This window comes from Onychostoma macrolepis, chromosome 14, assembly GCF_012432095.1.
Source record: "Onychostoma macrolepis isolate SWU-2019 chromosome 14, ASM1243209v1, whole genome shotgun sequence".
NCBI lineage: Eukaryota > Metazoa > Chordata > Actinopteri > Cypriniformes > Cyprinidae > Onychostoma > Onychostoma macrolepis.
The window spans coordinates 11,860,985-11,933,073 of NC_081168.1; the positions used below are offsets into that span (position 1 = coordinate 11,860,985).

A 72,089-nucleotide genomic window follows, 5' to 3' on the forward strand; every position below is an offset into this window, starting at 1 on the left:
ACATTCAAACCTTGAACGTTAGCGAACAAACAAGTATATTCAATGGCAAAGACAGTGACGAGTATCTATTTTTTAATCAAGATTAATAGTTATATACATATCTATTTTGTTACAAGTGCAGTGTACTTGCAGAGAGAGCCCTCCCACATGCTTTTCTAATTGGCTGTGATATTTCATTGATTTATCAAGTCTCATTGCTGTGAGGGACAGACACATTTCTTATTGCTGGAAGCTTATCACATGGTGTCTGTACTGGTTAGGTGTGACTGAATTATAGCTGAAATATATCCAAATAAAATAGGAACTTAATCCATAGATTGAGAGACTGTGGATCAGAATCAAGTCACAAAATCTGTATTGACCGTAATGTGTACATACCCCTTTTCTTTTTTCATATACTGTACGCAGAAGAAAGTACGTCTTCAGCTGAATAAAAACCATACTAAGCTGTACAGACTTAAGAGGCTGTCATATTTGGATGTTATCTTTTAGGTTACCTTTTATGAAACGGCAGTCATCATCTCATCACATTAAGCCAGACATCTTATCATTTTTATTGCTTTAATCATCTTGGTTTGGTTTAAAGCAGTCACCTTTCAAACTCATTCTTCCTTGAGACCGGTTTTCTGCTTCCAGAGGAGCTCTGTGTTTTTGTTTGTTTGTTTGTTTGCTAATTAAAGACTTTCTTGACACCTGTGCTAACTTTGCCCTCCCAAGAGTTCTAAAATGCACAGAACTGTGCACACAATCACACACCGTCACTCATCAAGATAAACAGGAAAGAATGCACACGCACACGCGCACACACACACACACACACACACACACACATTCCCTTGTGTGCAATTACTTCCCAGTTATTTACCTCTCTCCTCGCACTAGCTGTTTGATGGGCTGCAGGTAAACAACAGTGTTCACATCATACAAGACGGACGCGATGCCCCTGCCAATGAGATGGCACATGATGCGTGACCCCTGTCTGATTCATGAGCCTTTATATCACCCTTACACTCCACCAAACATCTCTCGCTTAACCATACCATAGCTCTGAGCAACCTTATTATGAGTACCAGAGTGCCGTATCCACTTTTACTGTGCGTGTCATTTGTTATTGCTGGCTGATAGAGGGTGAAACACCCAGCGCATCACAACACAATCCCTCTGTCAAACACAGATGCTTGTATGGTTGATATTGGGAATAAGTGGGCTTTGTGTCTGATGTCATCCCAGTGGTGGCCCTTGTGGCGTCTGTTATGCAGTAAGCTGAATGATTGTGCTAACTAAAACATATGGATGAAACCTAGCGAGGAATGTAATGGCTCACTGATAAAATGAAGTTTAAATATAAAAACGATTGGATTACAGTTTTTTACAATCATTTTTGCACTAATAACAGAACCTTCATGTCATTTTTCAAAACTCTAGATAATTCACAACCGATGATCAAAATGCACAAATGAGCTAACTTTCAACTGATACAACTACTCAAAATGCTATGTAACTGTTGCATTACTCTTGAAGCATTACTTTTTTTTTTTTATGGAAAATTATGAACAACATTACATGTTTAGATAATGAAAGTGAAGCAACTGAGGACTGAGTATGTTCAGGTGTGATCAGTTTCAAGATGCCTGTTGTTGGGAGAAAAAAAAATATATCACATATATCTATATCATAGTTATCAGTATTTGTTGTTCCTACAATAAATGTCTTTTTAGAGGGTGATAGAGCTGGAAGCTGATGAAAACCATTCATATTTTTGGATGAGGCAGGCTTTAACCTGGCCATGACATGGAGGAGAGGTTGAGAGCCCAGCGGTTGAGAGTGGCTCAGAACGATGTTCGCTGGGGCCCTGAACACCCACCACTGAATGTGATTTTGAGGAGCCCCATAGCAAAATCAGTTGAAAGGGCCCAGAATTCCTAGCGATGGCATTGACAGCAATCATGGTTTCAGGCCCATCCACAGTTTATCACCCTTATTTACCCCCATACTCCCCTTTCCTTAATGTAACCCTCCACATGGAGGTGGAAGGTTTTCAATAGGCCCCCTCACAAAAAAAGTCACTCTTCTCCAGTCCATAGATGATACGTACAATGACATCACAGGGGGAGACCAATGTCAGGCCTGTATTTGCCATGCCAGAAGATTTTTTTTTTTCCAACATCCATTATGATGTGGATGAGAACCTTTTGCCAAACCCACAAGACAGGGTTGAAAAAAACATAAAAGAGCAGTGAGGAACTGTGATTTTTCTAATCCAATTTCTTCTTATTTAAAGTTTTGTTGTTGTTGTTGTTGTTGTTGTTGTTTGGGTTTTTACCTGTTGTGAGTTGATTATTTTATAAATTATTATATATAATTAATATTTTAATAATTTTCAAATGTTTAATGATTCCAGTGTCTGTACTTTTCTCTCTAGTCTATTACAATGATATATGAATGTGTAGAACCATAATGAAAGCTGCATCATGTGTTTTGAACAACTATAATGATTGTACTAACAACTAAACAGTGAAACTATGGTTATCTTGTGTGTGGGTGATCTAAAGTAATGTTTCTATGATATTTCATAATAAATTAGTATTTTGAACCAATGCTTCTGCAAATGCAAGGCTTTTTAAAAGATATGAAAGCAATATGCAAAGTTCTGAACATTGTATAGCCTGTGTTACAAATAATGACTGTTTTGAGTTTTGTGTCTAGAGTTTTGAAAAATGACACGGAGGTTATGTTATTAGTGCAAAAATGATTGTAAAAAACTGTATGTGGATTATGTATACAAAAAAAGAGAAGGGGCAAATAAATAAAACAATCTAACTGTATTAAAATTAATCTAAACCTATACATACATAAAATACAAGCACATACATGAAATATACATCAAAATGGCTTTCTTTTTTCCTGTGAAACAAACACTTTGGTTTTTTTTTTTTTTTTATTATTTGTGTTGTGTTGTTTTGTTTTGTTTTGATTCGGTATTGTTTTGTTTTTATTTTTTCCATACACGGGAAGTCAAAGAGAATCCAGTGTTACTTTGGATCCCATTGACTTTCAAAGTGTGAACAAGATGTTAAAACATTCTTCAAATATGTGTTTCACAAAAGAATAAAAAATCAAACAGGTTTGGGACAACATGAATATTTACAGATTTTCTTTTTGAACTATCCCATTAGGTGTTAACATGTCCAGTGTGATTTTAAAGATAAGCTACAGTATAAGACTGATTGAAAATGAATGAGTTTGAAAAATGGAGTTTGGATCGAGATGATGGGCAGAGATATCTGAAGTCAAGGTCACATGGTGTGGGGTATCATTTGACTGGGTCAGAGACAGTAGTGCAACCGTTCAACATGTCCAGCTCTGCTAATTGACCCCGGTTAGGCTTCACACACCCATCTGGGCTCACAACAACCCTCTAATTGCCATCGCTGATTCTGTTCTGATAGAATTACTCTTGTCAGTGAAGGTCATTATTCTCTGCCTCAAACTCTGTAGGAATGTCTTTCTTCCTTATTCCTTCTCTCTTCTTTCTTCCTTATCAGGCTAATGGGCATATCATTCTGGAGCCTTCTCTTTCTTTTTCATTAAGACTATGTGTGAGTGAGAGGATCAAGTTAATGGGTGATGTTATTTCTTACAGATAAAGTGAAATGAAACATCCTTAGACAGTCTAGGGACATTACAAAAAGAAAAAAAGAGATGCATAGGGTGATTCATCAAACACTGATACAGGCAATTTGCAGATGAAAAGAAATCATGCAGATTTTAACCCTGTGATGCATGTGCTTTTAACATCAGATCTTTAAAAGCGATTTTAACCATTTGTGGTGTGAATTTTACATTCAAACTGCCTTTTTGTTTTTTGTTGTTATTATGACATCTTGATTACTATTTTAGCATGGGTCAGACTCTTTCAAATTCTATTATTTTGAGAAACAAAAGATTGGAAATATTATTTATTAAAAAAATATATAATAATTCATGCATCAGACAGAGGGTTAAATGGATTTAATTCTCAGAAAACTAGAACAACCGGCACAATGACTTGTGTAGTTGTTTTCTTTCTTTCGTTTTGTTTTTCTCTTTGAAATGTAACTGTTTGGTCCACAGAAACTTTAGGGAAGCATATGGAAAGTCGTGCTCTGTTATTACAGTCTACTTTTGGAGTTGAACATATACTTTAGAAGAAGGATGCATTAGAGATCAGTGAATATACAGTACATCGACTGAAGTCTGTCAAGCGAAGTCCGGGAGGTCTTTATTCTTTTCTGCTTTGCTTATTTTTATTTATTTATTTTTTCTTTAGTATGCACCTCACCCAAGGCTTTAGCGGGCATAAATAGTTGATGAAAAAAAGAACAACAATAGTTACTTAAGGTCTTCATACAATATTTAATATACATGTAGCACAGTACGTAGACTGGGGAGAGGCAGAAAAATGTTGTCAGCTTACACACAACTAACTGCTGAGGGAGCAGGCTTAATGAAAGAGGGAGGTTTGTCTTTGAGGGTGAGGAAGGTTAGCTACTGAGTAGTTGCTCTGTTCTCAATCTCCAAGTTTTTAATTGGAACCTCAGAGAGATCATGCTATATTAATCTGAAGTTAATACCCGGATGAACAGGGCTAATACATCAACAACTATTTTTCTGTAACACAACAACCCTTTCAGGACTAAGAGCTACTGTACAAATTGATATTGCTTTTACAAAGGGTCAAGGCCCAGTTACCCCCTTCTGGTAGATACTGTAAGTACACCAGCAGGATAAAAAAACATCTTTCTCTCTGAGCTGCCATTCAAAAGTAGTGTATTCTGAGTAAATAAACATTTTTTGAAAGCAACATACACTACACTGTGTTCAAAAGTTAAGGGTGGGTAAGATATTTCATTTATAAAATTTTCTCTGTCTTATGTTTACGAAAAGAAAGATTTCTTATTATTTCTTATTACATTTCTTAGGATTCTTGGATGAATAGAAAGTACTGACCCCACACTTTTCCCCCCAAAATATGAAAAATATGAAACTGGCATATTTTATATTTTAGTTGCTAGCTGCTAGCTTTAGTGTCATTCACATTTTTGTGCTAAGCTAAAAATTTGGAGTCACTTCACTCTACCGACTCAGGGTGCATAACAACTTTTACTTTCAAAATAACTAAATAGTCCACATTCATTTTTTAAATTGATTTATTTATTGATTGTTTTTTTTTTTTCTTGCAACACAGCACATACAGAGTTACGGTTTAGCACTCGTGAGCAAAGATGGCAGCTCTTAGATTGCATACTTCTGGGAGAGCAACCAACCATTAAGATAAATGAAAATCCCAACAGATATCTTTCTCCAGGTATTATAGACCCTCTTGACCTTTACATCCTACACACACACACACACACACACACACACACACACACACACACACACACACACACAGCTGTTGACACCTTTTCTGGAACATATTGAGAAAATAACCCTCCAGTGAGTAGAGAAAGTGTTATGCACATGCACAGAATGATAAAAAGTGGAAATTACTAATAGATTACAGATGTATCTCAGAAGTAAATATCCAGCACCAGCCGCATTGATGAGGCATTGTTAAAATGTCAGTATGTACAAAGCCAGGCTCTCGTTTCAGACACATTTTCATTTCTTTCTCTCTCTCTCTCTCTCTCTCTCTCACAAACCATCCTGAAACCCAATTACTCAAACAGCACTACAAGTAAGCAGTGCATGAATACCAAATGCAGTATAATTGATTACTTAATTTATGAAAGAACCAGTGATTTTTTTTAATGCCTGTTATTTATTGCGCAAATGTTTACTCAATTCAACTGATATATGAGTCTTCCGCTGTGGGTCAAATTCAATACACATTTTTTAAACAGCACACAGTTTTGGCCCGGGAAAAACTAGCACAGTATTTCAGTCTAGGAAGTAGAATATATTTTTAAAAACTAAAAGTGACAATAAAATGAAAATTAAATGCCAAACCTTATTTATGAATAATTGCTTATGTTTTTGAGTTCATCTTTAAAGAACTATCAGAGGAGTTGTATCAGTAGACATGTCTGCAATGCAATGGGTATTTCTTGTTATGACATTAAAGATGCAGCAATGATATGCTTCTTGTTACTTTTCAGCGAACAAGATGTTAAAGTGAAATGACAGCGAGACTCTACAGGGAGTTTGTCATCATTGCATTCTGATGTAAACCTCGGGGAGTGCCTGGGAAATGCAAATAAAATGCATTTGTATCAGAGCAATCTGGAGAGGACATATCAGTGAAGCGGGTGGATATGTAATGAAACCGTCTTCCAGATGTCTTCCACTATGGTATGAGGCTGTTTAGCTGTTGGCCTGCAGACTTGCCCTCCCTTGACCCAAGACTGCTGCCTCTTCCAAAGCTATGCCAGCTTTAATTTGCAGTTTTGTGCTCTTCTCATTCCTACCCATAATCCTCCCGCGCAGAGCAGAGCCCAACCCAGCCAAAAGAACCACTCTGACGGCTTCACTTACATCACCAGGCCAACAGCTGATCTCCTGTGACATTTGTGGCAGAGAATGACTCTAGGATGTTTTTCTTTCACCCCCATTAGCTAGCATGATTTGAATCCGATCAAAAGCATGCAGAATAGAGTGGGGGCAGTGGTATCTTGGTCCCACCACAGGCTTGTGTTTGTAACACTTAATAGAATTTGAACACAGAGTTGTTTAAAATAATTGTGCTCTTGATACTATACCTTGCTAAAAATCAAAAGCTCATTTCTGTCTATATTTAATATTTGATCAGCTGAAGAAATTCCTTTGAGTTAAAAATTTTTTTTTTTTTAAAAATGGACCCGCCCAATAAAAAGACATCTTTAAACCAATTCATAAAAGACACTGTTAGCCTTCAAAATGAGGTGTTCAGGTATCCAAATACACGAGTCATTAAAAAAAAAAAAAGGAAAAAACTTGCCTCTGTTTCCTTTTGGCTTGCTTAGTTGGGGTTTAAAAGACAGTCTGTATTCAGTAATGTCATAGATATGATGCCATTTACATTGACTTATCAGGTGAGAACTGAATTGAGCTGAATAATGGCACTGTTGTCTTCTGCTTTATATCTGAATCAAATTGGTTTACTGAATAATCGCCACATTTTGCAACATCAACACTGTTACGGAACTAAATTGATTCAAAACGGAATCGATTTGAATAATGACATTCCACTGTTTTCAAAGGAGATGTTTATCACTGAATTAAATTTGTTTCATAAATGTGACCCTGGACCACAAAACCAGTCATAAGTAGCATTGGGATATTTGTAGCAATAGCCAAAAAGACATTGTATGGGTCAAAATGATCGATTTTTATTTTATGCCAAAAATCATTAGAATAGGTCATGTTCCATGAAGATATTTTGTAAATTTCTTACCATAAATATATCAAAACTTATTTTTTGATTAGTAATATGCATTGTTAAGAACTTAATTTGTACAAATTTAAAGGCGATTTTCTCAATATTTAGATTTTTTGCACCCTCAGATTCTCAATTTTAGTTCATTTTTGGGTGAACTACCACTTTAACGTCCAGATCTTCACTATTAGTAGCACTCCAGAAACTCTATTTCCCGATGTCAGGAACATTTTAAATTGAGGCTCATTTGAGATGTAACTCAAGACTGGTCATCTTGTAGCCTGTCCTCTAAATGTCACTGTAAAGAGCTCAGTGAGTGACTGTCTCTTCCTCAGCTCATTTCATTCTCTTCTTCTTCAGCGCAGTCAATCGCAGCGTTTGCAGGGGTTTTAGAAGGTTTAAGATCAAGCCCACATCTCATGTTCTTCCATGGTGTTTTACGCAGTTCTGCTCAATTTCTGGAAGGGAGGTGAGATGAGGACACTTATGGATGGATTTGAGCATTAATTAAAGTGGCGGGGGTACAATGCTGTTTCATGCATTCAGAGTTCTTTACAATGTTAAAAAGTTGGATTCTCATGCTATGCATGGCCAAAGTTTACGTCGTAAACGACGGTGGAGCTCCTTATATGGGCATTTCTCCCGGAAGAACGCGCCCGTGCACACATCGACCAGCGCGAGCGCGCTTCATTCGGCTGCACTGCTGTACAGGACTCGCTCAGGAAGAATGCATCTAAGAAGTGTGTTTTTGGTTGTGAGGGAAAGATAACCTTGTTCAGCTTCCCAAAAGAACCCAGCGTTAGGTGAACAGTGGATGCAGTTTGTTTTTTCCGGGGCAGCAATGGAGTTTTGCAAGTGTGTTTGTTGACGAACGTTTTATAAACAAGGCCCAGTTAAATGTTGGATCTGCACATCGTTTGAAACTGAAAGATGGAGCAGTCCCAGCTATGAAAGATACCGGTCGTGATTCAGAACTGCAGATAGTAAGTGAAACGGCATCAAAATGTCTGTTTTGTTTTCAATCGGCGCTCAAGTGCTTGTCACTCTTTAGCTCCGCCCACAGCGCGCCTCCAGGAGCTCGGCTTTTTTCGGAGAGAATCGTAAAGCTGTATCTTTCTTTTATAGATATGATCAAACTAAAACCTTTTTGGAGATATGAAGGATGCTGTACTACTCTATAGGTAATCTAGATTAACATGAGATTGGGTGAAACTGTGTGTTATGCCCCCTTTAAAATGATGTCATAATGTTATAGGTACTATAGCTAGATGTCTTTTTGGAAATGAAGATAACCTTTATAGACTATAAATTACAGCTGCAAGTGTGAAATAAAAATTGGCATATGTATACAGACATTAAAAGTAAGCCTTCACACTGCATGAAAAAAGGATCTTGTTCTAGAAAAACAGGTACAGAAGCTGTGAGAGAAAGGTCTGTGAACCTCATATAAAGACAGAAAGTCAACATTAATTGAGGATCCCGTTTTAGCTCTGACCAAGAATGTCTTGAAACATTTAAATTCACAGTGATAAAGTGATGGGTCAAGTAAATGGGTCCATCTCAATAGGTGATATATTTAATAATGGAATTCTTCAGCAAAGCAGCTAACATACTATAAGAGCTGAATAGGTTGTTAGCTGAATAGTTTCAGTAAGAAAGTAATATTTTCTTATTATTTTATTACTACAGGTTAATATTATCTGATGAATGAACAAATTAGTGAATTTATGAAATTAGCTTGCTAGCACAAATGTTCAGTAATTTACTTTATCATTTAGCACACTATTTTATCCCAAATTACTTACAAATGAGCAAAAAAATGAATTTTTTCCAGCAATTTATCATATAACAGCCACCAATATTAGCAGTACCGCAGTACAGATTTTCAGAAGTATTATATTATATTTAATATATTATAATATTGATTTATTCAGTAGTAGTAGTAAGTGTCTTTATTTAAAATTATGGATTAATTAAATGCTCATGGAAGAGGTGTTTCTTCAGCAGTTTCTTGATGGTTGTGATGATCTCAGCAGGTCAGATGGAGGTTGAAAGTGGTTGCTGATAGTCAACACTGTATCAGGCGGGAAAAAAAGTGGAACATAATCAGCAGTCAGAGAGGTGAAGAAGGAGAGAGATGTTATAAACAGTGGTGATTTTGTTTTGGAGGTAAGTAACCTTGACTTTGGTCTGTATTTTGCAGAGGTCATGAATAAAGGAAGTGCGAATTTGGACATTTTTAGTGGGAAGAGGAAGCTCTGCATTGATGTTAGATGAACTAAGCATTTCACTTCAAAGTTCTAGACCAAGACTGACAGAAAGAGAACTGTCTTTCTGGAGCAAGTTAACTTTAAGTCCATCCCGCCAAAATCAATTTAACATGAAGGCAGAGGTTGCCAAAGTTTTTCGTCAGACTTGGACAGTGTATATTACAGTATACAATAAATACTAAATTAACCCCAAATCAGATGTTATCCTTTTCTCAGCTACAGTCAAGAAATCTCCTGGGACTTATGAGGAAGTTAGCAATTATTGAATCACCCAGTTTTGTGTTAGACAGGTCTAACAATATCTTAATCAAAAGGTGTTCAGACATCTCACCTCCCCTGCACATGTTCCATAAATATTCCCATTAACATACTTTATTAAAGTGGCACTTAAGGACCCTAATTAGTTTCAAATTAACACCAGCATGTCCATCCAAATATAATAGATAGGGGATGAGAAAAATTAGACATAAATTATAACAGCAGTAGACCTTTTTGTCTCTCAAATCTGAGATAGAGTTCATTAGTGTTGTACAACAACTGCTCTTATTAAATGTAGCTGGGGTACTGATCTAAAATGTTAAAAATATATAACTAAAATGTGAACTTTTGTAATCGTGGAAATGGACATTAACACAGCAACATCAAGTTGTTGTTTTTTTTTCCCTACCCCAACCCCTTTCCCAGAGCATTTTTAGATGAATGCATTAAAATAACATAAAAGTCAGATAAACGCATCATAAAAACTACAGTAGGGGCTATCCGGCCTTTCATTTCTCAGTCATATTTAATTAACTAAAAATGAATGCACAAACATTAAAGGAAAGCTAGAAACTCAGTTCACTGAATAATCAAAACCATACATTTATTTCACTACATAGAATAGTTCTGTTGGAATTAATGAGATAATGCCTCTGGATGTGTTCTACTCCACATTTCGCATATAACCTGCTGGTTTTCACTTTTTGTGTGTGTGTGTGTGTGCATGTGTCAAAAACAAAGAGCCATTCTACTGTCAATGGAGTTCCTTTTCATTCAGAATATTATCTGCTTGAGCATCTAGAAAATGGCTCACATAACCCCCTGAGACAGACATCAGTGTTTTCGCAAGATTTTACAGAGAAGTGTTTCCTGCTTGAATAAAAGTGCTATTAAATTAGAGACAACGACTGAACCAGAGAGACACATGATGAGCGATAGGTAATGCCACATCACAGTTGATAAACTACAACCATTACCACAAGTGACGTTTCCTCCAGTCAATTTTGCAAGTACTTACAAACTTTCAGTTGTAAAAGACAGTCACATGCAAACTAGCAAACCATTTGGCCTTGTGTTGCACTAACAAAAAGAATGTTTCAATAACACTTGACAGAATGATTCCATTTAGTTCATGCGTTAGGTATCATAAATTAAAAATGAACATTTTTAAGCATTTATTAATTCATATTTGTTCGTAGTACATATTAACATTACTTTGTATTGTTTTGTTGTTGTTTTTTACTGGTAAAATAATGTATCAGTATGATTTGTTCATTTTTGGTTCATGATAAACTAATTTTAATGAACTGAACCTTATCGTAAAGTGTCACCACTCTTAAGTAAAAGCCATGCATGCATTATCATATTTTAATTTGTACACCGTGAAACACCATGTGTCGTTTTTATGTCCCAACATTATTCTTTACTTACTGAGCCACACTAGGATGTTAAGAAAAACACAGTTCTCCTCACAACATGATATGAACCTACACAGCAGGCCATCAAGCAAAATAAGTGAAGTTTTAATCTATATTGCAGTGCACACAAAATAAGACCAGAGATCTGCTCTCTTTAACATCTGGCTTAGATGATGGGCCTACTTATACAGGCAATGTATGGTTTAGCAGGTTTATGCGCTGAATGTTTAATGCTGATGACCCTAAACTGCTGACAGATGTTCAATGCAACATTATGACTATATTTTTGCATTCATTTTAGAATAGTGCAGCGAAATTGCTAAATACATAAATGACTTCAATTAAGAGAACAGATTTTGGTTCTGCTTGTTTATACGTTTTGTAATTATAATTCCCTGAAACACTTGTTAATTTGAAGCCAGTGAAATAAAAACAAAGATATCATTTCCTCCGTTTATTTTAATGTAACTCAAAAACGAAATCTGATTTATAGTATTATGCTATTTTTATGCACTGAAGGATTATAAAAAGAGGCAATTAGCTCAATAACAACTTCAAAGCATCAGCTTTGCAACCAGGAGAAATGCAACAGCAGCAACCGAGCAATGATTAGCATCGTAACATTGTTTAGAGTTGCTGCCTCCTCCCAAAGCACAGTGGAGAGAAGAACGAATCCCAAACAACGAGCGTAAGCAAATCCCTCCTATCATGTGCTGCACTGTTTACAAACTATCAAATCAGCATATCAGCAGGTATGTACACAAAATGTTCATTCAAGCTTTGTAAGCAAATGCATTTTGGGAGACAGAATTCATTAATTCACTTCTCTGTGCGGCTTCTGTAAGCGCAACCTTGGCATGATGAGAAACGGAGATAAAAAATGCCTTGTCCCTTTGCTGTAGATCAGCGGTGGGAGATAATTAGTCTCCATAGCTGGGCTGCTGTGACTGGCTACACATGTTCCAGCTGTCACAGGTGTATTCCTGGAGACTGAGGCACTGACAGCCATGACGGGACCATCTGGGCCTGTTCCCATCACGGGAGGATGCCTTGCCAATGACAGTCTCCTTTCTGCTTGAGGAGGAGGCACTGAGTGAGTATGTGTGTATGTGTGTGTGCGCGCAAGTTGATTGAATTTACATGTGTCCCACAGGACCCCATTTTAAGGGATTCCAGGTTGACTCAGGCTTTGGTAAAGTTGTCTTTGTGGATCAAACACTGGTCTGATCTCTGTGGGGCAGCAGTCATGCAGGCTGCTGAGTGTGTGTCAATGTATGTGTAAATATGTGTTGGTGCACATTCAAACCCAAGGTATGTGCATGTGCTGTATGTCTGTGTGCTGGTGTTTGTGTTTACTTTCATCTCAAATCTTTTGACATTTTCACTCAGTTATGGGTTATCCAAATTTGTAGACTTTGAAAACACACTTTGGTTTCATTCCCAACACCAGGGACAATGCAAGGTGTTAAAACCTGTTAGTTCAACCAAAATGAAAATTTGATGTTAATTTACTCACCTTCAGGCGATCCGAGATGTAGGTGTCTTACTTTCTTCAGTAGAACATTAAGATTGATTTTTAGCTGAATTCATGGCCCTTGGTGATTCATAAACTGACACCATTGTTGTTTACAATAGAGGGAGGCTGCATGTAAAGAACAATGGCGTCAATTCACACGTAATTTAACGTGCATGAGTTTTCATCATGCGACAGAGGGCTCGAGCTCCAGAACCCTTTGCATAAGGCTGTGAATTACAGGTAATAATGTTTCTGATTGTTTTGCTTCATAAGACCTCAATATATCATCTGGAGCTGAGTGTTTAATTTTGTGTTTTCTGTACCTGCTCTTTTGACTCTCAAAGTGACAGAACTCATTGACTTTGCATTTAATGAATAACCAAGGATCACGGCTTCAGCTAAAAAACACACAAAAAAAACATCTTTAATGCTCTGCTCTATAAAGACAATTTGAAAGGTACTTGAAGGTGAGTAGTAAATTTTCATTTTTGGTTGAAATATTCATTTAGTGTGTTTAGTTTTGATTTATTATTTAATTGAGTTCATCAGTTTGACAGAAGCTAAATGGAAAGAAAATGCATGTTTGTAGTGTGAACACACTCCGGACATAGTACATCCATGTTGCTTTGTTTTTTGTTTTGTTTTTTCAGCAAAATGTTAGTTTCTTTCATAACATTAAATTGAGTTACTACATTAAGGAAATTTAACTTACTTTGCTGAATTGAATTTTGTTTTTCATATGTAAGATTTAAATTAATTAACTTACAATGTACTGTAACCCATTATCCAAATCTGTACTCTTTGAATATACCCTGTAGTTTCATGCCCAATACCAGTTTAATACAAGCTGTTCAAATCTGTTAATGTATTTGGTTTTGATTATGTAGACTAATTATGTACTGTATAAAATCCATAGAGACCTAAATAAGAAGCTGGATTTTAAAATCAAATCAAATTCCAGTGTATCGTTTAGATGCTCTTATTCAGTGAAAACAAAGTGCCACTTACTTTTATAAATACTCTTTCCAAACAAGAAGGCAATTTCACTGTGTAGGCGAAAACATGATGCATCTGTTTAGTTTGATTTTAAAATGTCCCCAGCAATGCTAAAACCAAACCTACGCTCTTGGATTATATATTGAAGCAATGCTGTGAGAGGTGAGAGGTCACTTATCTCTGAGCATTGCCTTTGAAAAATTGATGAGTATTGAATAGCGAAATAATTTGCACAGCATTGAGACAATATTGAGCAGGCAGTACAACACTCTCTACATAAACCGCCGGTGATTTCCATCTCCAAGTACTTTTGTAAATCAAAGTGGACAGTGTGATTTGCGTTTGAATTAAACTCGAGGAGTTTCCGTCTCCCTCTTCACATGCTAAACAGCTAGTAGCTCCCACAGGTTATAAAACCTCGTTCGTTTCTCCCCATATCCGTCGTTTCTCTCCTTTGTTTTTGCTGCATCACCTTCGTCCCTAAGTAGAGGGAATGTGTTAGGAGCCTGCTAATGAAAAACCTTTACAAGGGTACCATACAGCTGATATCAGGAGTAAACATTGCTGGCCCTCCAATTTACCCAGTGCCATTCTTTAGGCCCCAAGAGCCCATTGAAAGAAGAGCAGTTCTCACACCAACACAAACACTCTTCAATTTGCATCTTTCCCCATGTTTTATTACCCATGCATTGTTTTGTGTTTTTAAACCTGTGTCCACTTCTACCTTCAGCGTTTGATGGTAATGAGCCGCACAATATGAATTAGACAAGTAAATTAAAAACCGTTGCTAATGGGAAATTAGCTGTTTACTCTCTGCAGCTGTTATTGACAGCTAATTTTAGCAATGATAAAATTATCGTCCAATAAATATGCTGTCAATGGATGCTGACCTCGTCTGTGAAGTTGCTTGGGTGATTTTCAAATGGAAGTCCAAATGGAAACAAACCCATCTACAGTATTAATCTGTAAATGTTTGTTTTAAAAGGCCACTTAGTATGTTAAGTAAGTGATGCATATAACTAAGTGTTGAAACATGAAAGTCATCTCTGAATCAGATTTATGTGAGAAGTTCTTCAAACCTGAACCTATGCTTTTTATGCTTTCACTTGTGATCTTTACAAAGCAACATGAGAGTTGTGTGTCCCAGCCTAAGGTATATAAACAAACACACACATAGACTCCAACTGTCACGATTCTTTGATGCAAGAAGTGGATCAGCGATCCCGGGATCAAATGTGGTCTGTTCCTCATGACTACAAGGGCCTCCGTAATCCCTGATTTCTTCCATATTTCACATGGCAAGAACCCAGTGCTCTGCATCCACATTCACACTTCAAAGCATTCTTTTCATGTGTGTTTTGAGTAAGTATGTGAATATCGCTTGTGTTGCATATATGTGCTGCAACGGTGGTTGTATTGTTGACAGAATGAGAGGTTGTGGCAGTCAATAAAAATATAAAACAAACCCTTTTCAAGCAACATAAAATGAATATGTGATCTTGATATTGAATGTTTTTGAAGCAGGCATGAATTTCATTCTTCTGTTAACCTGGAGAAAAAAAACAAAAAAAAACTGTGCTGCATTTTGTAAATGTTAAATAAGCAATTAAAGACTCAAAAGAATGCATTGCTTGGTTTAGAGTTGAAAACTGAATCTAATTAGCTTGATGAGAGACAGCATATGCTTCTAAGCAATCATACTGACTACTGCAGCATATTGTGAAATTGAACCTGATGTTTTTCTGATCAACTACAGTGAGGTAAAGAAGGCCCAGAAGACGCAATGACCAGTTGCCCTACAATGTTTGCAAAAGATCAAAAGAGCCTGCTGAACACCATTGATCCTGATCCTTTGTGATCAAGGTACTGTATTAAATGAATACTGCACAGAAGCCTATAATATTTTTGTCAACAATGTTTTCTAATTTAACTCTTTCCCCGCCATTGACGAGATATCTCGTCAATTAAGAGACAACGCTTCCCCGCCATTGACGAGTTTTTACGGCAATCCGTGTTCTAGGTGTATTACGGTAAGGAAAGCCCTAGCTCATGTCCTGAATGAGTTACGGGACTTCCGGGTCTTTAGGGTGCGAATAGAAGACGATCGGCATAAATGGAAGGATCAGAGAAAATGTAGATCATATATAGATCATATAGCCTATGTAGATCATGTTTTGACCATTTTGAATCTGATCGGGACGAAGTAGTCAGTGAGAGAGGCATTTACAGACAGAAACAACGATTTATCTATCTGTATGTATGTATGCGTGTGTGTGTGCGCGCCTGCGTTTGCGTGCGTGCAAAGTATATGCATGCATATGTATGTATGTAGCCTGTGTGTGTGTGTGTGTATAATATGTATGTATATGTTTGTTTGTGTGTGTGTGTGTGTGTCTGTTTGTTCTGTTTATTGAATGCAATTTAAATTATTCATATAATTATTTACAGGTGAAAGAATATGACATCTGAATGTATTTTGCTTGAAAATGCATTACTTTGATAAAAATGCATTTTTCTCATTTTTTTGTCCAAAATGTTGTATTTTTGATGGAACCCATCTGCATTCAAATGGTGATAAAACATGAACACTTTTTTTTTTTTTTTTTTTTTTTTTTAAATATAAAGCAGAGGCTTGGTTCTTTATTTTGATATATAATATGTTCTTATATTCATAGCAGAAAATATTCTGAGGACCTTCAAATTTAGGTGAAAATCATCAAAAATGCTGGCGGTGGCTGGCAACTTTTTTTTAAAACGCTGGCGGGGAAAGAGTTAAGATTAAGGAATGGTTTGCTAACTTTCCCTCCCCTGTTTCTGTTTTCCATTTTAATCATAATCGCGCACTTTATTTCATAAACGGGGTACAAAATAGCGGCTGAAAGTCTTACAAAATGAAGACTCGTTTGTTCTTTTTTTTGTTTTTGTATTTTTTTCATTTCTCTACAAATGGTCAGTGAAAAGTGTTTAACCTTCAGAAAATGTCGATCGACAAGCTCAGGAGGTCAAACTAAATGTTACATGATCTATTTTGCTTTCCATTCATTTTATATGAGGTTTTGGAGTTCTTGCAGCCCTTACTAAAACTTGGAACACAGCAGAGTCCTGCTATTCTTTAGAAATATTCCAAATTGTGTTATTTCTTGAGTGTCATTCTTGGGAATACAGACGTTTAATGCGTTTAAAACAGTTTGCTTTTCGTGCTTGGCTAATTTCATATTATAGGTAATTATGTATGTAGTTTGTATATCAGTAGTTCATCAAAATCTTATTGCAAAAGCATTGGATATGTGACTGTAATGTAATTGTGACACCAGTTTGTACACTATTCATAGAAAGTGCCTTGTATATCATATAAAAAGCCCTCAATGGTGGAGAGTGAGTGAGATAGTAAATGGGAAGAAGGAGCACCTTTCTACAGTCGACTTCTCAGCCTGTTGGTCTGTGACTCAGCGGATTCCGCTTGCTTTTAATCACATGCGTCCCCAGAGCCGGTGTCTCACAGAAGCAGCTCTCATTTAAAGCAAGACATAACACTTAAAATAGTGCAACAGCAGGAAGCTCATTTAAGCAGTCACTGTGAGGAACTGCAGAAAAGCCTTCCATATATTTCTGGAGCTGCAAGAACATTTTCAAAAACAATCTCTTCTTTTTTTCTCGTCAATCTTTTTTTATTTTTGTCACATGTGCATGTGTGTGTGTGTAATGAACATGTTTTTAGGTCTCAGAAATATTTGCTGATTAGCAATGTATGTAAAAGTTACTTCCATACAAGTTGCAGACAACTTTTGTTTTTAAAAAAAATGTTACTTTCTGCCTGTCAGTGTAGAAAGCAACTCATTGCATGACAAAGTGAGTAGATATGGCTCTCATTAAAAATCAGATGTCTGTTTTACCTCCTGTTTGCTCACACAGAAACACTCAGTAAACAAAACCTGTGAGTTGAGTATAGAGCATTCAGCTATCATGGATCTTTTGTACGTTGATGGTGAGATTAAATATGAATAAGCTGCTGTATTTGTATATTTGTATTCAGCTGTGTGTGTATACGTGCATGTGTGTGTGTTACAGTAGCTCCCCCTGCAGTGAGCTCTCAGGAGAGTTGCTTATTAAAGCGAGCTGTCAGTCAGCTGCTCAGGGTGCAGGAGGCCCTGATGAAGCCATCCATTATTTACTCAGCCACTCCAGTGGACAAACAATCAATTATTTCAATGGGAATTATCCATAAGCCTCTTTGAATGCAAAATATCTGAATGTATGTGTGCGGGAGCGAGAGAAAGGAAATAGACCTCTTCCCGTGAAATGGGTGTTTTGGCCGAAACCCCCTTATGCACACACAAACACACTCGTTGTTTTCCTTCTTTCAGCAATAAACAACAGCACATTGAGCGTATGGTAATGGCCGACACGCTGAGACATGGCTTGAGGTGCTTTATTATTCATATTTTGGGGCGATGAATAATCAGATCTGACTGATGAATGGTTTGAATAAATCATGAGATTGTGATTAGTTGGAATGGGACTGCGGGGTGGGCACAGTGATGGGGGGCACCACGGGTGGCAGGGGTCAGCTGCCTGTCACACAGGTACACCCATCCACCTCCGCTTTCTACGTATATGAGAGCACACTGTATATGTGTTTTTATTTGTATGAGTATGCGTCACAGGTGCTTTTATCTCCACTTAAGCCAAGCTGTATTGTTTTACCTGCCGTTTAAACACGCTGCCTACATTTACACTCCACATAGCTGAATTCATAGGACATAATTGACATAATTGAACATTTTCTATTTTCGGTGGATGCGGGTTTGAGATATTGAGGGTTTATTAAAATGGTCAGTTTCCTCACAAGCATCTCGGAGCACTTAAAGCAAGGAACTTCATCTTGAACTTAAATGAAGCACGCTGAAACTAATTATTGTGAGTGTCTGACTCCATTTTGCCTGTTTGTCTTGACATTGTGTCACACGTTGTGAAAAACCTCATACATCTTTTAATCTTCACAGCTACCTGACGGCGTTGTAAAGTGCTTTTTACCATCTGAGCACGAACCGATTCACTCTTCAGAGACTCCTGGGGGACTTTTAAAGCCATGCGGAACTGATTTTCAAAATTATACTTGACGTTCATAAACAATAATGCATGCTACTGCTGCTTTGTGCCTAGAATGTTTTTTTTTTTTTTTTTTTATTCTTCGTAGATGGCTCTTTATTTGTGTGCATTCATGTGTTTGTATGCATTTGCATGCGTTTACTTTTATTTGTTTCAGTGTCCTACTGGTCAAATGGAAGCAGAGGGTCTGTGTTTGGCTCAGAGTCAGGGACAACAGCTTTAGTTCAATGATCTGATTCATGGGTGCAGTGGGGCCGAGTGGAAAGAATAAGGTTTGATCTAATCTCATTTGCTTAGCTTTCCAGCTCAGTTTCTCCATTGGCAAATACCATGAAAAAGCAGAGGACTGCACATGCTTTCAGTGCCGGCTACAGAGCTCTGGCACAAGAAATATGCAAATAGAGATTTTAGATTATGTAAATATGCAAACATGCAAATATAGAATGAAAATGTAATCCCTATTTGGGTACAAGTCTAAAAATGTAAAACGCTTCAAATATCCATTGAGTCTGAAGCTTGTTTTTAATGCATGAAAAAGTTTTCATTTATCAAGAGCTTGTTTGTCTGGTTAGACAAAGAGCTTTGTCCTGTAGCGCCAAGCTTTTTGAGCAGTGAAACTTTTTTTTTTTTTAATCTCTCTGCAGTAGTTCACAGTATAACTAACTGTAATAACAATAGTAATGCAATAATAATAGTAATAATTCTTAAATTGTTGCCGTAAATTCTGCATTCAATTCAATGTGATATTTCCAATTTAATTATGGATGCATATTGGCAAAAATGACTAGCAAGGGTGGTGTGTCTCTTGAGACATCTGTACTCCACTTTTAGCTGTCCACTTCTGAAATAACAATCAGGCTTTAAGGCGTCATGGCTTCTCTCACAAGACTTAAGGGTCCTTCACTCTGTCTCGACCCCTCTCTCTGATCAACTGCGGAAAAATACCCTGGAGCAAGGCTTATGGTAAAGAAGACACTTATTAGGCAAAACATGTCTGCATGTTGGACATACATGCCATGTACAGAGATAATTTCAAGTTCGGCAAATTCCCCTAATGATCTGTATAATGCCAAGGTGATTTTCTGATATTGATATTTCGTGTTGAATGAGAAGACAGCGTACGATTTACATGCTACAATCATGCACAATACGTTTCATGTGATAGCAATAAACAGTAGTGGACATTATTTGCTGGACTCTATATTAGCTTGAATAGAAAACCGAGACTTTGATGCTTATTAAAGGAGACATTTAACAGATGTGTTAGAGCAGATTTAATATCTCATCAGAGCCCAAGGCAGGTTAACAATAGATATACACCCTTTGGTTATGTAAAGGGGGGGAAATTATAATCGAATTTTGTTCAGTTTAATGCCTTCCTTTTCCTTGAGGGTAAATTAAATTGAAATAATCTTGCAAAAAATGATTAGCAGTGAGAACCCTTGAGACATGATAATCAAATTAAAGTTCCCCCTTTCCACTAACCTCACTATAATCTTATGGATGACACTAACTTCACATTAGAAACCTTGAGCACATTGACCAATAGCAAGAAAAAAAAAGGATGAGTTTGATATTGAGGTATGGTTTGGCATTTATTAGGGTCAAAGCCAAAGGTCACTTTATGTGCAGTTTTGTGTGATATAATTGGACTATATATCACCAAATGGCTTAGATATGAGTCCTCTGCTAAACCTGTTTGTTTTATGAAGTATTTTTTTAATGAACTACTGTCTTGACCTCTGAAATATATAATCTGAATTGAACATTAGGCCATGTAACTTTTTCATAAATATGTCATCATGAATATGTCAACTTTTCCTTATACCGTTTCCTCATGCATCCGCAAGACTTGATTGATATGACGGCTTATGTCCTAAATGTGGTTATTTAATAGCATGTCATCAGCATAGAAACATGAGCTCAGTCTCATTATTTTGTATGTGAGGAGACAGCGATGTAGTCGCACATGATGGATGAACCACTTGGGGACAGTAAAATATGTCTAGTTGTATAATAAGCGGCCATATCAGGTGAAGATATTATGTTGACCTCCCTGTGAAATCACTGGCACAATATTGGAAACAATGTGTAATCATATCGATCGGCTGACAGATAAAATACACTCTGATATCACATGGAGGCGCAAACATTTATCATGCAAAGGTTTCGCTTAGATGTCAACCACTCATAAAATGCAGTGTTACATTTCCTGTGATATACTGACTCATAGAAACCTCTAACCATTTTGTATATCATGTGTCAATGTTCCCATAATAGAAATTGACTCAACATGAATCACAGTAGAAGTGCTTTTACTTTATTTTTCATTTTGGCTAGAAAAAAAAAAAAAATAGTAATAAGGTAATGTGTCTAATATGTCTTTTATAGTATAGTTAACTTTAAAACACATATCAGTGACAGTGTTGTCAATAATCCCTTAAATTTACAATATACTGTATATGCACGTTAGGCTAATACGTTTAATACAATATGAACATTTTTAGAGCTGACTCCCAATACAAGCTGAATCATCATGCTTGATATTCTGGCTGTTTGGCTGCAGACCTTTTCAAAGACTCTTTTCCAATCTGCGAGCGCAGGCTAAATTAGAATTTAACAACCTCCCCTTCTTTTTTAGGCTGTAAGGCATTATGCTAATTGGTCCAGTGGTTGTGACAGATGTGCTATGTTTTAATTAAAACACTTAATTCACCGATCTGCAAGGTCTCTACCCCACAGCACTCAGCTATCAGAGTCACTTTTATTGAGGTGCGTGTGCTATGGACTTACATTTAAGAGTGCAAAAAAAAGAAAAACACCACTATTTAAGCAGATCTGTGCCCCTCGCTATATTTAATAGACTGAAAGTAATTTTTCTTGACAGTCCCGTCACACAAATACCAGTCACGAGCAATTGTGGTTTAGTATCCATCTATCAAAGTTAGTCAAGGTGTGACACCCGGCAAATATTGGTGTAATGACTCTCCAGTCCATTAATCTGGAAAGAGCATGTCACAGTGGAGTATGAACTGTGAGTGTTGGTGGGCAGCATACTAGGGAGATATGTAGTGATTGTCACCTGTGTGAGTCATGCTCATGGCTGATTAGAGATGAGCGTGAGGCGCAGCGTGATGAGGAATCGGCGAGGGGGAAACTGCAGGTGGCTGACCTTTTTTCCACCATCTCCATCTGTCTTCATCTCTCCACAAATGTTCTTCTATTCTCCCACTAAATCCCAATTCTTTCACTCTTTTAAACAAACAAGCACCCTCTTGGGCTCAAAATGTGCTTGTGTTTGAAGTTATCAGCGCTTTATCCAATAGACCGTTACACGCTTTTTCAACATTAAAACAAAAATAATATTTTCACAGATGATTAATGTTGGGTATTGAACAAAATGTGATCAGTCTGTGTATTATTAGTGGGAATCTTTTTATTATTCCTTGCAGATTACATCATTATGCCAGTAGGTGGCGACAAATAACCCTCCTTTTAGTGGGTCATTTTGATCCTTTAACTCAACCGATTCATTAAAAAATTCCGATTCATTCCCAAACGAAACAAGTGACTGTTGTTATGAGTGAGTCATTGAATTGCTCACTCAGCCAATTTGTTCAATAACTTTGATTAATTCAGGAATGAAACAAGTCATACTAAATTGGAAGACTGCTATATTATTTTAATGTGCTATACAGATAAATTTAATCTTGGGCTCATGTACCTCTCTCATTCCGCAGGAATCCAAATGTGTGTTCTTTGTGTGGATTGTGGGCAAATGGAGGACACAAAGGATACACCTGATGCATCCTTCAAAATACACTGAATGAAGTATATGAAATGAAGTCTGCCTTCCAAGGATGCTTCAAATTGAGAAGACATTAGATGGTACTTGATGACACAGTAGCCAAAGTATGCAGCCTTACTAGGACACACATCCTTGCAATTGAGAATTACCCACAGCCTTTATAAATTAGTCATTGAAAGATTTATTCAGCTGATTTGTTTAAAAACACTGATTCATTTAATAAATACAACTACAGTGTGTTGCTCAGGCAGGCAAGGGGAATTTGAAGTAATTTCAGTAGCAAGCAAAAAGAAACACAGGTACTTAGAATACTCTCTCTACAATGCAAATTACTTTATATTAACTTACCGTGCAGCTATTCGGGACAACGGCACTCTTTCACATGTAATATTGCTTAATTATTTTTATTATGTTTAGCCTAATCAGTGGTTAATGGTCCAAAATGTGTGAAGGGGGAAAAATACAAACTAACATTAATCAGGTTGAAAAGCTTTGGGGATATAATCAATTTCAGGCCACCGACCCAATCCACCAGATAGCTTGCTCACTTGTTAAATTGCCCCTTTCCCCGGCCAAAACAAATGGGTGCACTTATGTGTTCAAAAGGAGTCACATTAGATATTCTGGCCTGTGAATTTCCCCTTAAAATAGTACACAATTTGCAAAAGTCGTTTTCTTGCAGGGATCTTAATAGCTCAATAGTGCGCAGAGTTAAAAGAAAAATAGTACCATTAGCTCGGCCAGTGTATTAAACTGATCGTGTATTAGCTTGCTACAGTGGCGCAGGGTGCTTTGACATATTGTTCGACAGACTTAAAAAAACAGCAATAATGCACTGCTGTTTGCTTGCTTTTTAATAAGTGCATGCCGACTTTAGAGAACACAATAAAACAGACGTGGATTATGTGACGGTGATAATTCTAGCTACCCGGCGCTAGCGTATTAACTCCATATGTCTTAGCGGGCTGCTCCTTCTCTTGCTCCCTCCCTCCCGCTTCCCATTCTCTTTTCTCCTTTTCCCCGGAGGCTCATGTCTCAAACGTGATCGTTCCCATCACTCCCTCTGTTTGCAGGCTAATTCTAAGAGTGAAATAAGGTGATGAGACTTTTATGTGCTTGTGTCTGTTTGTGCATGTTTTGGTAGTTTAATACGCCTAGTCCTTTTTTTGCTCCTGAAGAGGCTCAATCATACATATTATTATTATTATTATTATTACTGCTGCAATAAAATGGTGTTGAAAGTGGAATAAAATGCCCTTTTAATGGAATAATTTCTGAAACATTAAACATTTCTGCATTTGTTCAGCTTTTATTGGGGTATAGTGTACAGTAGAAAAAATGTAACAAATACAAAATGTATGTAGGATTACAAAATGAAGCTAATTAATTTCAATACTAATAAATTAAATTTTAATTTGTTATATAGCTTTACCAGGGTTTTTTTTTTATTTTTCTTCTTTCTTTTTTCTTCTTCATGTGGCTCCATCCAGAAACCTGCAAGTCAGCAGTGTGACCCATTTCCAGCACCGTCGTGCTTGGTATGTAGACATGTTTTCTAGCATGATTGGTTTAAAATGTATGTGCATTTATTTCTGCATACATCGCTGATGCATATGCCAACATATTAAAGCACTCCGGAGGAAAGGTATTGGATCTAACCTTAACCCATTAGACAGAGAAAAATACAGCATGTCATGACAGATTACTGTCAAAGGCGTAGGCAAGACAGCACTTTTCTTTCAGTGCTAAAGACAGGCTAAATAGCAACAAGGGCAAAAATATAAGAAAATCTGTCGTCCGCTCTGGCCCCAGCCCATCGGCCCTAAACAGACAGCTGTGGTTAAGCCATTTTCCAGCTCTAATCTCTTAATAAGATTATAAAATAGTGAAAATATGTTTACGCATTACTAGTCATAATTACATGTCTTGTCATTTTCAAGGAAGTGATAAATATGCCCTGAGTCCACAATCTTACATATTAACTTGAATTTGTGCTAAATGTGCATAATTGATTGTATGGCATGGTAAATTGAAAAAAATAAATACAAAATAGGAACGAGACTGCATGTCTAATCCTAGCAGCATGTGGACAGTGATACAGTATATGAAAATTTAAAGTGTTAGTAATTACTTTCTAATCTCTCTCTCTCTCTCTCTCTCTCTATTTTATATATATATGTATATATATATATATATATATATATATATATATATATATACACACACACACACACACACATACACATATATATATATATATATATATATATATATATATATACACACATATACAAGTTCATTTGCAAAAACAGATAACTCATTGTGATAATTTCATTGTGCATTACAATTAATCTCAATCAAACTGCAGTTGGGTCTTAAAAAAATAACTTTAAAAAAACTGCTAACTAACACAAAAACATGATAACATAATGAAAAACATGATTTTTAAAATTTAAAAATAGGAGTTATCTGTTTTTGCAAATAATCTCTTCATATACATACTGTGTATTAAAATGCAGCAGTAGCTTTACAGTAGCAAGTTACTACACATTGCATAAATAACTGTATTGAAGCGATAATTCACACCAATTCCGAACTGTTTATATGTACTGTATATTCCATTAATTAAGCAAGCTATAGCTTACTCTACTGTTACAGCACTTTGACTGGCTGACTTGAGATGTTATTTCTGCTCTCTAGATGAAGAGCAAGTACACAGCATAGAATGCACCTGTCAGAAACGCAGGAGCTAATCTCTCCCTATTTACAGCCTGGATAAATGATCCACAGACAAATGCAGTTTTCCTTTGGGTGTGATTCATGCAAAGACTGAAAACAAAGAATATGAAGAATAGTAAAAAAAACAAACTGTTGTTGAAGTCACATTGAAGGCATTTCTGATTGAAAAGGCTAGTTACGTGGATGATATCCGAATGGCAAAAATGTTTATTCACCATGTCTGTGATGAAACAATGTCATTATTGACAACATTGCTGGGAAAATCATGGGGAAAATGTTTTCCATTTTTGTCAGTGGTCACCTTAGCCCCACATTTATAGACTTTCTACTAGAAGACTCGATGCTTTGTGTGAACAAGACATTATTGTATAAATGGCCTTCTTACAGATAGGGCGGCAGTCTTTTGTTACACAAAAAGTGTAGAATATAAAATGAAAGAAAAAAGATGTGCCTCGAACCAAACTATATAAATTTTCGTTATGGTTTGTACGGTGGCGTTATCAAAAGAACGTAGGAAAAGGCTGCTCAGAGAAGTTCCAGTCCTGTCCAAGCAGTGGATTGATCTATTTATCCATTTATCTTTTAGAAAACAATGCTAGTTTTTTGATTGGACACAAGATCTAGGCATTGTTTGGGAGATCCTTTCATCTCCAAACCTAAACACACACAGGGAGCTCTACAATAGCTTTGTAGACATTGACATTGAAACAGTGGCTGTTCTGTGTTTAGCATCTTGGCACGATTAATCGTTAAAAGATTGCAGTCTCGATTCAAACACACACATGTTCTTATTTCTAAATGACAATGGTGTTTATTGATCCTTTAACTTGAAGTTCACAGTACGGATGACCCAAAGAAACAGCACAGACAGACAGACAGTCTTTATTTGTATATTACAAATATTAAAGAGGTCATATGACAATGCTAAAATAACATTATTTTGTGTATTTGGTATAATGCCATGTTTACGCAGTTTAAGATTGAAAAACACATTATTTTCCACATACAGTACCGTAATTTATTGTTGCTCTTCTCTGCCCCGCCTTTCTGAAATGCGTCAGTTTTTACAAACTCATCGTTCTGAAAAGAGCGGTGTGCTCTGATTGGCCAGCTATCCAGTGTGTTGTGATTGGCCGAATACCTCCAGCATGTGACGGAAATGTTACGCCCTTTACCATATTTGGAAACACACAGCGTCTCCATAACATGGTGGCGGCAACAATACAGCAAGAATAAAAGTTATGCCTTCTTTCTTTGCGTAAACATTTGGGCCATATTGTGCAAATCTGCCAACACAGTGACGTAGATATATGGGAGTGTGTTTAAATGAGGCGTTTTAGAAAGGCATGGAAGAGTCTTAACTTTTATAAAGAATAGCTCTTTGGGTTTGAGACTTTAGTCTTTGCAACTTTACGGATCTTATATATGCATGAACAGCTTGTAACACTCCAAAGACAAAGGAAAACTTGAAATTGCATGATTATAGTAGTTCATAGTTCGGATCTAAATACTTAAGTCTACAGTAGCGATCGAAATAGAGTAAATCTTATAAATACAGTATATTACAATAGACTACAACCAGTGGCGTCATACATGGGGAAATGCGCCCTATTTAAATAGATGCAAACGCGTATGTGATTATCAATAAATAACGAACGAAGCCTTTTCTTCTTTTGTGCTTTCTCACACACTCACACTTTGATTTTCCACACACACTCACTTCACTCTTCTGTGTCTATGGATTCCTCACTCGTGTTTCATTATTTATTGCCATTCAGGGAGATAGGTGGGTGGTTGGGTGGGTGTCTGTTGGGGGGAGCTTCGGTGCGATCATAAAACATGTCAGGATAAATACGTGAATACATTCACATTGCAAATGAGGGAGTCTGTGCTAATGTTTACTCTGCCACAGTGATTTATGACAGGGACATTCAGAGACTATCATTAGTTTAATATGAGTAAAAAGCCTTGCCTTGTGCGCTTCATATTTTGACCATTGCAACCTTCTGGTAAATAAAGCAAAGCAGAGGTGTCACTTCACTGCAGATAACATCACTCAGTATGCAGGAGGGGCCAAGTATAATCTCACTCAACTTTATAGGAATGCTATCTCCTCCTGCATGGATATTAAGATATGAAGATGTTTGTGTCAGTGAGTACAGGCACAGGTACTGTCTGCCAGGCATCATCTTTTACTTTATTATTGTTATGTATGACCAGTGTTGAAGATATCTGACATAGTCCTACACCGTCTTATCAACTTCAGCTGTGAGACCACATGTAGCGGTGGAAGTTTAACATAAGTAGACATGAGCCTATGAACCTGTAGACGAGCATGCTCTAAGTGATGCTATATGGCTGTTATGCGTTATTTTGCTGGTTCATATTCTGGAGGGTTATGTTGGTGTGTCATGTGGGTAAATAAAGAACCAAAGAGATCTATAAGGAGAAAGCTATCTTTCAGCATACCCTTTCATCTTAGTTGAGGTCTCTGTCAAAACATCGGCTATAATATGACAAAATGTTTGCTACTGAGATATTGCTTCCAAAAGCATTTATTTTGTAACAATACACAGCTGCTTATGGAATGATTTTCCGGACTATTTTCAAAAGCAATTGCAAATTTTATTTTCAATTGCGTTTTCCACATGTGGGCGCATAAATTGTACATAAATTTACAGCAGCAGTTTTAACATTAAGTGACATGACATCTGACGCACAGATGCCATTGGCACATGCCACTATGCTCAGTGACACTTCCGGTGGCACTTCCGGTTTTCAGTGGCATGTGCCAGTAGAGAGTGGCATGTGTCACTAAAACCTGTGACACATGTCAATGGACTGCGTCTTGTGTCACGGACATTGTCGTGTCGCACCTTCGGTAATGACTGACACCTGCCGCTGGGTGCCGCTGCATAATGTAGATATGATATTGATTTAATTAACAGTATGTTGCGGTCAAGTAAACGATTTATTGCGTCGCTAAATTAATTTTTTTTGTACAACAAATATTCCTCTATTAAGATTAAAATGTGTCTAATGCTCCTTAATGTTTATTTTTCATTGTAAGTTTATTTCCAGTAGCCTGCTTTGTACAATACATTCAAATGTAAATACGCATTTCTTTTTTTTTTTCTTTTTTTTTTTTTTTGCATAGATTTGACAGTTCAGCTTATCAGTTGTAATTATAAAATAATAGAGACTATGCAGGAAACCATAAGGGTGGAATTGCACTGTCTGTTTACTCATTTGTGTAAATCGGAGTGAGAGAAAATACATAAATTCACAAAATTATAAATGTGCAAATAAATACATAAATAAATTAATTAATTAATCAACATATTCCTGCATAAATAAATATATAAATAATTAAATGTGGCGATCGAGGAGATAAATAATTAAATAAATGAAACGAATGTTGGGGGAAATTTAAAAAAAAATGCTAAAGGAAATGCTAAACTGAAAGTTTTTTTTTTCCTTTCAAACGTTTATTCATTTTTGAATGCAGTTCAGTATTTATTTTTCATCAGCTCAGCATGCTAATGAGAGGGTGTCTATCAAGCATCAGAGAAGGCGGTCTTTATGCCACCATTGGTTGATCGTTATAAAAGTTCTGCGTTCGATGCCTTAAAGTGCATATTGCAGTTTAAATTTTTTTTTCAAATGAATATATAACCTTGTATGAAAATATCATATGAACCGTTATTGCAGGGTTCGAAAATGTTTTACAAGGCGTGAGGGCACAAATTTAGAAGAAAAAGTGACCGTTTCCTTGACAGTTCTCAAAAAGCGCTTATTTTTTAAAACATCGTGTCGTATTACGTCACTAGATGGAGTCGTGTGCCGCGCGCTGCTGGTATTCAGTGGAGCGGGCGCGAGTCAGTGTGTTTTTGGTAGTTATTTTCATTTCAATTTATCATCGTCATGTTATATTATTGTGTTTGTGAAGGTTGCACAAACTCCAGCCTGTCAGGACATCGGGTCCATAGGTTTCCTGACAATAAATATCTTCCGAGCCTCGGTGCGTTTGTGCAGCTGAAGAGACGGGACTTCACTAATGCATCTGCTTCAAACAACGAGGTGGTGCGATCACTTTATACCGGAAGATTATCATCCGGCGATATGATGCAGTTCAACATGGGATGCCGAAGCAAGAGCCTAGTGAGACTTGGTGTGGTTTCTTCGGTGCACACAGCAGCTTCATCGGGTCCCGGTCCGCCTCTGTTCGGCCGCCGGCGGGAGACATGATGCTCACGGATCCGTCAGAGATGCTGCTCCAGGAAAAGGTCTACTGTGCACCGTAAGACTTGTTTTTTAACATTTGTTAACTACCATATCAGTGAACATAATTATTTAAATAATGAGACACAACGAGATGTATATAAGTTGTTGTAAAGCACCGCAGCTAGCTTGTAAGCATTAGCAATATCGTTATATTTCTAAAAACAGTGTAAAAACGTTACCATATGAGAAGACATAGCTGGTAAGTTAACCTCAGTTTGCTAATATTATAACTATCAAATCTAGTGACAGCTTAGTAACATTGTTTGCACAGCTAATTGGTCTTTTTTTTTTGTCATGTGGTAACGTTATGTTTTTAAGGCTTTGGAAGACGAGAGTGTGAAGATCTGAAGCAGTGGAGGCCAGCTGTTATTAACACCTCTACTGGACTGCAGCTTCACTCCTGATGGAGATGCAGATGTGATGGAGGCCGAGTGGAGAAGCATGGTCAGCAGTGAATGTGATCTAAACTTGTGTTTGCTGCTCCCAGCATATGCCGTCTGAGAGAGGAATACTGCAGATCACCACAGGCTCCACAAGAACTTTAGTGCATTGTATAAATAAATATACAGATTTAGTGATGTATAAATAAAACTGAATTGAATTAACCATAAATGCAGATGCTTGATATATATCTAATGTAAACTTCATAAACAAGTTTTTATACAGTAAGATAATTTGTGAGTGTGATTATTTTTTATTGATGGTCAACAAAATGGGGCAATTCAAAACCTTTATAAAGTCCTCCTTCCTCTGTAAACTGTCTTCTAATGTCTGACTCAACACATGCAGGTAAGGGCTGCTCAGAACACCACAGGCCCAGCGGACAACTCGTCTGTATGCTGTCAATATTGATGGTCTTATACCAATGGCATCAAAAAGTGACTTACAGGTTGTTGTGACCTACCTAAATATAGGAAACTTGTAATTGAAGAAAACACAATTATTCTGATGGTTTTCAAATCTTTAATATACTATGTATTTATACATACAAGTATTAAGCTCAGAGTAATAAATTATCTCTGCCCTAAACACACTCATGTCTGCTGGCCTGGCGAGGTCCATGCTCCTGTCTGAAGTGCATATAGGCGATCTGTAGCACATGGGTTCAGACCTGAATACACACAGACTCGTGGGGACTTGTGTCATGGTGGGGACCTAAATTGAGGTCAGAAAGTTTCCTGTAAGGGGTAGGTTTAGGTGTAGGGTTGGTGTAGGTGTAGTATGTTACCGTTCCTAATCTTCTGCTACAAACCAAAAATACGTACATTTTCTACACAAAAAAGGATACATACTGTTTAGGGCATAGTATAAATAGGCGAACTGGGACGCACCATACATATCAACAGCATTCGATCATTTTAAACAAATCTTTCATTTCTTCTAAATTTGTGCCCTCACGCCTTGTAAAACATTTTCAAACCCTGCAATAACGGTTCATATGATATTTTCATACAAGGTTATATATTCATTTGAAAAAAAAAATTTAAACTGCAATATGCACTTTAAGGGCATTGCGCAGGCAAACAATCGAACGCAGAACTTTTATAAAGATCAACCAATGGTGGCATAAAGACCGCCTTCTCTGATGCTTGATAGACACCCTCTCATTAGCATGCTGAGCTGATGAAAAATAAATACTGAACTACATTCAAAAATGAATAAACGTTTGAAAGGGGAAAAAAATCAACTTTCAGTTTAGCATTTCCTTTAGCATTTTTTATTATTATTTCCCCCAACATTCGTTTAATTTATTTAATTATTTATTTTCTCGCACATTTAATTATTTATTTATTTATTTATACAGGAATATGTGGATTTATATATTTATTTATGTATTATTTTGTGGTTTTATTTGCGTATTTATTTATTTATTGTTTTTGCAGGTTTGGTCCTCCATAAATTTATGCGCCCACATGTGGAAAACGCAACTGAAAATACAATTTGCAATTGCTTTTGAAAATAGTCTGGAAAATCATTCCATAGCTGCTCTTGGATGACTGTCAATAGAAAAATATGCTTTCTGCCAACACGGGCTAACTGAACTATGCTAACCAACCATTTGTATATCAATCAGAGTAGCTTTATGTTATTACTAGTTAGCAGTAGAAGGCTGATGGAGGAGCTGGCATGTTTGATGGCTGCAATTTTTATTTTTATTTTTTTTCTGTGTTATCAACATTGCAATAACAGGGCTCGTGATCATGTTTGTCGACATGTGTAACACTCGGTTTGCTTGAAGGCAATGTTAACTTTCTTTGGAACATCCAGTTTCTCAATATGAATATTACAAATATACTTTAAAAACTATATTTATACTGTATATACAGTGCCATATGAAATGTTGGAGTCAGTAATATTATTTAAATGTTTTTGAGATAAATATATTATGCTCACCAAAGCTGAATTTATTTGATTTAAAATACAGTAAATATGTGACCCTGGACAAAGTGTACATTTTTCGAAATTGAGATTTATACATAATCTGAAAGCTGACTAAATAAGCTTTTCATTGATGTATGGTTTGTTAGGATAGGACAGAATATTTGGCCGAGATACAACTATTTGAAAATCTGGAATCTGAGGGTGCAAAAAAAAATCTAATTATTGAGAAAATCGCCTTTAAAGTTGTCCAAATGAATTCTTAGCAATGCATAATACTAATCTAAAATGACGTTTTGATATATATACAGTAGTAAATTTACAAAATATCTTCATGGAATATGAAATATACTTAATATATATATATTAATTTACTTAATATACTAATGATTTTTGGCATAAAAGAAAAATCTATAATTTTGACCCATACAATGTATTTTTGGCTATTGCTACAAATATACCCCAGCGACTTTAGACTGGTTTTGTGCTCCAGGGTCACATATATTGTACTGTAAATCAAGTAATATTGTGAACCATTTAAAATATTATTATATTTTAGTGTAAAATGTTTGATACGCAAAAACATTTATTATTATTATCCATGCTAAAACATGCTTAATACTTTGTTGGAAACTGTGATACATTTTGTCAGGATTTGTATTTATTTATTTATTTTTTTTATTAGAAGCAGCATTAATTCGGAATAGAAACTGATCAATTAAATGCTTTCTTGCAGAATAAAATAAAAGTATTCTTATATTACAATGTCGGGTATAGTATAATGTCATGAAGAGGTTGATGGAGAATTTGCAGAAATAGATTATTCCTAGATTAAAAGACAAAGATCTAATGGCATTATCTGAATTCTTATAGTTCTTAATTATTTGTGTAATCTCGTAGCAGAAAGATGAATGGCGCCACCAGCAGAATTATTATTTTTTAATCTAATGTAACCCCCTCTCTCTATCTCTCTCTCTCTATGTCAAGATCAAGTAAAGTGTCATAAGTCTCATGGGATGGAAGTGGCTGTGGACATGGAAGACCTGCCCTCTCCTGGTAGTCTGTTAGCCAAATGGCATGTATAATTGACTTTTCATACAGGTTTTGCAGTCTGTCTTTATCTCGGCTTTATTAAAATTGAAAATTTAAGGAATGAAGGGGGAATGGGAGTTATGCATATTTCAGAAGAACTGACTGAATTCATTGCATTCTTTCCATAAATGCAAATTGCTTAAGTTTTGAAAGGCTTTTAATAATTGTTTCTCTGCCTAGATAATCTGGATCAAAAGAATGAAATTAATATTTTAAAAATAATCAGAACATTTATTAGAAACTGTTAATAAACAAAAATGGTTGTGCACAAATTGGCCATGACACTACAAAAGTTCAAAAAGTTATTAATCTAAACTCTTATATAAATACAGATTTGTATTAGCATATATTAGTTAATTAAAGAAACATTTAAATGTGTAAAAATTACTTGCTTAGAAAATAATGTTTTTTTTTTTTTTTTCAATCACAAAAAGATTGAGGGTAAAGTCTTCATGTATTTTACACACATACACACACACATAAATATAGTCACTATCTCTCATTCTCTCATGCACACACTCTGGCACAATTTTAAAAAGAGCAGAAAGAAGATGAATTCCCTCATTAAGAGTGTTTTTAATGCATGGAGAAATAATTTATTCATGAAAATTAACAAATGATTCATTCCACTCCAAAGTTCTTCCAGTCATTGAGAACATAGATATCCTGTTATTATTCTACGCTGACTTCTCCCCTCTGCACTTACTGAGATGATGTTATTCACACTTGACTGATTACAGGTATTTTGATCACCTCTAAGAAGCATCATATTAGGTCGTTTTAATGACTGGTACGTGGGTGATGTTATTTTTAATCATGCAAAGACAAAATTTTAAGCAATTCAAGCTAATTTCATTCTGCTCAGCCCTAGAAATGATATGAAATGGAAAACAGCCCTATATCTTCCTCTTGAGTCACAGTGAATTTTAGAGACTACTTTTTATGCTTATAATTATTGTTTGTGGAGCATTAGCTATTTCTAAGGTACTTTTTTATATTTTTATGTATTAATTTTATAATTATTATTATTGTTGTTTTTTATTACTTATACCTTATGGGTTTTATAAATGTAAACTTTTTTTTTAACTAGAGAAACTATATATGTTTTAGTCTGTTCTGTCATTGTAGCATCCCATCAAATACAGATCTATTACCAAGAAAAAGATAAAATATTCACTTTTTACTCCAAGAACTTTGGGGTGTTGTTTTCTAGAGTTCCACAGAACTGTCACAACCGATCAGGCTCTTTGTTTTTTTTAAAAAGGGCAATTGTCACAATTATTACGGGTGTTTAGTTTCGAGAAAACAGAGCAGCTTAACACAACATAATTCAAAAGCATAGGGAATGACGGGAAGTCAAACCCAGCTTTCTCCTGGCTCTCACTGCAGTTAGCTGCATAACATCTTGGAAAAACAATCTGGCAGTTCTTTCTTTTCCACTGGCAAGTTAGGGAGGATGTCACCCATGTCTTGGCTCAGGAGAATAAAACTGAAAGGACACATATTGATGCAACTCTCTCCCTTCCTTCTTTCTCACGCATTCACTCTTCCACCCCATGCTCCCTCCTCTCTGCGAATATGTGTGTAGTTGCAAGCAGTGTGTGAAAGGAAGTGAGACCAAGCAAGTGATGATAATGAGCAATGGACTCACACAATAAGCAGGAGGACAGGACGAGTGCACAGACAGAGAGATGAGGCTGGAATAGAGAGTGGACAGCTCCTTAGTAGCCTCGGCCCGGGCTGGTGGAGGTGGAGTGAGCAGCGGTCGATAGTGTCAGATGAAGTATGGAAAAGGTATCCAGAAAGTTTTCTCTCTCATTCGTGCCCCGTATCCCTGCTGTGGTGGAAAGAAAACTGAGACCTCATCTTCCACCAGCCAAACCCGTGGCAGTGCCAGTGTCAAGCATCAGGAGTCACTTTGTTGAAAACACATGATTGGGCTGTCAAAAAGAGGCATTTCAGATGAATAGTTCAGATAGTAAAGAAACAACGAATAGATAATACACCCATAGGGGACAGGTCTGCTAAGATGGAAAACTTTCTGCTCAAAGGAAACAAAATATTAGGTATGCACACGTTTCTATGCGCCAGACAGTGTTTCTGTCAGTCGCCCCTAACCTCTCTCAAGCTTGGGCTCAGTTGCTGCCGTTGCTCATTTGTCAGATGGATCAGGTTATGATATTGCTGAGCTCATGAGATTTGTAAATGAATCTTGCAAATCACATTCTAGCCCTGATTCAGCACAAGCCACAGACTGCGGCTCATTTCTGACCTACTGCGCCGGAGGCGGCCATGATGGCTCTGTGTATTTGTTTGTGGTGAATCTGCTCTGACAGCCTGTTCAAAGATTTGGTTTGATGACTGTAAGTTTCCTGAAGAAGGAAAAACCCTTAGTAAAGTTATAAACCACCATCTGTCTATGGTTTATAACTTTACTAAGGGTTATAAACCACAAGTGCAAAAATGCTTTCTGGAAAATGAAGTGTTCTTCCACCTTGAGACACAAAAGTTAATATATGATGACATTACGGAGAGGACAAAAATATCCATCCAAATTTTAAAACATTTTATTTTTAACTTTCACAAGACTTTGTCAAGCGAGTATTCAAAATTGTTCTGACAAACATTGCTTTCTTGTTAAAGTTATATTTATTTGAATTTAAATTAATTTGAATTCTTCTACTTTACATTAAATTCAAATTCCAATTATGCATCCAAGCTGCTACGTTAATTCAATTCAAATACAGGAATTTAATTAGAATTTAAAAGCCTAGTATGTGAGAGCTTATTACTGATTGGTCGATTGATTTTATTTTTAAGCTATATGTGGGGTATGACCTACCACGAGCAGTGTAGAAGGAAAAAAATGCAATTAGGCCATTAAGGGACGTTGTGATAAAAGAGACAGATGAGGGTGTCCAGGTAAGGAGCGTGGTCTCCAGTTCTGTTGGGACGCCCATGTCTGTTAATTAGCGCTCACCAGATGGAAGCGAAAACATTCCACTTGGGAAGATCTCCGCAGAGAGTAGATTGTGTTTAATACATTATTTATTTGCAGACTCAGTGGTATCACCAACTCCCAAATGACAGCAAGCCACATGGGGCAAGGACAGGAATCCCATCCAAAGCAAAAATGCATGTTCTCGCACACAAATGCTTTTGAATCTGTGGAAGCAGCATGCGCACCACTCTCTGATTTCTTCTGAGCAGGGCTCTCAAGAGTGGCAGGTGGGTATTGGAGCTGCCTCACACTTTTGGAGGATGTTTCTCCAAGGAGAAGAGTTTGCTGAAGCTTCCTTGCAAGCAGCCATCTGTTAGAGTTCTTATCTTTCCTTCGTTCTTAGTCTGGAGAGACAAGACGCCACACCCTGGCCCCTTTATTTACAGAAACCTCAACCGCAACAGCTGCTTATTTACTTCTGTCCTCGTATAGCTTTTCAACTAGAGGCCAAGAAAACATTACACATCTCCCAAGAATACCTATCGCTTTCTATAATCACCATTTTAATGTCCCAGGGGCTGTTCTTCGGTCTGTTTTCTTCATTTTTCCTGTCCTGACCATAATGCCACTTTCAAAGAGTAATGCGACTGAAATTATGCACAATTTCTTTAAAGTGTGGATGCTCTGCCTCTTGTGTGTTACGGAAGTAAAGAGAGCACAGAAAGAAAGACGTTGGAAATAATACATTAAGACAAAGAGTCATTTGAAGTCGTGGGTGTCACAGCGAATTGTGTCCACATTGCTGTTTCAGTAGTCTGGGTGAAATCATTTGCATAAGAGGAAGAGTGCCTTTTTGTGGGATTTATCGCAATAGTCATTTCACTTGTTTGTGTGGCAGAATTGCAGCATAAGAGGCGACATCTCTTCTATTACAGGAGATAATGGCTGGCCTAATCAGTGTACTCACCACAGTGGGTTGATAAGATTTGATTAACGGACATGTACTGATTACAAAATGAAAGAGGAACAACAGGGCTGGAAGACCGGATGATATGCCGTCATCTTACAGAAATCCGAGCCTGTGGCCTGACATAAAGTGGCCCATAGTTTTGCGTCACATCGAAAAAGCATGCATAATCACCGATGGCCATTTTGTCAGAACATGTCGCCCGACTGTCACTGTGTAATTATTATTTTGCATAATTGCCTGAGCAGCCAGGTTCTCCTCTCATTCTCAGGAGTTTAATTGCCTTAATTGACAGACAAAGAGAGGTTTGAGACGCTCGGGCATGCGTTACAGAGAATAACAGTCGCGTTGGCTGTGAACCCTATTTATGACCTCATCAGCTCTACTCTCCACACGGTCCACACCCCGCTTAATTACCAAGCAACCAGCCGGAAAAGAGGAGGAGGAGAAAGCAAGGAAGTAAGGGAGGGAGAGGAGAGCATCTTTAGTAGAGAGCCTTTGGTCCCCTGGGTCTTCTAGCACCATATGTTTTCACTTAGTCAATCATGTAGACACTTCTTCCAATCTGCTTCAGAAGACCTGAGCCTGGCACGCTCGCCTCATCACTTTGCCTCTGCTTTTCAGCTGGCCTCTTCATAAACAAGGTCTTGTTCTCCCAAATGTCTGAACACTCACTGATTAAGGTGAGGAGGGGGTTCTGATTAGTTAAAGGGACAGTTCATCCAAAAATGAAAATTCTGGATCATTTTCTCGCACTCTTATTGATCCAAACCCGTGTAACACAAAAGAATATATTTTGAAAAAACTGTCAGTGGGGTTCAGTGTTGTTTTGGAAACTGACTTTCACCTTATGGGGGAGCATTATTTTAGGTTCAGCTGCAGAAAAAAAAAAGAAAGAAAAGAATTCACTCACTTTGTAGATGTTCTGAGGAGATACTAAAGTTAGTACAAGATGAATTATTCAGATTTAGCTAAATGACCTTAGGCAATAACTAAGGAAAAGCAAATACATGAGAGGGTGAAGAAAGAAATTTTCCATATTATTTGCATGTGTTTGGTCCAATACGCTAAAGAGAAACATTGTGGTGCACAAATACAACATTTGCTGTACAAATATTTCCAATTTTATGTATAACCCATTTATTCATGTAAAATAGTGCAATATAATACATGCACACAACACCGTATGTCACTTTTAAGTGACAGGGATAAAATAAAATAAAAATTGTGGAACACAGAATATATTGTTTAAGAATGGCAATGTTTTTGTCCATAAAATAAAAGTTAATGGGGTCCAAAACAACACGCAATTCTCTGTCATTTAAAGTTTTTTTTTTTTTTTTCAGAATATATTCTTTTGTATTCTACAGAAGAAAGAAAGTCAGATAGGTTTGAAATGACAGTTAGCATAGCTAATAACAGAAAATGCTGTGGTTTAAACTATTGCCAAACAAATGTTTTTGTTTGATGTGATATACAGTAGATAAATGAGGTTAGCAGAGCTCAGCATGGCCAATAAGTGCTTTGCAGAACAAGAAGAGTAATTCAGTGATCAGCACTTAATACATAATGAAGATGACGCCACCTTTTTTTTTTTTTAATCATTTTTAACCTTTATTCAGCAAGTAGTGCTGTTTTTCTTTACTCAGTGGACACAGTGGCACTTAATTACAGTCTATCTGCAATTAAGTGGAGTGCATTTGTTTTCCCTGAGACTGCCGAATCTGTCCTTGAGTGATGGTTCAATTGGTGACAGAGAACAGAGAGAAAAAAGTAATAAATAAAAATAGGAGAGTAAACAAGGCCTATGGAGAACATGCAGCAGATAATATGTAAAAGATTCAGATCAGATCTGTACACTGAGTGCACTGATAATGATAACACTTTGTGAGGGCTCTGTCCAAGATGACAGGCTTAGAGACCATAGTGAGCATGTAAATGTCACAGTTTAGGATAGCTGCTTATCCAGAGTAGAATCGCTATTAGGTCTGTGATGACTAACGGTCACAATCCTTTAAAGAACAGTGGTACTATATAATCTATTTCTCTTTTTCTTACCCTCATGTTGGTCTAAACCTGTATGCATTTATTTCTTCTTCGGAACGTAAAATAATATATTTTGAAGAATGTTGGTCCATTGTATGGACAGAAAATACAGTAGAAGTCAGTGGGAATAGAACATGTTTGGTTACCAATATCATATAAGTCAGAAAGGTTTGGAATGACATAAGAGTGAGTAAATGATTAATCTTTTATACCATTGCAGATATATCTGTCCTATTAAGAACTGTAATGTTTTTTGCTTTGACAGAAAAATCTCCATGAAGCCTAATAAATTGGCATGCAAATTCTCTCTTCTGTGCGTATTAAAAATTAATTTGATCAATGCACAAAATTTGAGTTTATTTTTTGAGTTTATGTCCAATGCAATCCGGATGATGAAGCAAACGAAATCTAGTTGTAGATTTAGACTAGATTTAAATCTTTAATTGTTAAAGCAAACATGCAGCACTGAATACACAAGTAAAATAATGTATTTATTAAAAAAAATATGTTTTTCAACCTGCAGAGACATTTCGGGTTCATAGAGGGAACTAGAAATATCCTCTATAATTTACATCATTACTGTATTTATTTAATTAAATGGCAATAAATTGATTTGAATTTTATGCCAGAAAATTGAAGACCTTTTGTGTAATACAGTTTGAGTTTACGGGAAAGTATCAGTATTAATGTTTCAGTCTCACTTAAATGTCACTACCCACTCATCCCCGCCCCGTCCAAAAAAAAAGAAATAAAAAAGGACAAAGACAAAGGAAGGGAAAAATAGAAGAGCTCTGAAGCATTTATGTGAAAGATAACAAGCATCAGGCATGGAGGAAGATAATAGAGGATCTCAATCAATGACTGCTGCATGCCTTTAGTAAAGGCTAGTTGGTAAGCTAATGAGTGTCAAATGGTTTGCAACTGAAAGGTCAACCTTTATAACATGAATGGAATTCATCTCAACCAGCCGGGCCTCAGTCCCCCAGGGGGTCTAATTGGGAGCATGAGCTCAAGAAAGTAACCCTAGAGTTTGTAGTTTTCACCGTCTGCATGTGACACCTAAGATCTGAGCTCTTCTCCCATTAAGGACTTTGGATTTGCCCTTACTACTTCTTATGAAAATGACTGCAGTAACAGTGATAATTAGCTCAAAATAACATCATGATCAAAAGTAGACAGTCTTTGCTAACAAAATACATTGCGTTCACAGGTTTATGTACTAATAGGTTTGTTGAATTCTCAAAGGAAAAAATGAAGTAATTGGCAAACTTTGCTTGTGAAGTACATAAAAGGATTTTAGTGAAATGTAATCCTCTGCATAAATTTTCATTTAGGATCCAATAATTCACTTCAGCATACATCTTCTGTGAATATAAATATGCACTCTCAAGCAAAAGCAAAGCAGACCTTTTACTGTTTATATGAAAAGCCATCAGTCATTGTGAGAGACAGTAAAGATGCACCACAGGTTTTTTTTTTTTCCTCAGTACTGGAGGATAACAGTAAATCTGGACCAAATTCTTAAGGACCAGTGGCATAAAATAAAAACTAGATCTCTGACTGTAAAAATATATAAACATTTACATTAAAATATGCATAAAATATTAAAGCCACACCTCCATCTGGTGTTAAGATCACAAATGGTTACCAAACGAAAATCACAGCTGCCCACTTTACCTTTTTATTTGCCTCCTCTCCTGTTTTCTCATAAGCTTGTAGCATTACTTAAAGTACATTCATTTGTTCGTAAGGAGTGCTAAAGTTATGGTGTACCCAGACCTTAGCAACACCCTGGTGTTTATTTTCTTAGTGAAGATTTTTTTTTTTCCCCACCGTTTTTGGTTCTGCTGTGGAGAACAATAAATACTGCATTAAGCAGTCAGTGTAACCTCCTTCATGTCTGCCCTACTAATCAAAAGTCCCCTTGGCTGTGCCCTAGTCCCCCTGCTAGTATGTAGAGGGCACTGCCACACTCGATTAGTTCTCTTTTCCGTAACCCTTTTGATGCAACAGTCCTGGTCATCTTATCTCTGTATGTGGTCTGGCAAACCCAATACAATTAAATACTGTACCTCAGTCCATCTTTGTGATAATCCTTATACTGATGTGCCATCCATAGTATATATTAGAGTGAGCCATACATTCATAAGCATGCTAAAACAACATAAAATGGTTTAGTTCTAGCACAGATCTTTCCTTAAATTTATGTAATGCAGTACACGCTGCATTTCAGTCACGCAAGGATTCTATGCAGTGAATGCATTACAAAGAGGTAAGAAGGGAGACTGGAACTCTTGTAAATCACTGCACATCCAGGCATGGCCCCCTGTGAACGGAATGATCAGAACTAATCACAGAGCAGAAGCCCACTGCATCTTACCTTTGCCCATGGCGAGCAAACTGGGCCTAGTGTCACATTTTAATAAGGAGTCATTTCTCACGCTATCAAAATCTCAGTGCCCATAGGCAACATTGCAAGCTTCAAAATCCATCTTGAACTCACAAAGGCCTTCCAGACAATCTTTTAACTGTCTAGGTGTATAATGATTTTATGCAGTAAAATCTAGATCAACTAGGGCCATTTCTATTGGGGTAAATTTCAAACTCTTAATTTGGGATGGCTGGATCAAAAACTGCAGCTTTGTTTCTCAAATTGAGTGGTGGAAAACATGAGCCAGCTGGAGGGCAGATTTTGTTGGCCACCATTTTCACTGTTTTTCCTTCCATATGGATCTCTGGGAAAAGCACACTGACTCTGCCACCCAATTGAGTCAACGTAACAAAAAAAGAAAGAAAAAAAAGGCAGAGGAAGAGCGTTATACAGACAACTCCTGGAGTACTCTCCCTCTGGCCTACACTGAATAAAAAACTACCTGCGTACTGACTTAGATGAGTTATGATAAAAGGCACTCTCTTCTTTGATTAAATGAGGACTGAAAAGTTAGTAAAACCACGCATGTGTTATTTATTTTTATTTTTTTCTCTTCGAGGTCATTAAATCTTGCCTGATGTTTTTACAGTTTTGTCGTCTGGTAGAGTTTAAATATAATTGCATTTAATACTTAGTAAGGGGAACATCTGCACAAGCTGATGTGACATGTAGAATTAATAAGTAGATGAAATGCCATTTATTAGTAGATTTTTGCTTTAATTAGCAATCCTCTAACAAGTGTGATGTTGAATGCACATTAGAATCAAAAGGTGGCAAAACAGTAGTCATTGAACCAGATAATTAAAGATATTCAGTATGAAAGGAGAATTATCACAACTTTGAATAACTAAAAGTAGAATAATGCAAATAAGGTTGACAAATTAGCTGTTTGCCATTTTTAACAATATGTTTCTGTGGGGGGGAAACTATATATATATATATATATATATATATATATATATAGTTACGTTTAGTTTATAGTAATTGTAATTAGATTTATATTAAACATTTAAGGCCTACAAGACACTCATTTAGCATAGTAAATGTGTATATGTGAATGAATGAGTAAAGAAAACTCCATCTTGGTGTTAAATCAGAAAGGTGAATGAGCGGTTGATACGATGGTGTTTGGTAAGCAGATTGAATATCAGAGAAAAGGCCCTGGGAAAGTGGCGGAGCCCAAATTTCCCATTTAGAATTACCATATTTATTACTCTACCCCAGCTAAAGAAACATTCGATTCAGACTCGCTGGGGTTAGATGAGAGTGTCATAGCCTTTCCCAACACTGAATTTTGCTCTATCAGAAAATGGAATGAATTACCTGTTTCTCAATAGTATAGCAATTGATTTTTGAGTCTATTCATTCCTGTTATAGCTGATAAATATAGATGTTTACGTCTTTTCGATGATTTTGGGGGGTTGATGCAGCGTAGGCAGGTTGCATCTTGGTTTGAGAATATGTTTGTACAAATACTAGCTAACTATCAAAGAAACAAAAAAGTTTATACTCTTTTTTTTTTTTTTACTTCCATTTTAATTAAATGCACAGTAGATAGATAGATCATTAGATAGCATTCATTCTTAGACTTTTAAATTCCACCACCTCCAGTCTTGAATATTTGGTTTCCTCCCTGATAAGTACTCATTTAGCACACACTTTTATCTAAAGTGAGTTTCTGTACACTTACTAGGACAATCCCCCTGAAGCAACCTGGGGTTAAGTGCCTTGCTCAAAAGCTCAGTGGTGATAGCTCATGACTCGCTTTCTTACAAGATTCATACCAGCAACCTTAGCTACATTCATTTCCAGTCTAAGCTTTAGACACTATGCCACCCCAATCAACACTGACATAAGAAACATTCATTAAACATATTTCTATAACAATACCCTTGCCCTTACAATTCTCTCTTTGTCACTAAATAATAAAATTAGCAGGGCAACATACTATTTCCATCTGTTAAATATTTATGGCTCTATACAATCAAGTGGTCAAGCAGAAGAGTAAACCTTCCAAGTAATTTAATATAGTATAATGCTTTCCTCTAGTAGAGCAGTGGGTAATTGCATTTAAAGCTTTGACACTTGAAACTCTTCCAATATGATTCATTATACCTCTGCTCGGTTGAATAAGTGAAACAGAAAAAAAAAAAAAAAAAAGAGGAATTATTGAACATTATATATATGTATGTATATATATATATACAGTGAAGAAAATAAGTATTTGAACACCCTGCTATTTTGCAAGTTCTCCCACTTAGAAATCATGGAGGGGTCTGAAATTGTCATCGTAGGTGCATGTCCACTGTGAGAGACATAATCTAAAAAAAAAAATCCAGAAATCACAACGTATGATTTTTTAACTATTTATTTGTATGATACAGCTGCAAATAAGTATTTGAACACCTGTCTATCAGCTAGAATTCTGACCCTCAAAGACCTGTTAGTCTGCCTTTAAAATGTCCACCTTCACTACATTTATTATCCTAAATTAGATGCACCTGTTTGAGGTCGTTAGCTGCATAAAGACACCTGTCCACCCCATACAATCAGTAAGAATCCAACAACTAACATGGCCAAGACCTGTCCAAAGACACTAGAGACAAAATTGTACATTTCCACAAGGCTGGAAAGGGCTACGGGGAAATTGCCAAGCAGCTTGGTGAAAAAAGGTCCACTGTTGGAGCAATCATTAGAAAATGGAAGAAGCTAAACATGACTGTCAATCTCCCTCGGACTGGGGCTCCATGCAAGATCTCACCTCGTGGGGTCTCAATGATCCTAAGAAAGGTGAGAAATCAGCCCAGAACTACACGGGAGGAGCTGGTCAATGACCTGAAAAGAGCTGGGACCACCGTTTCCAAGGGTACTGTTGGTAATACACTAAGACGCCATGGTTTGAAATCATGCATGGCACGGAAGGTTCCCCTGCTTAAACCAGCACATGTCCAGGCCCGACTTAAGTTTGCCAATGACCATTTGGATGATCCAGAGGAGTCATGGGAGAAAGTCATGTGGTCAGATGAGACCAAAATAGAACTTTTGGTCATAATTCCACTAAACGTGTTTGGAGGAAGAAGAATGATGAGTACCATCCCAAGAACACCATCCCTACTGTGAAGCATGGGGTGGTAGCATCATGCTTTGGGGTGTTTTTCTGCACATGGGACAGGGCGACTGCACTGTATTAAGGAGAGGATGACCGGGGCCATGTATTGCGAGATTTTGGGGAACAACCTCCTTCCCTCAGTTAGAGCATTGAAGATGGGTCGAGGCTGGGTCTTCCAACATGACAATGACCAAGCACACAGCCAGGATAACCAAGGAGTGGCTCTGTAAGAAGCATATCAAGGTTCTGGCGTGGCCTAGCCAGTCTCCAGACCTAAACCCAATAGAGAATCTTTGAGGGAGCTCAAACTCTGTGTTTCTCAGCGACAGAAGATAGAGAAGATCTGTGTGGAGGAGGCCAAAATCCCTCCTGCAGTGTGTGCAAACCTGGTGAAAACTACAGGAAACGTTTGACCTCTGTAATTGCAAACAAAGGCTACTGTACCAAATATTAACATTGATTTTCTCAGGTGTTCAAATACTTATTTGCAGCTGTATCATACAAATAAATAGTTAAAAATCATACATTGTGATTTCTGGATTTTTTTTTAGATTATGTCTCTCACAGTGGACATGCACCTACGATGACAATTTCAGACCCCTCCATGATTTCTAAGTGGGAGAACTTGCAAAATAGCAGGGTGTTCAAATACTTATTTTCCTCACTGTATATATATATATGGCGAATTTGGCATTATCAGTGTCCATGCATAATGCATTTAAAAACACTGTGTTGCCAATGAATGTTTAGATGAATAACCAGTTCTGGGGCCATATATAGCTGTAAGTCTCAAAGTGTATGTGTTGGCTGGGTGTACGTGCTCATTTGCAAGGCTGGGAGTGAGAGCTGCAGAAGGAGACTCAGCTACATTAAGACTAGCCCCATTCATCACTGGCCTCTCTGCATTCAAAGCACATGGCTCCTCTTAAATGCCAGCTAAGCAGAACAGGCCCCAGAACAATGAGAGAAAAGCAAATTAAAAACATTTATTTATAGTTACTTTCCCGGGCTAAGTCAGGCTGACTGAGTAATGAAGCTGCTCTCCGCTGTTCGTTGTGCTGCGCTGCTATTTGTCTCTGCTCTTTACTCTAATACGCAGTTTGGGAGGCAACAGCTGTTAATCTTAACCAGCTTTGCTTCAGCTCTGTCTCTCTATCTCACTAACCAGGCTGCATTTGTGTTTCATCTTTACTGCCATGTCAGAGAAACTTTTGTCAGAGCATTTATTATGCACTGACATGATAAGACGTTACGTTGTAAATTGTAGGTTTGTACCGTATCTTCTAAAATAGCTAACACAGGTAATAGTCAAGTTTTAAAACAAGTTTTATTTATTTAACACATAAAGTGTACCGTTTATGTGTCTGTATTTATGTATATATATGTACATGAGGTCATATTTTTTTAATGGTGGATTAAATACAATTAATCTTATTATACCACCTGTGAGATTTTCTGTCATATGACCAGGTGATGTGAATCTGTTATGTGGCCATTTTAAGCACACAAACAAACCACTGTAAAAAGTACACAATTATACTAAAGGAGCATGTTTCCAACACCATGCAAACTATGCATGCAGGGAGTCTATGTGAAATCTTGGAATATTTCCCTATTTGGATTACCTTTGTACACGGTTTGGATTATATATCACTTAGGACATAAACCCTAGAGGGATCAATTCACTACTTGTGTGAGTATACATGTTTATATTAACCCAGAAGAATGCTTTGGACATTTAGGGGCATTGATTCAATTTTGCTTCAACAATGAAACTGACTTGTGGAGTTGTAAGCCGGATCTATTGTTTGTGTTTGGGTGATTGTGGTACCACTTTTGTTGAAGTCTGAGGTCGAACTATAATGGTGTTTTTGACTTTTTAATGTGGGCCTTTTAGTAAGAAGAAAATTCCCTTCCATTTGTAACAATTCAAGTGTGAAGTAGCACCTTAATGTTTTTGCAAGTCCATAGTTATCAGACTGCAGGCAACTTGCTTGGCCAAAACACACTTACCAACAGCAGGTAGCACAGAATAAGTAAAAAGCTGTTCACACAAGACATGTTCATGCATTCAAAATCAGTTGGACGGCATGAAACAGAAAACAGTCTGCCTTGGAAAACTTGATGGTATGGACTGTAGGCCAGTAATAGGCTTATATTCAAGTCTTATCGATTAATCTTAAAAACAAAGGTTCCATTTTTTTATTTTTTTTATTTTTTTTTTACAATGATGCTATATAAGAACAATGTTGGGTACCTTTCAGTTAACAGAACCTTGAAATATAAAAAACCTTGAAATTGATTTTAAAAGTTCTTCACTGAACCTTTGATGCCATAATGATGCCTTTATTTTATTATTTCAGCAACTGTTGATGTGATTAGTTGCAGTTAATTTCATTGATTAATGAGCATATTATATAAATAATTCAGTTAAAAATATTAATTGTTTAACAGCCCTAGTATTGATTGATATATTAGAAGTCAAACCTGGTTCCGCAAAATGTTTGTAAGTCAGTTAGTCATTATTAAAGTGTTAATGTGGATTAATGCCTTGCCATGTTCGTGTCTTCCTCAGCTGGCTGACAACATAGTCAGAACTAGTCTGCTTCGTGATATTCACTCTGTATTTTGTTGCTGACCTGAGCATTCTGCGATCTGGAGGTGGACAGATGAGTTGTATAGTTCTTTGCTCTGATGAGCAATAAGTGCAGAGGTGTCGAGTTGGCAAATGTCAGGGGTCAAAATGTATTGTGACAGCACAGTTTGCAGACATCTGGCCCAATTAAGAGAAGGTTGAGCTCATCACTTCACCTGCACATGGTTTCTAAAACAACACACTTCTCTTAGGAAAAGAGTGGCAATGCAGTGAGGCCACATAAGGCACTGCTCCACCAGACTGATGTGTTTCACCCAATCAAACCCACCAAAATATAACAATGATCTACAAAGAAAACAAAATATAATATCTTATGTGTATATGGTATGTATAAAGTATTTGTATTTTTTGTGCCGCTCAGTTCTTCAGTCACAAACTCTATTTCTATAGATAATGCTATGTACGGCACTGATCCGTACAGATAATTTATTTGCATTGTGCGGTTTTGTCTGATTTCTACAGATATATATATATATATATATATGTATATATATTTATTTATTTTTTATCCATTGTAGAAACAAACATAGTGTTGCAATCTGTGAGTAAAGAGCTTCTGCAGAATAAGATTAAACAATAACAAGGAAATTAAATTGTTGTTTATGATTCAGCATGTGGCAACATCCAACACACTATGATTGTGACACTCTAACCACATAAGTAGTTTTGAAATCACACAGCTGCTTTCAAAACAAGCTTATCAAGTAACAAACTTTTCCAACGTGTAGTTGCATATAGCACAATGATAACTGTTTTTAATGTCACATTTGTATAACTTATTCCTGAGTGGGTGGAAGTAAACAACCACTCTGTCAGCTCTTTCTTTCATATAATATGTAAAGCTGCTAAAGTCTGTTAAAGTATCTAAAGTCTGATTCTTTCAATTGAATAGTTTATCCTAAACAGTTCTCTCTCTAATGGGAGGTTTGATTCATTCTAGCGAATTGGTTTGTTTGGATGGATCTTGTAAATTAACAGAATAAAAAGTGATTAGTACGCGTCCCTGCCATCGAAATGTATTTGACTAGATTATGTAAAATAAGCAGTGTTGGGCACGTTACTTTAAAAAAGTAATTAGTTATAGTTACTAGTTACTTCTCACAAATAGTAACTGAGTTAGTAACTGAGTTACATCATTATAAAAGTAACTAATTACCAGGGAAAGTAACTATTGCGTTACTTTAAAAAAAAAAAAAAAAAAAAAGTCAAATAACTTAGCTAAATGTCAAATAATTTGGGTGCCCCCAATATTAAATGAATGAAATGGACACTAAATAGAATAAATTATTATTATAAAACATTGTACACCAATCTATTTTAATATTTCTGTGGAACAATGTGAGAGACACCTATCAAATTCAATATATTATTGAAAATATTATCAAGCAATTATATATATATATATATATATATATATATATAAAGCTTATGTTTGTAAAACGGTAGTTTTTTTTTTTAAGCATAGCATCAGTCAGTTAAGCATTATAATATGATATTATGATAATTTAGCATTAAATGATAATAGAACTTTAGTAATTAGAATACAATTATTAGATAAAAGCTGAAGAGTTCCAAAAGGAGCTCCGTTATTTTGACAGGAAAATACAACAAAGAATATCGTTAACATGTAGCGCGTCAATTCTGCATGTTATGAAAGATGTTATGAAATCTCGCTCTGTATCTTTGCGCGTGTGAGAGAGCGACGGCGAGCCGTGGCGCCTACTAGAGTTTACGGTACGTCAAATACAGCTACACTGTGCGTCCATTCAGATAAACTGAAACATTTTATGATAATAATATTATAATAAATTATAGTAACGCCGCATTTTATTGTCAGTAACTGTAACGGCGTTGTAACGGGGGAAACAGTAATTCGTTTGATTACTCCTTACTGAAAAAAATAACGCCGTTACTAACGGCGTTTATTTATAACGCCGTTATTCCCATCACTGAAAATAAGGCATTCACGTTTTTGATTTATATACTTTTCAAATAGCTACTTTGAATAATAGGAAGACATCCACTTGTTTCAAACAGGTACTGTTTCCAGGTCTCTACTTAAGTTAAAATCAATAGCCAGTTAGCTCCATTCAATACCAGAAAGATAAAATATATATATATATATTTTTTTTTTAAGTAAAATGGGTTGCAAACAACAATACACATTGATTTTAAGCACAGTAACACAGTAGGTTACTGACTGTCTTCTATATCATCTATTCATTACCAAGAATGCTAAAATTGACCAGTTACTTCTGAAATGTTTTTAAATGTTTTCTTTGCTTATAATGTACACTAGTGATGTAGTCACTTCACTGTTTATTTAGTTGCTCCCCAACAATAATGTTAAAAACCTTTTAAATAGCTTTCAGAAGAGATCAGATGTGCTAAAACATTCGCCACATTTAAATCCAGACTCAAAACTCATCTGTTTAGCTGTGCATTTGTTGAATGAGCACTGTGCTACGTGGAATTATGCTTCACATGGAATTATGTCAAATTATACAAGTAAAATGAGCTGCAAATGACAAATCACATTGATTTTAAGCAAAGTAACACAGCTGTCTTCTATAACTTCTATTCATTACCATGAATCCAGAAACTGTGACCAGTTACTTCTTGATGTTTTTAGGACCCACAGTATTTCATTCCACATCTTCACGCTCTGTTTAGCAGTTCAGCACAGGGTTTGATATAACATGTTTCCCTGCACTGAAGTCAACAAACACCCAGATCAACATGGCTCTTCATGTTGCCTTTGCAGGTGGCACAGCTAGCAGACTACATGTAGATTGTGGGTTCAGCACCATGGTGAGCAGCATCAGAGGGTATGTCTAAAGTTCAGCACATGCTCCATTATTGTGCAGCGACTCTCTTGGGTTGCACCCAACAGCACTGGTGCAAGTAGAAACCGTAGTTTTATTTTCACCTGCTCTCAGAGCACTGCGCCCACATGAGTGTGCAGCAACCCTCCTCACAGAGCCTGCGTTATTCCTCTGAAACATGATGAATTATTTAGAGCCACGCTCCTATTAACGGCAGTGTCCCGCAGCTCTATCCGCTCTGCTCTCTTCTACCGGAGCTGAGCGGCGAGCGCTGAGGACTGTGGCATGCTGGTAACAGCAGTGCTGCCATCACAAACTGAAATCCATCGACAGGTCATGCAATCTCTTGCTTTGTGTTTTAATTAGTCCAGCTCGTTTAAAAGAAAGCGAGAGAGACAAAAATAAAATGATGACCTTTTCTCCTTTTTGAGTCTCACTTGAGTCATCATCTGCTCGTTATGATTGGTTGGCATGGATGTAAAAGCCTTTTAGTGCTTTTATCAGGCAAGACAATAATACAAATCAAGCTTTTTTTGCTCCTCATTAACGGCATTTGAGCTCTTTATTTTCTGTGCGCTAGTTCTGTAATGAGTTGACACATGCACCACCTACATGCTGCCTGTCTGTGTAAATGACGGCCAGAGAGTGCAATTTTCCCTTTAGAAGAGTTGCTGTTTCTCCATCAAAGCTGTAGAACTAAAGAATGGGCGACTATAACTCACCGGCCTGACATTACTTTGTCCTTGCTTTGGATGAAGGAGAATGAGCCCCTCTCAAAGGCTTGTCCCCCTAATGAGGGCCACCCAAGGGACTGGAATGGGGTATATCTTCCTTTCTATTTTTGGGGAGGTGGCAAGAATATGGACTACCCTAATGTATTTATTAAAGCAAGGGTAGGCATTATTATTTTTTTTTTTCCAGATACATTTTTTGTTATACTGGTTTCGTCTCTTCAACGTTAATAAATAAAGCGGTCTGTATATATAGAAATTCTGATTCTGTTACAGAAGTGCAAACCAAAATTCAAAAGCTTTCCAAAATACACAGAGACAGACAAGAGGGTAAAACAAGCATAAACACTGACAGCGTTTTTACAAGATGGAGAAATCTGATTTGGTTTTCATTCGATACAACAAACTTGGCAGAGATGCTTCTCGACATGTAAGCTAAACCTGAAGGTATTCCTAATACATTGGACCTTTTATTGAAAGGAATCTACTTTTACATGTTGAGACATGCCTTCACCTTTATAGACCTGTGAAAGCTGTGCTTGTGAGTTAGGGGAGGCATGACATATGCTTCATTTTTTGTAGTTCCGCTAGATGACACCTGTAGTGCAGAAACTGCCTTCCCTTGCATTACAGTTGAAGGTGTGAGCTACTGGAGTCCCATAAAAACAAACATGGATTATGTAAACATTACTGTGTATTTGTATGCCAAGTCTGAGTGTTTGTCTATTGCTTGCCTGCACAGTGTTTGCCATTCTGTAAATGTGTGCTTTTAATTGGCATCACAACGTAATTAGAGAAAATTAACAAAGACAGATGTTAAAGGACAATTCGCAATGTCATCTGTTGGAAAAGCGGAAATAATCTTTGCATAAAATTGGAATCGGATGTCAAAAGCTGATTTAGCTGGTGTCTTTCAGGTCTAATATGTATTTTGTGATAGTTGCGAACCTTATTTTCCATCTCCAAGCCCAGCTTTATCTTCCTTTTAAGAATCTGTCATGAATTTAGTCATTTAGACATTGATATGAATAATCGTAATTGTCTAAGGCTAAATGCCAAATACTGAAATGCTCCTCTGGCTGCATTTGGCAATGAGGTTCTTGATCTGGGTTAGTGTTGTTTTCTTCCTCCTTGCTCAGGATTTTCCTCCATCTCCTGCATAGGGTTGAACAGGAGGCCACTTAATTCCTCTGACATAAAGGGGGGCTTTTATGTTCCTGTGTCTCCATGTGCTCCTTGGGTGCCTGATTATTCTGAGAGGGAGAAAATGAGGCCTCAAGTTGTCATCTGCATGAACGAACAGATCCCACCTTTAATTCTGTGGCACGGTGATATTTGCATGGAACTTTAGCCAATTATTCTATTCGGCAACACATGGCGCAGAGCGTTACACGTGGCTGGAGAGAGCGGGTGTCAGATTTTGGAGCCCAGTCAGGGGCTAGCTTGTTTACTGTGCTGTCATTTAAGGTTAGAGTTTGAAGGTGAGAACCAACACTGTTACATTTCCTGCTTTTAGTTTTAATAAAACTTGGAATGCTTAAATGTCATTTGATCATTCAACAATTAGCTAGCATCTATCTATCTAGCTATCTAAAATATTTTTTTAATTTTAATTCTACTTCCTTACATTCTTTATTCTGTTTTCTGTTTCAATCAGGGTCCAACTCTCCATGTATCACATCAACATTTTTTCACGTTCATAAGATTTTCATAAGACGCATCCATTTCTGACAGGTGAGGTGTAAAATAAAATGGACAGCTTCAATCTAAAATTTCCTTGGGTGTTTTAAAAGATCTAGAGATGCTCTTATTCTTCATTTAACTGAGCTCCCCAATTAAGGCCAATCTGGCATTAAGACTGTCATTTTCCAAGATCTGCACAGAGTCAGAAATATAATTTACAAAATCCTCTGTCTCTTTTCATGACAGTAATTGCCAGGTACACTTTGCTCGGCTGCAAAGAGCCATCATATCACTAAAAGTTAAAGTAATTAGATATGACTGAACAGGATTAAGAATTTGTGTTTTAGGCTGATGGGGTCTGCTGCTCATAGATGTATGATGTTTAACAAATATGCTGCTGTCTTTGCCATCATTTTCCGGCCATAATGCATCTTTTATGCCTGAATTACAACATTTCAGCCCTTGTTAGAGAGTGGAGGCGTTAATCTTAAAAACATGAGACATTTAAAAATTCATTGGGTCACTCAAAAATTAGCATCATTGCTCATTGTGGTCTGTGCATTGGACATTTGCCTGTTCATTATCTGGAAATCCAACAACAACCTGCCGCTAGTAGCGTCATCTGCGATGGTTAATGCACACTTGAAATTAAAGTTCAAGTGTGCTTTAATCCTTGTCAAATAGCGATGGGGAAAAACAGATTTGCAAACGTGAATAAATCTCAAACGGTATCCATGTTTTCCACATAAAACACTTGAATACTCCGCAGACCATGATAACGTACCGTCCCGACAAGAACTGTGCACTTCTTTACAACAAGGAAAAGAGATGATTATTACTCTGTATTGGTACTGTATAAAATGCAGTTTGAAAGACATATGTATTGCCATACGGTTCATGCACAATTAGCATTTTCAATTAAATAGAGCCATTTGCTAATATGCTGAGAAGTGTTCTCTATCATTAATCATGTTTTGCCCAGTTTCCTAAAGGACGTGATTCTCCATTATTACAATATGAAAGATTTCTAATTGTGCTTCAGCAATTACCTCTAGGACTTTCTCCTGAGGCCCTAACACTGGAAATGACTGGCCTCTAATATTGACCCAAATGCATTTAATCAACTGGCTGAGGTTGCTTAGAAGGGTAATCACACTTGCAATTAAAAATGTATTACCATCCCTGGCATTAGCTCTTTAAATGCTGAAAACAAGGAGTTGTTCACTAGCTTGATTAGCACAAAGGGCTGACTGAGTTGGCCTCGGCTGCCCGCCTGCCAGCTTCCACTGTTCACATTGTACTCCACTTCTGTTGAACATGCAAATGTGCAAATCAGCAAATCAAACAATACATTACATTATGCTCCATTCATTTGGCAGGTACTCTCACCCAGGGCAACTGGAAATGCTGGTAGATGCGGAGCGCGTTATAATGAAGGGGATTTGAATTGGAAAGGATTGCCTAAGCGTAGATCTCTCCACAAGAGATATGACTCGAAATTATAAACGGCTAATTTTGACATCTGGGAGAGTTTGACTCGCGTACCCAGAAAAGTGTTTTATTACCTGGGTGAGAGGCAAAAAAGTAGTAGTTCATGTGTATATATATATATTTTTTCTGCTATTTTCAAGACCTCACTGCCTTTTATTGTATGGACAAAATCCGTTTAAACATGCTTCTTTTATGTTCCAGAGAAGAAAGTCAGTTTTGGAACAACGTGAGATAACACTTTTTTTTTTTTGAGTGAACTATCCATTTAATATTAGCTGTAGCGTCAAAATTTATGTTGAGGTTTGAATTACCATGGAACTAGAAATAGTCATCCTTTATGAATCTACTGCAGTCACTGCTTAAGTGCCTCTTATGAACTTATGGGCCGACCCATCAAATGGATTAATTTAAGACTGAAGATACGAAATAATAGTACACATGCATGCTTTAAGAACATGTCACCGATTACAGCACCGGAAGCTTTGAGACTGAGTGTCGCAGGCGGTCAATAATTATGAAATTCATTGAAAATGTCTCCATATAAATCATAATTTATTATTATCTTGCACATATGCAATCTGTCCTACTGGAGGGATGCTCATTGTTTTGTAATCATCACACGGTTGGCGCATGCACGCATTGCCAGTGGGAGAGAGCTTATAAAGTGATGCTTTCCTCAACCACATTTGATGCTTTTTCACACAAAACATGGGGATGTGTGAAGGCAAAAATTGGCTCATTAATATGTTCACTCTTCTTCACAAATGAGCTGTTAATGTTCTTTTTAGAACCCTTTCAGATCCTTGTCTGAACCTAAATTCAGCGTATCAGCTTGAAAGTTGGTTTATGGCCTTGTGTGTTCATACGGTGTCTGTGTTGTATCCAGCCAACACCCAGATCCCTCGCTCCCTCTGCACTTCCTAACTCTGATTGGCAGTTGAGTTCGTTGTGCCTCTGTGAAGCAGAAAATATGGGCCGCATTGTGCCAAGAGCAGACGGCCATCTCCTAATCAGTTGTGATAGTCTCGTAATTAATGGGATTTGTTAATTGGGTCTCTCATCCCCGGGGGTGTCAGCCGTGAATATTCATGGAAGGATCCCGTTAACCTCCTCCCGCAATCAACCAACCTTCTCCTCACTTCAGACATCATTCTATTATTTTTGACAATTTTTTTCCCACTGTTTTGCTGTTGTCTTCATCGCCATGACAACAAATCTATCAGTGGGTCTCTAATATGAACCTGGCAGTCACCACCTTCTACATGTTTAGCACGCCACATTGCCAGTTAATTCCCACAATGCTTTTCACTGACAGGCAAACCTCAGCCAACAATTTCCATTTACTCCTGGATGTCGAGGCATCATAATTGCATTCCCGATTTTAAATGTGCCCGTGAGGTTCCAATCAGGTTACATCGGCTCTTTAATGCACCATGGCAAGGCCAAAAATTCATTGCTCACATCTGGAGCAGGCCGTAAACAGTCCATTAAAACTGGACCAGAGAAAAGCATGTTAACGTGAATCTAAGATCTGCAGCCATTTATTTGTTTTTGATCCTCACGGTTTGTTATTCTTTTGATCAAATTTTGATCAGTGTCATATATTTCCTAATTTTTATCATTACTAGCCATTGTTCTGTTCTTTCAGTACTGTTTTTTTTTTTTCTCTCTGATCTTACATATATGCATTTGGCAGATGATTTTATGCAAAGCAACTTGCATTGCATTCATGCATTGGGAATCAGTTAATGGATCAGTGACAGTTTCCATGATAAAGAAAAGGAAAATTATTTCAAGAGGCAGAAACACAATCCACTTTTATGCTTTTTTAAATATTATGTCAAACGTTTCCCTTTAAGTTATGTCCCCCAAAAATATCACAATTAATTTGATTTCAGAAATTAAAAACATGCTAATAATGAAACCTACAGTATGTAATCGTTGTATGTATAAATGTTCACATGAATTGTGTTTCTAATTGTGTTTAATAGGCAGGTCCAAAAAAATAAAAAAAACATCACGTCATAATCCCTGGGAATTGAACACATGACATTGGTGTTGCTAGGCTGTTTAAAAGACTACAGGACCAGGTTTTGCAGTTTAGCTAAATGATAGTAGCAAAATGCCTCAGACAATTAATTGTCCTGACCCTTTAAATTTGAACTTGGCATTTACTAAACGGGATGTTTTTGCAGAGGTAGTCTAAATTCTCCTCATTTGAACTACCCTGCGCTGAGGTACCGAGAATGTCAGAGCAATGAAACAGATGCAGATACTTCCGCTCCAGAGACAGGTAATCAGTCACTCACGTCAGCGGGGGCGGGACACTGGGTTGCCTTGACATCTCATTGCTCAAGGGTCCTGTCCGTTTTGACACAAACTGGCTCAGTGTCAAGCACCAGAGATACAGTCCGTGCCCTCTGGGGCCCTCAAGGACAGAGGAGAGGTGGCCTTGAGCACAGAGGCAGTTTTAGACCAGGGACAACCAGGAGTAACCTGGTGGAGAAGGGCACTGCAGGACTAGGACAGCCAGGGGTAACCCAGCAAATTCTTTTTGAGCAGAATAGTGAAGGGTAAACTAATGTTAGGAGCCATTTTTAGCATAGGTTAGTGAAGGACATGGTATACAAACTAGTGTTAGAAGTGGCTTTAGAATAGAATGAGGGAAGGTTGTGCTGTGTAGGGCAGCACAATTAAGGGCAACTCGGAGATACACTGTAGCAATATATTACATTAATAATACATATAATGATGATGATGCCAAAAAGGGCAGTCAACCATTTGCTAATGCTCTTTGACAGTCCTGTCAGCTGTGTGGCTTAATTTAAAGTGCTGATTTCTGTAAAACCTTCACGATTCATTAATGAGGAATAACAAACCAAAAGCATTCTACTTATTTAGCATTTTTTAGGTATATGTGAAGCATGGCATCCTTTGTTGCTGAGAGAGCTCTCTCTACAGGACAATTGGACATTTCAAACCCATTTTGGACATTTTGGGTTTTTGTCAGTTACTTTGTAAGTTCCCACAGCTATGGGACCCATATGTTGTATTCCTTCTGTAGCTCATGTAGGTGATATGGCTGAAAAATTTGTGTCTGACTCCATATGTTTTGGGGTGCTTTTGCTAATCTAGTTCCTCTCAGAATGCTGGGTAAGGCATGTCTGTGAAATAACTTCACAGTGCATTGGAAACTGACAGTTGTAACACTGGGGGAGAAGAGGAATGGAACTTAAAAAGGAAAATTAATAATGGCAATACTAAAATGGTATCTTCTGCTGATGGAGGACTTTTGTTTTATTAATTTTTATAAAGCCTATTTACTGAGCTGTTCTCTGGCATACCTAAGTAATTTATCATATGTATGTAAACAAAAGCATTTCTCTCCAATAATTTACTTTTGTGAGGCAAATACCCTATCATCACAGTTTTTAACTACCACTCCAGGGGATCTGTAAAGGAACTGCAGGGGGTTAGTAGTGACAAGATTAAATCAAGAGATATCTAGCTATGTGAATGAACATTCTCTAATGTTCTTATGTGTATACTATAACATAGTATATATATATATATATATATATATATATATGTGTGTGTACTGTATATGAATATATGGTAGTAGTATACACAATCATATATATACTACCATTCAAACGTTTAGGGTTGCATACTGTGAATTGTTGTTACAATTTAAAATAACTGGTTTTTGTTTGTTGTTTTTTGTTTGTTTTTTGTTTTCCCTGTGGCTCCAGTCTTTACTGCCAAATGATTCTTCAGAAATCTTTATAATATGCTGATTGGTGCTAAAGAAGTATTTCTTATTATTATCACTGTTAGGGATGGGCAGTATTTCAAATACATGTAAAATACAAAATACATTTTGTATTTAAATACCTTTGAAAAAATCTAATGTATTTTGTATTTAAATACATTTAATCTTAGTATTTTTGTATTTTCAAAATACATAAAATACTTTTTGCCAATCAAATCTCTTTATTAGACTGTTGATTTCGTGTATCAACTAGTTCAAACATGCCGCTTTCATGCATGTGAGCCGTAGCTGTATGACTCCATCTGGAATTGGGTAATGAAATTTTCTGGATTCCTGTAAAGAAATAAGGAATAATACTGTCTTTGTGTGCTATCAAAATGTCCTATTTCCAATTTCGTAAGTCCTGATCACAAGCATGTCGCATTCAAGTGCTGTTGGAAAGAATAGGAATCATGGAGGACGCCAGGTTTCCTGGGAAAATCTTATTAAAGTCAAAATCGTAGATTTTTAATCTTAATTTTGAATAAAATGTAGCATCCCATTTGTTGACAACTATATCATCATTCACAGTGCTATCTTTACAGTTAGCTTGTTGATGATTCTGGATTTTCAGTCAAATACATGCTGTTTAGCTGTGTATAAAACATACAAAATGGTTATTGCACTACTATGTGTGCATGACTTTAACATTAAAACAAGGTGATCTTGCTTTTGTGGGGGGAAAAAAAGAAAAGAAAAAAAAGCATTCCTGTCCCAGCAGGTTTTTTTTTGGTCAGATTTTGGTTTTTATCAAGTAGCTAGTCAAATGTGTTCATTAAACTTTAATCATTACTGCTTGCTATGGCGATATGACAACATATATGTTGGCGATGATATAAGGTGTAAAACAATTAAACTTTTTCTATATCATTTCTATATCATCGTGGTATGCAAATATATCTGTGGAGCTTTTAGTGGGCAGGAGCTATTGGCACGTCAGAGCGATAAAGAAACATGGATAAATTAGTAATAAGCAGCTGTATGTGTGTGTGTGTGTGTGTGTGTGTACCCCAAGACAGAGATAACTATAATGCTAATAATAAAAATATAATTAAAAAATAATAATAATAATTGTTCTAAGGTGTACTCACACTAGGCACAGTTTCCTTGTACTAAAGCCCAAGCACGACTTTCCTTTCGCTAACAGACAGATATCACTGTATTATTACAGAGGTAACTACATTACTACATTACCTGTTCATCAATAAGATGAGAACCAGACCCATTATAAATCTAAATGGACTCAAAATTAAATTAATTAAAAAATGTGATATCCAAGTAGTAATAAAGATTTTTGCTGTCATAATGATAACAATAGCGCCTACAGAAATAGTAAATGAACTGTTCCATGCTCTGGTGCGGTTAGCGATCACACTACATGTGTACCACACCCGAGCCACCTCTTCAAGCGGGCCAGGGCATAGTTAAACAGACCGCACTGGACACGGTACAGAGCAGTCACATTTGTGAAATGAACTGGACTTTGGGGGTCAATCGCGCTCAAGCATGGATCAGATCCCCTAGTGTGAGTACATCCTAAATCTAAGTGAATAGCAGATAGCACACCACAACTATAACCATAACAGCACAAAAAATGATGAATGATAAAAACATCGACAGCCAGTCGGAATCATTTCTGCTTTAAAGAGCTTGAGCATTTAAATTGACAGATGACACAACTGCATTGTATACTTAGAATACTCTAATATAGATACCTTTATAATTATCATTCTTGGAGTAAACAGGCTTTAATAGTGTTACTTCACTGGATGGCCAATTTCAAATGTATTTTGTGTATTTTCAAAATACAAAATACTGTATTTGTATTTAAATACATTAACCCACACAGTATTTTGTATTTGTATTTAAATACATTTTTCCACACAGTATTTTATACATTTCGATGCATTTGTGCCCGTCTCTGATCACTGTTAAGTTGTGCTGCTTAAGATTTTTGTGGAAATTATTTTGTGGAAATGAAATTATTTTTCATGATTCTTTAAAGTTCATTGAGCTAATTTTAAATAGTAAAGACATTTATAATGTTACAAAAGATTTCTGTCACTTTTAATCAAGTGAAAATCGTACTGACCTCAAACTTTTGAATAGTAGTGTGAGAGGGTCCTTTTAAATTGGATTTGGCTGATTCGTGTGTGCCAGAGTGGCAAAAAGTATGTGTCCAGCTGACTATTTTTGTGTTAGCTGTAACCACCTTTAAGTAGCTCATTGAAAAGTGATGGGTCATTGAGATCTAGACATAGACTCTGGATTGAAGTGGGGCGCTGTTCTTACTGAGAGAGGAGTAGAAGTAGGTAATTATGTCATGCTGTGCCATAATTGGCACTGTCAAAATTTCCATCAGTTTGACAGAAAAAAGTGTAAAACACTAGTTCAGTCAGGAGGGAAAGGATTTGACACTTTAAGCAAATTGCATTTAAAATATATATGTTTATTAATACTCTACAACTGTATAAGTGTTCAATATAAAAGGCATTTTAATTGCAGTATAGCTAGAAAAATATGTACAGTACTTGGTACGCTACATTGCAGCTGACAGAGCTCAGAGCTTTTGTTGTCATGTGGGTAATTAATGTGGACATAATCAAGTTTGATTTAAAAGGTTCTTAGAAGTATGAGAAACAAAAACATATTATTATGTATTTGTTGTAACTGTCAAAACATACAGTGTAGTGCTGTCATGAAATATGCTCATCCTTTATTTCTGTTGGCTTGAGACGAAAGAAAAGATGACAATATTTCCAGTTGGGGAACATAGCAAGCACCGATGCTCACTGGTTTTATGGTGCATTGTGAAAATTTTTAGGGAGTGAGCGTTTCAGTGCACTCAGCTCTAAAAACTGCAAATTCCCTAGGCAGTGCCCTGACTACTGAACTAGGGAGCTGATTGAGACGCATCCAAGATTTGTCCTGGTGTTTTTGGCTTAGGTCCTAAGTTAGATTCAGTATGTTTGCCAGAAAAAAAAAAAAAAAAGCCTATCTGAAAATCAGCTTGCTAATATTTTATTTAGGGACAATTTCAAAGGACAAGTTCATACATTTTCACCCATCGTTGTATTGTTACAATATGGGTAATATATGTGCATCAACAGTGTGTATTCTTTCATCATGTTGCCTGCACCCAGATCTCCCTGTTTTGCATCATCAGACAGACTTTTGACAACTTCAGGACTTTTGCTGACAAATAAACAGAGACTGGGTGCAGGTAACATGGAGAAAGCATACACATTGTTCATTTACATATACTACAGATATTGTAACAATAAAAAGCTTACTGAAAATCGTCAAACTTGTCTAAAGGTATTACTTTTTTAAAAATTGCATTATGAAATTCAGACATAAAATTGCACGTTCTTATGTTTACATATTTTAATATCTTTCGGGGAAATCGTAAAAAAAAAAAAAAACGTGTCATGTCAACTGTCCTTGTGAAGATACAGTATATGCCACCGATCATTCGTCAAGAGGTTGGACGTATACGGAACTATGCACAACTGGTAAAGAACCCAGGATTTACCTGAAAGGATTTGCCTGGGATATTTAGGATTTACTCCTTTAGTTAAATCCTAAAGGATTTACCAAAAAAAGTGCTGATAAAAATGTTAATCTGGTTTGTGATTGACCTGGATTTCACACATTTTATACTGCATACCTGACAGGAAATATAGAGAATCCATTATACTTAAAATTGAAATATTATTAGTATTATTTTTTTTAAATCTGCTTTTTAAATAAAGAAGTATATTACTTTACCATGTTATTTTTTAGTGATAGCAGCAAACAGGCCTACCTGTGCTATTACTTATACAGTTTGAATACCATATTCCTTCATTTACTTTGGTTTCCATAAGCTGAATTTGTTCACAAATTTGTTTTTGTTTTTTAAACTAAACATCACATTTCCAACTTCATCTTTATGGACATAATTCCTGATCTAGGTCAGGTGACATATGATAGAGGATTGCATATGAAAATGGGGGTACCTTGTTACAGCATGTTTCTTGCTGTTATTTATTTATAGCTTTAGGAGAGCAGAGATGCACCTTTGTTTTGAAAACAGCCATGGGAATTCATCGCCTGACTGGAAAAAGTGAATTATTCAGAAAACCAGGCAAATAATAAAATTGAGTTCTGCAGAGTACACCGCAGTTCGAGAGTTAAAATCAAATATTTAGAACCAGTACTTTTTGAACATGTTCCTTTTACATTCCTGTTTACTTGGCTTTGTTACAAGTGCCCATGCATCATAAATGGTAGGGACCCTCTGTGACACGCATGTAATTGCAGGATATTGCTGTCAGCTCCGTAATTTTAAAAAAGAACAGAAAGTGCATGTCCTGAAAACATATGGTACATGTTTTAAGCAACTAAGTCCTCTCGACAAACTCAAAAACAACAAACTTAGTGAGCAGATGCATTGGTATTCAGTTAGGACTAAGTGCCAGATACAACAGCGAGACTGCTAATGAAGTGTGCCCATCAGGGATGACTCAAACTGGCACCTTTGAAGGTTTGATTGCCTGCTGGACAGGAACTGATAGCGATGGACACTGCATGTGTAGTACTGGTGCCCAGATCTGTTTGCAGTGTGGAGGGATAACCATAAGCATCAACATATGGAGGAGAGGGTGTTAGAAACACCACTGGCATGAAAACCTGTTGGACAACCACTTCAAGGCGGACATATGGCCAAAAACGCCACATGTCCGTCTCTCCTGAGACAAACCTTTGGAGTGTGTGTGTTCTCTGTGAGATTGGACTGGAAGTATCTGTTGTTTTGAAACTCCTGTCCTTGATTATTCAGCAAAAGGTTTGACAGATGTGCAGTTATGCTGAGTGTATTCTTGTCACGGCTGTTTTAAAATGCAAAATCAACATTCGAGAATGCACTTGTGTCATTTGGTGATCAAGAGATGCTGCTAGAATGCCAGTAAGTCCGAAAATGTTTGACTCTGTATAAGAATTGGGTATTGACACAAACTTCAAGATTCAATTCAATTTCAATTTACAAACTCAATATTTCGTTAAAATTTAATCTTGATTCAATTCGAATTGATACCGATTGATTTGCATGTATATCAGGTACCACATCTCAATTTTTCTTAAGAAAAAAAAAATCTGTCAACTAATGCTCTAAACTATGGAACCCTGTGAGTTTGTAAATTGTGATAATAGTAAAGATTAAGATTAACAACTGAGAAAATGTAGGCAGTTTTAGTCTGTTTTAAGGTAATAATGCAACATTATGTGATTTTGTTTACAAGCTGTTTTATTGGCGTCTTTCTGTGGTTGAAACACTGTTCGAGTAATTACATGAGACATGATACAATTTGGTACGTCATACTGTATCTTTCAACATACCTGTTGATGTTCATTCATGTTTATTGCATGCTATAACTAGTAATAAAGAGGAAGAGGTCAGGATTGAGGCAGATACAGCGATTTGACACGTCACAATAATAAAAAAAAAAAAGCCAAAACGGTTTGAATTTAGTAATAAAATTGATGGACAATCTGTTTCAAATTGAAAGTAACAACACAAAGCTTATTGCGATTTATCGGATATGCGGTGTGCTACAAAGAAAGTTGAGTGAGGTTTTGTTCATCAACTGAAAACAGCATAGACTAAAAGATCGCTTCTTGGGATTTATGAATCAATACCGGTTCATCAAAATGAGAATTGTATAAAATCGAGAATTCAATATTTTCAACCTAGCCCTACTTTGTGTGTATGTATATGAACCTGGTCTGATCCCCCATGTGTGGTTCAGAGCCCCTGTGATAGCAGTGTCTCCTGAAGGGTCTTGCCGGCACATTTGCTCCAGGATTGAGCTAATTACGTCTGGACTATTACAGGCCAGGCTCACAAGATCAATACAGTTCTGGAGCTCCCGTGACAGTCTCTCTCTCTCTCTTTACCTTGCTATTGAATTTTCCACTTTACATCATAGAGGTTGATTCCAGCACACACACCTGCAGCCACTGTCAGCATATGTACTGGGCCCCTACAGAAACATAGGAACTTCCAATTAGTCCTCTCTAGCTTAGAAAATGTGAAAGGAAGATGACAGCTCTGGCCTCTACCCCTCTCGTTATTTGAACAGATTCCACTAAAGTGGCTTGTTAAGGAAGGGTACAACTGCCCTTTTAAAGGTCTGTGGTTTTGCTGTATTTTTTGCCCTGACTCAACAATCTGTTAAATTTAAAGACTGCCAAACATTGTCATGACACTATATCACATGACTTGTTGTTTTTTGTTGTTGTTTTTTTTACCTCAACATCCAATAAAATGTATATAATCATTGTATATAACTCTTCAAAAGTTTGGGGTTAGTAATTATTATTATTATTTTTTTAATAGAAATCAATATTTTTCTTCAGCAAGGACACATTAAATTGATCAAAAGTGACAGTAAAGGCTGGGGGGGGGGGGGATTGTATCCATTTCAACAAAAATAATTAGCAGCATAACTATTATCAACATAAGTAATATGATGAAATAATTATTGTACACCAAATCAGCATATTCTAATGATTCCTGAAGGATGTGACACTTATTCCTGTAATGGCAAAGCAAAATTTTAGGCAATATATATTTAAATAGAAAACAATTGTTTTAGCTGTGACAATATTTCACAAAATTACATTTTCATTGTACTTTTTACCAGACCCAAACTTTTGAACAGTACATATGATTATGAAAGTAAAGTTACAAATTCATCACAGAGGTCTGAGAATTTGTTTTAATAATTACAACACTTGGTCCCATAATATAGCATCATACATTTGTTTTTAACCACTTGGTTAGTTGCTAAATAACTTCTGCAATACAGATGCCACAACAAAATGGATACAAAATAGCCTACATTTTGATATTTATTTCTAGAAATAGTGCACCTGACAAAGATGAGAGTGCCCTAACCCTGTTTTATTTAAAAAATAAAGTAAATCGTTGAACAGTGTGCAGATTTTCCTCGTTTGCTTTCATGCTTCTTCTGTTTCTATGCACAAAATGAAAATGCACAAATCAGGGTTTTAAATTGTGTTTTGACATGTCTTCCACACCTTATATAAGAAAAAAAAAAAGTATATATAAAAATGGAAAATTGCAGGAAATTTTGGAGGAAATTGCAGAAGTTGTTTAGTAAACATTCAGATGGTTAAAAACAAAGAATGACATCCAAAGTGCAGTGCCATTACTCTCTTTAAAGATGTGAAAAGAAATATGACACACATACTCTACCTGCAGTTCATGTTTTTGAACATGCTTTCATGAACATAATCAAATATCATCCACATCACTGGCTGCATTTTCTGACTGTGGTACAAGAAACACACCGACTGCACCTTAAGTCTCGACAGTAAAGACCTGGACCCTTAAGATATCCTTGGCGGATGACAGCAGGAACAAAAAGATGTGTTTAGCTGTGATGTGACAACACAAGTGGCTTGACACAGTGCCGCCTGTGTCAGAGGCAACCTCTCTGCGGCTGGGTTGCCAGCCCCTACGTATATGAGTGTGCATGACAGCGAGCGGCAGGATGACACGTTATTCCGTTGGTTCAGAATCGGCAGGAATAATTCCCACACTGACCTGCCTGTCGTGCACCGACGCCAGCCAGTCCCCGCATATTTTATTTATGAGCGTCTTATGAATAGATATCCTCTGCGCTCTGTGACACTCGTAAATTGGCCAGAGGTGCCTGCGAGCGCCTCCCCACACAGAGTCAGCCGCACAACTCCAACAGGAAACCTGAGGCTGATGCTGCTGGGGAGAATTTGGTGGGACAGCCCTAAGATGCTGTATTAGTCCAAATAAAAGATGGATTTGAGGATGGAGAGTAAATGGAGGGTGCAAGCATAGAACCATCTTGTGTTCTGAATAAGATGTGCACGTTGAAAAGAAGTATGATTAATGGAGGACATTAGCCCCAGCTGTGATACCGTCTTGCGCAAAGATGCCATTGTATCAGCATTATCTTAGTGCATCTGCCCATATTTAATGTACAAACATAACTTTATTGTGGCTATTGTAGATTTTATTTTTTTGTGTCTTTCGTTTCTTGGTGTTTGCTTCTTGTTTACATCCGAATTTTCCACAGAGTGGATTTCCATTCCACTGAAGACCAATTTAGAGCTGTTTGTTCAGTCATGCTTATGAATCATTCATGGTCTTGTCAATAAATTATACAAGTAAATGCTTCATTTTAGTACTAAATGCAAGCAAACACTGTTCTTTCCTATTCAGTCTTATGTAGAGAACTGGAACCTTTTGTTTATTGTGTAGCGAGATCTGTTGGGTTTCATTTCTTATTTTAAACCGAGAAGTCCTATGTATGAATGCTTCCTTGGATTTCAATCCTATTTGTCTTTTCTTTGCATGCTAAATAACTTTTTTTCTGTATTTTATTTGTGCATTTGCCCTAAAGCCATTTCACATTAAGTTCACCTGACAATGTCAGTCTGCTGTGAAATAAAAGCAGAAAAACAATTTACTTAAGTAATGTTTTAGAATAGATTACCATTAGAGCACATCACAGTTTATCCAATGCTAATGAAATTTTGCTTCAGAGTAATGTCCTGAAAAGGTGACAGAGAGCAAACTGAAGCATTTGTGATGAGCAATTGTAAGACACGTGTCACATCGGTTTACTTGGTCAAGTGTGTGTGGAAAAGTATTATTTATTTATTTTTTTTCTTTCCTCGCCCATGCGAAAAAATTGACAATTTGTTTTCCAGGTTTGATTGATGAGATGAGGTTTTTAAAATTGTATTTGTTTTTTTGCTTTTACATAAGCAGTGAAGAAAATCCAATCAGAATTTGGCTACTGAAGCTTTAATCCTCAAACAATATGCAATTTGAAACTTTACAAAAGATCTTCAAAACTATAACGACTATGGTGTTCTTCTTTAGGCCAAGTCCATACAAATTTGCTTCTTGTTACTGGTTTTTACATCCCAAAACATGTATTACTCCGCACTGGAGATATGGTTCTTTTTTTAGCAACCAGTATAGTCCAATTCCTAAACAAATGACTCATTTTTGTGAATCAAATTTTGTTTTTGTTTTTTTCACGACTACCTCTTAATCACAACTACACTTAATCAGTGTAGTTACAGTAGTTTGTAGTGAACAAAAGGCTAACATTTAAACAGTAAAATGTAATTTATTCCTGTGATGGCAATTCCAGTCTTCAGTGTCACATGATCCTTCAGAGGTTTTTTCAGGATTATTTGATGAATAGAAATAAAGAACAACATGCATTTAAAACAGAAATCTTTTGTAACATTATAAACATTTTCCCTGTCTCTTTTGATCAATTTAATGCATTCTTGCTGAATGAAATTATCAATACATTCCCAAAACATCTTACTGATCCCAAACATTTGAACTGTAGTGTGTTACCATACTTTGTTGTTTGTTTAGTACTGTTGTTTAATAGCGTCGACCAATTTTTGTATTTATTGATATTGTATTTACTCTTTGCAAGTATTAAAACATTGTGAATGGAACTGGAATAGTTAAGGGTAATAGAAACATTCAAATGAATCCCATCAATAATCATCTGATCAATGAGGGGAGGGGGGGGGGGGGGGAATCACAGTATGCTAATGTCATAGTTTTCAAGTATGCAGTGCTAGAGCATGTTTTTGAACGTTTACATTCTAGTGTGGACAGCAACCTGGCAAAGTCAATAGTTTTTCTGCAGAAAACATACAGTATTTGTGTGAACATGCCCTTACTCACAAAAGCTGCCTCTTCATGGCAGATGCCTCTCATTCCTGATAAAAGACTAAAATTGCAACATTTGACCATTACGTGAATAAAAACAAAAGCAAGTCCTTCAAGAGCAACTTGTGTGGCATAGTTGTATTTTGAGAATGGCAAGTACCCCTTTGATGACAAAGTGAATTATGCACTTGAATTTAGGCAAACAAAAAGCCCTCTATGCATAAGTAGTCCCAAAAGACTGAGAATTCAGACAGATACTTTTCCTCTTTCTATAATGAATCCTCTCAAGTCAAACACAAACATTTTTTTTGGTATTTTGGCAAATTGTTAGCGGATCCCTCGTGGGCAAGGACAGCAAAGTACAAGGTGCATGCTGGGAAACGTGGTCTTGTGCTGCTCATCAACAGTAGCAGATTGTTAAGTGTCAGCCACCTGGTGAGCTCAGTCAAGGAGGCAGCATCAAAGGCATATGCAGCACCAGCGTGAAATACACAACACTCATGCCCTGTCAGCAAAAGGCAAGCCATGTTAACATCTGGCAAGGAGATTACAAATGAAACAAACAATCATTTATTCTCAGTGCAGCAGTAAAGCAGATGCCACCCGTATTATGTATGATGAGTTTGTGTGAACAAGTGGAAATTACACAAGCCAATTCATCTTCAGTGGCTCATAAAGGAAACGTATCCACTTGATTTCCATTTAGTGATCCACATAAAGTGAGAAAACAAAACAAAAAAAAGTATGCAATCTTCATTGTGTTCAGAACAAGTTTTTGCAGTTTTAATGTTCCAAGCAGAAACCTCAGCATGTAAAGAGCAGGGAGAATAATAGCACAAATATGACAAATTAGGTGAATTTTCTAAATTGGTAAGAATGGCTGAATTATATTGTTTGGCCAAGTGTGATTGTAATGCTCGACAGTAAAAAGAAAAGAAAATATATTTTCCAATTAAGCCGTGATGTGGGGATTCCAGCTTGGAAAGCCTAAGACTTCTGTCCACCCACATGTACTTATATTATAACAAGAAAACAATACTCGATTGTATATTAAGACAGCAGAATAATCAGCAGCTTCATGCCAAGCTCATTTTGACTAGAGGACAAATGTGGGCCGCGTGAGAGCGAGTTTCTTTCCAAGAGAGGTGCTTAACGCTAATTCCTTCATTTATTTTGTGTCGAAGGGAGGCTCCAATAAGCATTGCCTCCACCTGAAGCCATGAGCCAGGAACTAATAAGACATTAAACATTTTGATCTATCATCTGTGTTCAAACGAGAAGCTCATTAGCGGAAGTGTGGCCCAGGCATGTCAGGCCTTTGGCACTCTGAGCCTGAATAACCAATGAGGTCTGGGTCATTCTTTTAAACTTGTCAAATCGCACATTATTTCTCCCCTTAATGGATTTAAATATTTAGTATTCACCTATGTTACTGTGATAATGGGTGGGAAATTTCACTATGTTAACCATAAGTTTACTAGGTCATAATAATGAATCTGTTTCCGTGTGTAAAGGAACTTGTCTCTGACATTCGTGTACGATTGCCGCATTTCGTCCTTTTAGTAACAGTTGCACATAACTTTTCAAACAGGTTGTGAAGCAGTCGTTACTCTGCTCTTATTCACCATGTTAAAATGAATTGATAAATAAGGGATGTTTGCATACTGTATATCCACACAAAATGAGTCTGCCAATGAACAAAATATATTTTGTAATAATTATAAAATAATTATTTCGGATGTGATTATTCCTGTCCACCGTTTAACAGAAATAGTACAACATACAACAATAGTACAGTTACAAATATATTATTCTTACCTCACGCTCATAGTTTTGACTAGAACACTTCCCATCCCATCAGGGGCTTGCAAACAGTCCAGCCACTGAAATAAAAGTTCAAAATATTTCAACACATGGCAACAAAGCTCAAATCAGATCCAAAAAACGTATACCCATATGGATGGAACTCCAAAAAAAGACTTTTGGAAATTGTTTGCTGCGGTGAAAAGTCAAGATGGACATGGTGAAACTAAATTGTAATCCATCATCAAATGTGATTAAATGATTTAATTAATACACTCGTTTGCTCAAGGTTTGTCTCATGTTTTTGTGAATAAATAAATATAAAAGTGAAAAAGCACACAAATAATCCCATTTTCTCGAAGAGGAGGGGAAGTAGACAAAGGAGACGTGAGAGTAAAGATTAAAGGCTTATTAGTGTATCTGTGTATCCTCAGGGTAATGGGGATTATACTGATAATGCACATGAACATCTCTCTCACAGCAAGGATCAGCCTACATCTTGTGTCATAGTGAAAGTATTGTTCGATTGCCTGTTAAAATTTGTCTAGACATAATTTTTGGATTTTTTTTGTATGGTTCTTTTCAAAGATATTAGTTAATTTAAGAAGAACCCACCGATTGTGGGATTTCACACAATCAAATGAAGATACTCAGTTCGAGATTTGCAACATGAGGACTTGTGTAATAAAAGGCTTCAGACATTTTCAAAATCTTTTTTAGTTGCTGTACTAAACCTAATAGTTTTTCAAGGTTTTTTTTTTTGTTTTTTGTCCATAGACAAAATGCACTATTTGTGCTTCAGCACTATTCTTCTGAGTCTGGACTGGTGGCGACTGTGCTACATTTATTGTCACCATGATATGCTAACCTCCGGTGCCAGTTTCAGTTTTGTTTTGTTTCGTTTTGTTTTTCTCTCTACTCTTTTCCTCTTTTTGTTGCAGAGACATCTTGTCCTTGAATGCCTCAGGTAGCTCTTTCACAGACTAGATGCAAGATCACATAATCAAAACATTTCTTTAAAACGCTTGCCACAGTCAAAGAAGCCCTCACCAGCGACGTATAAAAAGTTAACCAGCTCAGATACACTGAGGAGTAAATGGCAGAAAAGGAAAGTGGTCAGAATTATAAGGAAGCCAGGAGGATCTGGAGGCCTGCGGAAGAACAGACGGCCTCTAATTGTTTTCTGTGGGACTCTACGTTACCTGCTGCCGCTCATTTTCGCTGGCTTCTCAGCCCCGCATTCATTATTTCAACATCTTTGAACACTGGCTCTTGTTGACATGAGCGTGACAACACATTCTCTATGATTTCTTTTGTCCATCTCAGTCCACTCTCTCTCTCTCTCTTTGCACTGTTTCGGCATGCTTGGCACAGATGGGCAGAGTCAACAGATGTTTTTTTGTTTTGTTTTTGTTCTCTCTCTCTCTCTCTTTCTCTTTACTCTCTTTCCCTTTTTTCTGTTTCTATTTTTGATTTCCTTCCTCCATGTTGTTGTTTTGTTTTTTTGTTTTTTTTCTCAAGAGGACTGGATTTGGGCTGTAATATTATCTGAATACACATTAGAACTGTGACCCAGTGGTCTATGCTTGTGACATGAGTTTGGTTCTTGTGTAGCAGATCTGTTACCAGTGAAATATACAGTAATGCTGTGAAATATTATTATAAAAAAAAAAAAAAAAAAAAATTGGAATATACTTTAAAATGTAATTTATTCCTGTGATGGCAAAGCTGAATTTTCAGCCATTACTACAGTTTTCAGTGTCACATGATCTTTCTAATATGCTGATTTGCTGCTCAAGAAATATTGTTCTCATTGTTGGAAAAAAAAGCTTACTGATCCCAAACATTTTAACAGTAATATATATTCAGTTTATTATTTTATTTTATTTTATTTATGTTTTATTATTTTATTTTTTATTTTTTATTCATTATAAGCTTACATATAATATTATAATTTTGTGATAATGTACTTTATGTATGGTGCTTTTGACCTCCAGGCTTAGAAGCCATTAAGATGATCAACATCTATGTGCAGCTGCTCTATACTGACTGCTGCACACAAAGGCTGCAGGCAGATAAGCAAAGTCTGTGTCCCCAGAATTACTTGCTATTGTTCAAGTCTGCAGTGTCTAGACATTGAATTAAAAGGCCCTTATTTATGCTGAGTTCCACAGAAACTTTTGTCTAAATCTTTTGTCTTGTGAGGAGTGCTTTAATAGTGTGTAAGGCTTCTCTTGTCAGCCAGTGCTTAAGATACTCATCCTGTTCCCTCTTTGAATGTGTGCTGACTCCTTCATCGCCAGGTCTCTCTACTCTACCTCCAGCAGATGCAATGCATAATCAGGTTAGGCCACAATCAGATTATCAATTTCTAGGCTAAGTTGAAATGTACAGATTGCAGGCAGAAAGAGGGGTGACAGGCTGAGGGCTTTGCCATGGGGCCAGATTGATGGAATACCTGATTTGGACTGATGGAGGGGCCATTTAGACAGCTGTAATTGCTCCTGCGATATTGACACTCCTCTAACACGTCCATAACCTTCCCTCTCTTGTGCTCTGGTCTGGTAACCTTCAGTGGC

General features: G+C 36.8%; 1 long non-coding RNA gene across 4 annotated transcripts; it reads left to right on the plus strand.

The window, feature by feature from the left end:
• The first annotated feature begins 8,089 nt into the window (after window positions 1-8,089).
• Window positions 8,090-30,403, plus strand: LOC131552883 (uncharacterized). 4 transcript variants are annotated; one of them, XR_009274068.1, is made up of 9 exons: window positions 8,090-8,379; window positions 8,522-8,577; window positions 9,430-9,565; window positions 12,245-12,435; window positions 15,611-15,717; window positions 22,704-22,875; window positions 24,262-24,309; window positions 29,460-29,810; window positions 30,113-30,403. It is a non-coding gene; the product is annotated as an uncharacterized LOC131552883 (long non-coding RNA). The 4 variants fall into 4 exon arrangements; XR_009274070.1 differs by having other exon boundaries at window positions 9,433-9,565; XR_009274067.1 differs by lacking the exon at window positions 8,522-8,577.
• Window positions 30,404-72,089: the final 41,686 nt, after the last annotated feature.